The sequence below is a fragment of the Cinclus cinclus genome, chromosome 3 (assembly GCF_963662255.1).
Source record: "Cinclus cinclus chromosome 3, bCinCin1.1, whole genome shotgun sequence".
In the NCBI taxonomy this organism is placed as follows: Eukaryota; Metazoa; Chordata; class Aves; order Passeriformes; family Cinclidae; genus Cinclus; species Cinclus cinclus.
In genome coordinates, this window is record NC_085048.1 from 3,278,646 (window position 1) to 3,348,718 (window position 70,073).

The 70,073-nt window shown below is 49.0% G+C and overlaps 3 protein-coding genes across 4 annotated transcripts in view; all 3 read left to right on the plus strand.

Annotated features, from left to right (window-relative positions):
* The first annotated feature begins 23,169 nt into the window (after positions 1-23,169).
* Positions 23,170-47,001, plus strand: GATA4 (GATA binding protein 4). 2 transcript variants are annotated; one of them, XM_062488389.1, is made up of 6 exons: positions 23,170-23,695; positions 42,139-42,308; positions 45,083-45,208; positions 45,767-45,854; positions 46,086-46,231; positions 46,819-47,001. In XM_062488389.1, the coding sequence occupies exons 1-6, from the start codon at positions 23,170-23,172 to the stop codon at positions 46,999-47,001; spliced, it is 1,239 nt and encodes a 412-aa protein (XP_062344373.1). The 2 variants fall into 2 exon arrangements, with proteins under 2 accessions (XP_062344373.1, XP_062344374.1); XM_062488390.1 differs by having other exon boundaries at positions 42,142-42,308.
* Positions 47,002-54,032: 7,031 nt separating this feature from the next.
* On the plus strand, positions 54,033-57,854 carry NEIL2 (nei like DNA glycosylase 2). Its single transcript, XM_062488391.1, is given in 6 exon segments — positions 54,033-54,071; positions 54,073-54,269; positions 54,896-55,079; positions 55,835-56,160; positions 57,004-57,200; positions 57,538-57,854. Coding segments are annotated over 6 exon segments (1,260 nt in total).
* A 2,114-nt stretch (positions 57,855-59,968) lies between these two features.
* FDFT1 (farnesyl-diphosphate farnesyltransferase 1) overlaps positions 59,969-70,073 on the plus strand; it is an 11,882-nt gene continuing 1,777 nt past the window's right edge. The window contains exons 1-8 of the mRNA XM_062488392.1: positions 59,969-60,091; positions 61,111-61,208; positions 64,845-65,028; positions 66,994-67,122; positions 67,513-67,704; positions 68,296-68,472; positions 68,700-68,852; positions 69,999-70,073. The exon at positions 69,999-70,073 is cut by the window's right edge and continues 1,777 nt beyond it. Of these exons, the coding sequence (XP_062344376.1) occupies positions 59,990-60,091; positions 61,111-61,208; positions 64,845-65,028; positions 66,994-67,122; positions 67,513-67,704; positions 68,296-68,472; positions 68,700-68,852; positions 69,999-70,073 (1,110 nt within the window). The 5' untranslated portion in view covers positions 59,969-59,989. The remainder of the gene's footprint in view (positions 60,092-61,110; positions 61,209-64,844; positions 65,029-66,993; positions 67,123-67,512; positions 67,705-68,295; positions 68,473-68,699; positions 68,853-69,998) is intronic.

The following is a 70,073-nucleotide window of genomic DNA, read 5'->3' on the forward strand; positions in this document are numbered from 1 at the left end:
TGGCTTTGGTTGGAAACCCCAGGGTCAGAACAAAGCTCTGATTTCAAACAACTGTATTTTGAGTGATCCTGTTTATTCCAAGGCTTTGACAGAGGCTTTGACTCTGAGCTATTAATACAAAATAAATAATTTTCACACGAGCTATTTTTCCCTCCCTTGCCAGAAAAACGAAGCAGAAGCGACACATGTGAACAGCAGAGAGGGAGAGAGGTGGGGCCATAGGAATTTTTTCTGTGATTTCTTTTTGGCTGCTGGATGACACATGGAGCACTGCTGGCTGAGGATGCTGAGGAAGACCATCAGCCAACCCAGTTAAAGATGCTCCTGCAACACATATGGGATGGTGGGGGATTCCCAAGGTGTGTTGGACCATGGGTTTTATGTCATTTTAACTGCTGCTGTTTGAGAGGGGGTCTGAGCTGACCCTCTGTGTACAGTGGGTGAGCCCAGATGATGCAGATGTGCTGGTGCAAGATCCTGAGGTGTTGCAGATGCATCACATGATTGCTCTTCTGTGGGACTCGGTGGAAATGTGTTTTTTTGGGAAGCAGCGTCCCTCCATGGGGATCCCTCAAAGAGTCTCATTCCCTGTGGCTGGAATGCACTTGGACCCAAGAGCATTTGGATGCTGAGGGCAGGGAGCAAGAGGTCAGGAGATAAAGGTAGTGAATCCCTGCTCAGCTGTGCTCCCAGCAGATGCCAGGGATGAGCTGTATTTGCACACCTGGGGCAGAGCCCCCTCCCATGCCAGTGGTTGTGCAATCACAGCCCACTTCCCCTCTCCAGAAGCTGCTTCCCTGCTCCCCTTCTTGCAGGTCGATGTCTTGAGCTCACCAGCTCTCTGCAGCTGGGTGCAGGATTACAGGTCTAGTGATGGAGCAGAAATGGGAGGGAAGTTTAAATGGTGCCATGTTCTCCACAAATGAGAGCCTCAGGAACAGGAAATAATCCTGCAAAGCCTCTGCACAGACCACTTGTCTTCCTAGGGTGCACCTGAAGGACAGTCTCCTGCTATTGCTCTCCAAAAAGCACTTTAAAGTCTTTACCACTTGTCGTGCACCTCGTAATGAAGGGGCTTCATGAGGGTTTAGGGGTTCAGAAATGAGGGTGGGATTCGGGGCACCAGCAAGGCCAGGAGAAGGCAGCTGGTGAAGGTGTCAAATGACTGCCTCTCAAAATCTCAGCGCTCAGGAAGGAATTCTTCCCTGTCATGGTGCTGAGGCCCTGGCACAGAGAAGCTGTGGCTGCCCCTGGATCCCTGGAAGCGTCCAAGGCCAGGTTGGATGGGGCTTGGAGCAACCTGGGATAGTGGAAGGTGTCCCTGCCCATGGCAGGGGGTTGAAACTGGGTGAGCTTTAAGGTCCTTTCCAACCCAAACAATTCTGTGATTCTGTGATTAACCCGTGTCCATGTCAGGAATTTAAATCAGCCTGGGAAAAGAGGGAATCCCTGCTCCCACCCTGGCCCCTCCATCAAAATAAGCACCAGAGCTCTCCCATCTCTGCTGGATGTAGATCAGGGAGGGATGCACCTGACCCCAGGGTGTTTCCATGCTCAGACTCTCACAGGTACAAGAGAGGACCTTCAAAGCCTCTGGGCCAAGGACCAGGTGTCCAAGGGTCCGTCCAGAGCAGGAGAGGGAATTGGCTGCTGCAGAGATGGGGGAGGCACTCACTGGAGTCTGGGAGTCTGCAGGGAGAGCAAGCAGCTGGAAAACTGCCTGGCATTCATGTCTGAGTCCTGTCCCTTCGGTGCTGGGTTTGAAGGATCTATTGAACTAGGAATTGATCAACAGAGAAAACTACCTTAAATTAGCAGGTTACAGAAAAATATTAATTTTTTTTTAAGCTGTAAGTTCTCTAAGACAGGACTTTGTCCCACAGGGTTAAAATCTCTGTTAAACTGCTGGGATGCAGAAGCAGACAAGGCTTTAGATACCCAGGTGCTCCTTAAGGGAAAAAAAATTGAAGATAAAGATTTAAACACATTCATATTGATTCTGGTTGTGGATATCCATCACTAATAACTTTTTATAGGCAGGAAGATTTCAGCAGGGGAAAATCACTGCAAGATCAACTCCGTCTCTTCTTTTTCCACCAATATCTCTTTCCAGTCTGGAGGAAGGAAGTATGAGCACAGTTTTCATCACTGTCACAAGCTACGCATTTCTGTTTTCTGTGTTTGGCAAAGTCAGGGCTCAGCTTAACCCTAGTGCAAAGCACCAGCCTGATTTCATTGTCACCCTTGGAGATTCCAGCTGTCATGTCAATAAGGCCTGGATCTCAAACACAGCACCTGGACACACAATAATGTAACTAAACAGCAATAAAATCATGTGGATCCTACCCATCATTCCTGACAGGGCTCAGGATCACCGGTGCACCAAAGGAAACTTAGAAATAACCCAAACCTGGGGTCCCACCAGTGCCCAGGCAGGAGAGCAGAGCAGGCTTCCCACGAGCCACAGGCATCTATTAAAAACCAGCTTTTGGGCTCCTCTAAGTGTGCTCAGCCTGTCTTTGTTTTATTGGCATCACCCATCTCCCAGTAAATGTGATAAGAGAGGCTGATTAGCCATGGCCATCAGACTGGGCTCGGAACAAGTCTCCAGCAGGGCTGTCTGAAGGCTCCTGACCACATGTGCTTCCCATGCCATGCTTCCAGGCCCAGGAGGCTCTAATGAAAATTGTCTCTGGACCTCATTGTTTACTTTTAGGCCAGCATCAGAATTAAGACCAATATAGCTGCCCCTTCTTTTCCTTTTGTTTTTTCTCCGAGCTCAGTCTAAACATGCATCTCGAGAAAGAGACTTTTTTATTGGCAAGACAGCATGTGATAGGGAAAGATCATCTGTCTGCAAGAAAATTACTTTTGTGGGGTTCCACAAGTGGTCCCAAGGGGATGATTCCTGCACAGGAACAGCTCCTTGGGAACATTAAGGAATTATAACCCTCATGATAAGGCACTTTTCTTTTATAGTTTTTTATTTCATAGCAATAGTCACAGCTTGAAGATAAGGGCAACATACATTTTGTTTAACTAGGCTCTTGTTCCTTGGTGTGGGGCTCAGAGTGAACTGGCATCCATCAAACTCTTTTGTGATTTACATGAATACCTGATTCTCCTGATAAGGGAAAGTGTAAGTCAACACGGTTCTGTTGTAATTGGGTGTTACCTGTTTAGATACTGAGCTGCTATCTTGGCATCAGCTCACAGCAAGCTCCACTTCACCTTTCCTTGCTAGGTGCACAGAGAATGTCTCCTGCTTCTGCACTGGCCCCAGGTGTTGCAAGAAGCTGCCTGGGTGCTTTCAGTCTCCTGGAGGCGTTTGCAGGATGCTGGGGATGCTAAAAGTCCATGAGCATTCAAATAATGACCAGAAAAAAATGACAGAATTAAAATCCCCATTCAAATCCTCACTTCTGGTCCAACGCAACCCTTGGCAACTCTGTGTGCTCCACCAAAGATGTGCCACCATATTCTTATTTTTATGATATAATTATTTATCTTAGTGAGCAATATTTCATGTTTATATTATAAAATAAGTATTCCTAAAGTTTGTATGACTGCAGCAATCTGCCCCTCAACATTCCAGGACTCCTTTGCAGTAGAAGATAGGGATTCCAAGAAAACTCAAAGCCTGAGAAGTTTGCAGCCTAAAATCAAACCAGAAACAAATCCCACTGAAGGATTTGATGACTTCCACAACCCAGGACTTCTCAGAGGAGACACTGTACCTCCTGCCACCTTTAACTAGATGTCAGTGCCCCAGGAGAAAACTGCTTTACTTCTATGAGCAACTGGACTTGCATAACAAGCATAACTTGGAAAAAAAACAAGGAAAGGAAGACCACAAACAGCCTGAATCTCCCACCTAAAGCCTTTGAGGGCAAGAGGATTGAAGAAATTAAATGTAAATCACTAATCAAACCCACTCATTTTGGATAAAGAATGATCCAGATGCTGCCCAGGGTTTTCTTTCTGCCTGATATCTTTAGGAGAGCTCAGCTCAGGAACTTGAAAGGGAGAAACAGCATGGAATTTGGCCAGGTTTTAATCCTAGCCTGCCACAATTCTGATCTCCCTGGCCTAAGTGACACAAAGCTCAAAGCTGCAGGACTCTCTTAGCAGCTGTTGGTGGAGAGGTCAAGAGACCACATTCCAGTGAGATGTAGACTGGGAAGACCCCAAAGGCTGTGAATAGATACTTGGATGTATCTCCCTCCCCAAATCCAGAAATGAATCTGAGTTATTTAGCAGCTCCCAAATGAGATGACACAGGAACACCCAAAGATCTCTTGTTAAACTAAATTATCCTCTTGATGTGATGTGATCACCTCCTTGACATAAGTGGGCTGCTCATGGCAGGTCTCCCCAAACCCCAGTGATATTCCATGTACTGATCATTCATGGCAGGTCTCCCCAAACCCCAGTGATATTCCCTGTATTGATCCTTCATGGCAGGTCTCCCCAAACCCCAGTGATATTCCATGTACTGATCATTCATGGCAGGTCTCCCCAAACCCCAGTGATATTCCCTGTATTGATCCTTCATGGCAGGTCTCCCCAAACCCCAGTGATATTCCCTGTATTGATCCTTCATGGCAGGTCTCCCCAAACCCCAGTGATATTCCATGTATTGATCCTTCATGGCAGGTCTCCCCAAACCCCAGTGATATTCCCTGTATTGATCCTTCATGGCAGGTCTCCCCAAACCCCAGTGATATTCCATGTATTGATCCTTCATGGCAGGTCTCCCCAAACCCCAGTGATATTCCATGTATTGATCCTTCATGGCAGGTCTCCCCAAACCCCAGTGATATTCCATGTATTGATCCTTCATGGCAGGTCTCCCCAAACCCCAGTGATATTCCATGTATTGATCCTTCATGGCAGGTCTCCCCAAACCCCAGTCATATTCCATTCCATGTGCTGATCCTTCATGGCAGATATCTCCAAATCCCAGTGGTACCCCAGTGTTAATCCTACACCACTCCCCACATGGAAGGAATGTTGTTTTCTGCCAGCAAACACCGAGGGCTGGATGAATGAGAGGAGAGGCAAGGCAGATGCAGCCTGCTTCCCTGATGTGGGATCCAGGTCTCCAACAAGCGTCAGACTCAAAACCTGATCCCTCCTCAACCTCCCCAAAAGCTTCTGCTCTATCCAAAGCCTTGATGGTGCCTCCACATTTGGGGTATTCATCACTTAAAACACCATTGTGGCCACACCTGGCCAAGGCCCCTCTCTGTGGAGCTCAGTATGGGTTGGGTGGGCACCTCTTGGCAAGGGGAAATCATGTCTCTGTTGCCTTCAGGTGTCCTTGGAGGCTGGGAATATTTGACACTGAAAAAGACCTGGAAAAATAGTGCAGCCCATGCAGTTGAAAAGGTTGTATGGCTTGGGTTTATGAGTTAAAAAGAATTTCTCAGCCACTTTGCTAAGAGCAGGATTTTATGGTGGTACTGAGAAAGGCAGATGTGTAGATATGTATTTATATAAAATGCTGACTGTGCCAGCACAGGAGAGCTCAGGTTTAAAAGGCAATTTCCTGGCTTAGTCTAATTCTCCTATTAGATGTTTTCCTTCACACTAAGTGAAATTCTGACTGAATTAAAGACCCGCTATTCCTCTTATCTGCTGCTGCTCTTATCTAACTCTGAGGAAAGGCTGGGAGCAGACACAGCCAGGGCTTGCCATTTTACAGCTCTCCTTCCCACTTTTCCCCTGGGCTCACATCAGATGCCAGGAAGATTTGTTAAAAACCAGCCTGTTATGCTCAACACAACCATACAAAGGGAACAGCAATGGAAAAGGCACAGATTAGGTCCATTTCCTGAATATAATTTTTGGGAGTTGTTTTTTTGGGGGGGTTTTGGGGGCTTTTGTTGTTGTTGTTGTTTTGGGGTTTTATGGTTTATTTTCCTAGGGGGATCTCCCAAACTCTCCTACAAACTCCAGTGAAATTTTCTCCCTGGAGCAGGGACCATCCTTTCCATTTCCAGGTTTATTTACTCGTGTGAGTCTCCAAGACTGTCATGAAAATGGAAAGAGTAAAAAACACCAACCCTGCTCATTTTTTGTCACTGCTCCTGTTTGTGTCCTGAGCCAGGTCAGTATAACCAGCAGGAGCCAAGAAACCTCAGCCCCCTCCCTGACTCCACCACTGACTCACTGCTTAGCCCTGGGCAAGTCCCTTCACTTATTTTCATAAAATCATAAAATAATGTGAGTTGGAAGGGACTTTTTAAAGGTTTTGCCTCCTTCTCAGCAAAGTCTCTGTCTTTATTATAGAGTTTGTCAGTTTTAAGGGATCGGGATTTGTTGGCCCAGCACCAAACACAACTCATCACTCCCATTTCCAGCAGATCCTCTTCACGCCATGGTGAAGCAATGCTTGTGCCTAATTAGTGTAGCCCTTAACTAAGAACCATCTTTTATCCTAGGATTTTTCACTAGAGTCTTGTCCCACTGTTATTCAGTTTAATCCAGTTTTCCTCTAAGTCCTCCAAGCCTCTGCCACCCTCTGTGCTTGAGTGTCCCAGACTTTGCAATGGGGTTGGCTCTGCCAAGAGCTGCACTTCTCACCCAGGGCAGCTTTATCAGGGCTGCATTTCCACTGTGTGACGTGTCTGTTCCCTAAATTCCCAACACACTCCCAGGCACAGCGTCGTTCAGAGCCCTTGAAACCAAATTAGCCACCTTCCATTTTGCTCACATGCAAGTTTTTTATGTTTATCCCTAATTCAGGGCTCTGGCAGCCCAACTCCCTGCAGCACCCTGCTGTCTCTGGAGACATTGAACAAAATACACCCCCAAAATGGGTAACTCCTCACTGGATGTGGACATCATTCCAGGAAGGGCCTTGCTCTGTGGTCAGCTGGGAAATGCAGCAATCTTTAGAAGAGAAGAGTCTGGGGAGCCCTCAGAGCCCCTTCCAGAACCTAAAGAGGCTCCAGGAGAGCTGGAGAGGGACTGGGGACAAGGGATGGAGGGACAGGACACAGGGAATGGCTTCCCACTGCCAGAGGGCAGGGAGTGATTGGATATTCTGCTTGTCCTCCAGGTTCTTCCCTCAACTCCTGGCAAATTTTAGGAAAATTTCTTCTGGAAAATTTGCTTTGATTTCCCCCACCTCTATAAAACACAAGAGAAATCTGCTTCCCCTGAGACTGTAGTGAAGAGTTATGTACAGCATCATGAAAAAAAAAAAAAAGTCTGAATATCTTTAATACACTGGTCTGATTTAAAAAGAAACAGAAACCTGGAGTCAAAAAGCAGGTGGGTTTTATCACCTCTTTCATTATTTTATTTGGCTGGAATGTCCTTTTCTTTTAAGATGAATGAACCTTCTTGCTGACACCAACTCCCTTACTTTTTGCTTACAAACTAAAATGGATGGGATTTTAGGGGATTTTCTGCTAGGAAAAAATAAAACACCTTCCTCATTGGAAACTGTGTTCACCTGTGGTCATGAAAAAAACCAGAATACCCTTCTGGGGAAGTTACACCATGTAGAGTAGAATCATGGAATGAGTTGGGCTGGAAAAGAGCTTTAAGATCATCTTATTCCAATCTCCTGCCGTGAGCAGGGACAATTTCCACTAGACCAGGATGCTCAGAACTGCACCCAAAATGGCCTTGGATGCTTCCAGAGATGGGGTAGCCACAGCCCAGGACAATTCTGGTGTCTCCTGCTCCAGGTTTGGATAACCAGTCATCCATTTTTCATATAAATTGGGCCATGACAAGGACAAGTTTTAGGGGTCCTGGCATCAGGTGAGCATGCCTGCAGATACATCAAGACTTGGACCTCTTTAAAGTTCTGATGGATCAGATTTTGGGTGCTTTGGTCAGTACTACCCAAGTGTGAATGAGCCCCATGTTGGATCATCACATGCATCACCTCAGTGACAGCTGAGCAGGGATTAATCTCTGGATTCCTGCTATTTGCTTACTAAAATTCTTTTTTAACCGGGTAATTTGTGGCTTAACCTCTACACAAATATCCTTCCAAGAACAAGTGTAAGGACTCAAAGTCCTCCATCCAGCACAGCATACGCTGGGGATCTTCAGAACTTTCCTGAACAACCTTATATTTTTTTTATTAGGAAATAAAATTTGCATTCCTTCGAGTTTCATCACACAAGCCTGAATAACAAATACAGAAGCCAGCTATGTATTTTCTTTAGACAAGGCTTATCCCAAACAACCGAAGCCTGGACTTTGCTTCTTCCCATCCTGTGGATTCTGAACGTTTTTCCTTAGCCTGTGCTCCCTAGAAGGCACCTCTGCATTTCATGGGCTCTGCCAAGCCAACAGGAAACTAATGAAGTTTAAATGAGGAGCTACTCCCTCTTCCAGCCCTCTGATCCTTTCTTTTGATTCAGTAAAACCCTAGCAGAGGACTCCTGATCTAATCACAGGAGCTTGCACTTGGTGATCCAATTACTGCCAAGCTATCCAAGTTTCTGGATGTTGGTTCCTCCTCTGATGAGAACATTTAAAGGTGTGAACTTTTCAGGGCTGGCTGAAGCTCTCTCGGCTTTGGGATCTCATTTGGGAAAGGCAGGAATAAAATGCTGCGGTTTTCTACAGATTTGAACCGTCTTCATCCAGAGTCTGTGAATCCTGATAGCTGGTGCTTATTTCTGCTCTTACCAGCAGGTCTCCACCCCTCTGCCAAGCCTGGCTTGAACGAATTAGTCAATGCAAATGTCATCTGGAGGGACGTGCAGCCAGCACATTCCCCCAGCCTCATTTTTAAGAGGGAGGCTACAGGCAGATAACACCGAGACTTTTTCCAACAGCCTTCCCCGCTCCAGATGTGCACAAGTTTACAAGAAGCAATGGCCATAAGCTAGAACACAAGAAGTTCCACCTCAATATGAGGAAGAAATTATTCATGTTGAGGGTGGGAGAGTGTGGAAACAGGGAGGGAGAGGAGTCTCACTCTCTGGACACGTTCCTGTCTCACCTGCTCCAGGTGACCCTGCCCTGGCGGGGTGTTGGGTTGATGTTCTCCAGAGGTTCCTTCCAACCCTAAAAAATCCTGTGACTCTGTGGAAGTTGGGCTAAGAACCGATGATTTCACTTCATGAGAGAGCGCAGGATTTCTGCTCTGCCCACTGATTTTCCAGTATTGTTGCCCAAACACCGTCACATTTTACCCTCAGTCTTTCATATCCCAAGGTTGCTGCAGTCTACGATCCCACCATGTAGGGGGAAGAGGCTCCCAGGATCTTCCCTGTGAGATAACATCACCCCAGTGACTCCCAGAGCCTTTTTGAGGTGCCCCTACCCAGTGTTTGCTCAGGTCCTCACATTGTCCCCAGCCCTGATATCTCCTCTGGTCCAGGCTATCAACTCATCAGCACAGCGGCATCAGTCCCCCACCTTTGGCAGGGAGGACACCAAACCCTATCCGCTGATAGACTTATCCCTAATCCCATGCAGGCCCATTTTGATCAATGGATAAATCTCTGTTTGTGCGGCCAAATCCCTCCTGCCTTGTCTGTGGGCTGGGTGTGGGGATAAATGTCCTCAATGTCCTCCTGGGCTCGTGCCATCCCAGATCCTGACGATGTGGGGAGCACGTCGCAGTCAAGGATTAACCCCACGGGGATTTATTAACTTTATTTAAGCAGATGTACAGCTGAGGTCCCAAAAAGAGTGCTATGGCCTCTGCAGAATCCCAGGACAATTTAAAATTGAGCTGGGAATTCCCAAGTCTGAAGGACATCCTTCTGTTCCAACAGCACTGCACCAACTCAGGGTGTTTTTGTGCTGACAGCTGAACACAGAAGCCTTGGCCAGAGACACTTTTCCATCTAAATTCCCAGTATCTTTTTGAAGACGTGACCATTTGCTAAGCTTTATTTACCCAGCAGCCCTCTTCCAGTCAATGGGGAGGAGATAAGGAGACTTAGAGATCTTGATCACATCAGGACCCATCTGACAGGACAACAATGGGGCAGAGAAGAAGAAAGAACAAAAAGTAAAAATAAAAGCTCTTGATGATCCAGGCTCCAAGAGAGGCCACATCTAAACTGAAGAATTGTCTGCTAAATGATTCTCTTTTATTTCTTCCACAAATGTCAGAATAAGGCATTTGGGCTCCATCATCAAATCAGCAGCAGAGAGAAAAAAAATTAGAGAAGAGGGAAAGAGAAATCAGAAAAAAAAAATTTAAAAAAGGATAAAAATAGGAAAAAAGCTTTATATATTTTCCTTCCTTTTTTCTTTTTTCTCAACATGCAAAATATAAAATTGGCCCCAAATTGCAAAAAAAATTTGAAAAATCCCATCACCAATAGAGGATGCTTTCACCACATGGTCAGTATTGGTGGTCAGCTACAAAGGAAGGAAACAAAGAGTATTTCACAAAAGGTTCTGCCCTGGAGGCACAGCTGGATCCTCTTCATCTGCTTCCCAGTGGTGTCCAAGTTATTGTCAGTAACTGGTGGAGAGGGACAATCCTTGGAGGTTTCCAAGGAATGACTGTACGTGGCACTCAGTGCTCTGGGCTGGGTGACAAGGTGGGGGTCAGTCACAGGTTGGAGACTCGAAGATCTCACAGGTCTTTTCCAGCCTTAATAATTCTGTGATTCCATGATTCTCTGATCTGAGCTCATGGCATCTTAGCTCACTTCACCTCTGATCTGGTGATGAAATCCCAAGGACAGGCAAAAGGCAGGAAATGAGGCAGTGCAGATGAGGCCCAAAGATGTTCTTCACACAACTAACCACTGGGAAATGGGAGATTCTGGGGTGTCATCAAAAAAAATTCCTGTGATTTCATCCAAATGGGATATGAAATGTGGAAATCAAAGAACCATAGAACCATGAAATCATGGAATGGTTTGGGTTGGAAGGGACCTCAAAGATCATCCAGTCCCACCCCCTGCCATGGGCAGGACACCATATATTATCCCAGGTTTCTCCAAGCCCCATCCAGCCTGGCCTTGGACACCTCCAGGGAGAAAATCTTCTGTTCTTCTAAGAGTTTCTTGCCTACAGCCTCAAGGACAGGAACAATGTCACCCCTCTGTGATGCTGAGATCAAGACCTGAGTCTAAGAAACATCTGCAAGAGGTGGTGGTAGAAACAGGAATCCGATGCCAAAATAAAAAAACATTGGGGGCTTCTTCTACACCTGGGTATTTGTGGTAGAGATCTCTGGTTCTCATATTTTTAATTTTCCGTGTAAGAGGAAAAGCGAGGAAGAAAGAGTTAAACACAAGCAACCCTGTTGTTTCTTGGTTGTTTTGTTGGGTTTTTTTTTTTTCCCTTTGTGTGTTTTGGTTTTGCTTGCAGTTATATAAAATGTAACAACTTTTGTCCCTGCTGTCGTTTTCCCATGTGCACTGTGAGCAGTCAAGGCTTTTTTACTGCTGAATTCTGAAAATGTTCTTTATTCTTTATATGAACCACCCTCCTCCAAAACAAGAAGGAAAAGAATTCAGATTTTTACATCTATATTTAGTAAAATTATTAGAAACATTTTAACTTCTTGCTTAGAGCAGTTGAAGCCCAGCTTTTCTTTTCATTGAGTTTAAACTGCAATTCATTCAGAAAGGTCTTAGAATTTTCTTAAATCAAGCAGACCAACCAAAACCAAACCAAAAATCCTACAGTTAAAGTAAAATTCAATTAAATTAATAGGAAAGTTGAAAAATAAAACAGCTATTAAACTTTGGATCTTTGTCCAGCCAGAAACAACAGATATTGAACCTTCCAGTCTTCTGTTTTTGTATTTCCACTGCTTCCAGATGGAGCACAAATGACGTTTTCTTTGATTTTGGGAGGATTTTCCCGTGGAGGAAAATAAAAATTTTAAAAAAAAAAGTGGTCCTTAATGAGTTCTTCTTTCATGTGTGTTTTCCTGGAGTAAACATTACACATGAAGTTTTACCACAGACCAGAATAAAAGGTGCTAAAAACGATCCTTTTTACACTGTCAGAAAAAAGACAGTTAATCAAGAGCAAGTATTTTGGGAAGGAGCCCTCCGTTGCATGCCTGCAACCATTTCTCCATGCTGGTTTAGGTATCTTTGGGTGTTAACAACTGGAATATGCTCCCATGCCTGCTGGAATTACAGTGAGATTTCACAGCTGTTCTGCCAAAAATCCATAATCCTGTGAAAAGGCACGGGACTAAGTGCTCTGGGAGAGACAGGTCCTGTCCTGCATCTGCTGTCCCCCACAAGGCCTTTAATCCCCCTTCCCCTTGTCTTCCCAGATAATAAGATCCAACTACCCTGCAGTGTTGTTGGGAGGCTTAACGTGGTAATCTTTATAAAGTGCCATGGGATCTTTTGGAAAAGGGAAAAGGAAAAAAAAAAAAAAAAGAAACATGTAAGATCCAGCCTGATTCTGGTGACACATGGCCAAGGATTGACTCCCAGGGAGTTACAGACCTTGTATAAGTTTCCTTCCAACCCAAGCCATTCTGTGATTCCAGGATTTTGTGACAAATAAAAGCCCAAGATCAGCTGTCTCTGCTGAGATTTCACTGCACAGTTCAGCAGCCACTCTTCACTTATGCTGCTGGGTGCCAGTGAGGGTGACACTGCTGTGACATTTTTCCAGCCCAGGGAAAGTCCCTTTGAGATGTCTTTGCCTTTCCGTTCTGAATCCAATCTGCTTTTCCCATCTTGTCCCAGGTGGGTAGGACAAGATGGGGCTGAGCCCGAGCTGCTCTGTCATGCAAGTCAAAAGCTAATTTCTGGAGAAGGGAATTCTCTAGGGAGATCCTGGAACACTTTCCAGAGCCTAAAGGGTCTCCAGGAGAGCTGGAGAGGGACGGGGGACAAGGGATGGAGGGACAGGACACAGGGAATGGCTTCCCACTGCCAGAGGGCAGGGATGGATGGGATATTGGGAATTAGGAATTGTTCCCTGGCAGGGTGGGCATGCCCTGGTACAGGGTGCCCAGAGCAGCTGTGGCTGCCCCTGGATCCCCTGGAAGTGTCCAAGGCCAGTTTGGATGGAGCTTGGAGCAACCTGAGACAGTGGAAGGTGTCCCTGCCCATGGCGGGGGTGGAACTGGGTGATCTTTAAAGTCCCTCTCAACCCAAACCTCTCCATGATTCCCTGATTCTGTACAGCAGCCAGAACTACACATTCAAGTCCAGGATTCTCCTGTCTCTGACTGGTTTGGTGGGAGTTTTGTTCATTTTAAATAAAACCCTCCAAAACTCAAACCATTGTCCAGGATTCCACCTCTCTCCTGCTACACTGCGAGTCTTGGGAATCACATCATTCCTGACTTGTCCAGTGCATGAAAACTCAGAGGTGCATCGGTTGCCCAACAGATACCACAGTTTATTAATAATATCAACACTGCAATAATGATCTAAGAATGAGGGCTAATTACACATAATTTTGGCAACATTCCTGAGTATTCTTTCCCCATGTGCTGCATTGGAGTTTTGCCTGATGATAACAATATCATTTCCTGATAAAAGGAACTTTCATGTCATTGTGCCTTTTACAATTACAACCTCTAGATTATTTTCTTGCTTTTCCCTGTGGATGACAAAATGCCACCTTCACCCAGGGTTTCCCATCCTGGACAGCATTCCTAGGTGGGTGTGAAGCTGCAGGATGGGTTCAAAAGCCAAAGGCAGGCTGGATTTCAGCAGATTTAATGGAGCATCAACTCTGCTTCTCTCTGGTAACACTGGTGCATCAAAAGCATTAAACCAGTGATTATTTTTTTTTAATAAACTCAAAAGAGGAGAAGAAGGAGCAGAATATTCCTGATGGTAGAAGGAAACTGGGATCTTTATTTGTCCAGCCGTAAGAATCTCAGTGACATAGTCTGAATTCCTGCTGCCCTGAGTGGCATTGGGGAAGGCTGCAGTGTTCACTTGGCAGGAGAATAGCAGTGCAATGGGGATTTTGGTGGGATATTTCTGGAAAATTGGGTGGTTGTTAATTAGGAAATGAAAAAAGTCCCATTGTTGCTGCCTCAGATCCAGAAATTGTTGTGTAGATGACATGGAAATTAAAGATAATCTGAAGGAACTCTGGCAGCACTTAACAGAACCATGGAATTGCTTAGGTCAGAAAAGACCTCTAAGATAACTGAGTGCAGCCATTCCCCCCAGAGTGCCAAGGCCACCACTGAGCCCTGTCCCAAAGTTCCACACCCACACATCTTTTAAACTCCTCCAGGGATGGGGATGCCACCACTGTCCTGGGCAGCTGTGCCAGGGCTGGGCAATCCTTTGGGTCCTCCTTCCCTTTGCGAGGTTGAGGCCGGGGGATCTGGGAGAGGCTGAGTTCCAACCCAGGGTCTGAAGTTCAGGGAATTCATCTTTTCAGGGAATTCAACCATTTGCAAATCTAGGTGAAGAGAGGAAGATTCCCAGAAATTCCCATCTGGCCCCAGTGTCCCTTGCTGGAGGACATTGCCCACCTCAGATCACAAATTCACCCTGCACCACTGAGATTTTTCTTTTTGGAAAAGACCAGATATTTTTTCACTTTTTTTTTCTTTTCCAAGTTTTCCTTTTTAAAACTGACAATGTTTTGTGGATTTTTTGATTGGCGTCTTGTCCAAGGTCAAAACATCCTCCTGCATTACCACTCAGTCCCACCAGCGCTGCCTGTACATGAAACCCTGCGTGTCCTTTGATCATGTGAGTGCATTTCACATGAATTTGGGCTTGGAAGTTCAGTGCTTGAAATTTTTAGTGCTTGAAAAATTATTTTGGCTTCGTGGCTTTACTTTTATGTGAAAATTCACCTCTTTTCTTTTTTTGCTTTCCTCTCAGGAATAACGGGATTAATTCAACCACTGATACATCAGCGCCGAGAGAGAAACCATTTTTTTCGGCTCAGAATGAACTCAGCCACAAAATCTCTGTCCTAACCATGCATCTGCCATCCAGGGGCGGAGGATTTGGGTCAGGATTGGCTCTTTTTTTTGGTTGTTTTTTTTTTTTTTTTTCCATCACCACATCCAACCTCGGCGCTGCATCTCCCCGCACCCGGTGCGCGATGCTCGGAGGGAGCGCAGGGGCATCGCCTCGGGGTCCGGTCCTGCAGCCTTTCCTTTCCCTTCCCGGCTCCGGCGGGGCTGCCCGGGGCACTGACCCCAGCGCCGGGGAGTCTGGAGCGGAGCCGGCGGCCGCCGCTCGCCGTCATCAACCCACACCTCATCAATAGGGGCTGACAGCCCCGGCCCCGCCGCCCCGACGGCACCGCAGCCGGCACGGCACGGCACGGCTTGGCACGGGCTGCAAGCAGGGACACCCCCGATGGTGGGACTGCAGGCAGCGCCATCCGTCCGGGATGGATTTGGGGAGAGAAGCTGGGGTGCAGGGAACCCCGCAGGGATCCCGGCAATTCCCGCAGGAATAGCCCCATTGGGTCTGGGATAGGCGCAGCATCATCGTGAGGGGACAGGAACGTCCCAGTGGGGCAGATTGAGGGGGTCAAGGGGGGGGTATAGGGGTGTAGGGGACCCCACAGTGACAGGTAAGGGCACCCAGTGAGTGGCACAGGCGAGTAGGAAAGTAAAACACCTGGGTGAGAGAGATATAGACACGAGGGTAAATACATGGAAAAATAAATCGATATTCTGGCAAAGTATATTGGCACAAAAAAACCCCACAAACAAATAAGACACAGGAATGAGTAGGGAGTTACAAATATGTAGGGACAGAGGGACAGAGGGACAGAGGGATAGAGGGAGAGAGGGAGAGAGGGATAGAGGGACAGAGGGATATAGAGATGGGATATAGGGACAGAGGGATAGAGGGATAGAGGGACAGAGGGATAGAGGGACAGAGGGACAGAGGGATAGAGGGATAGAGGGACAGAGGGAGAGAGGGATAGAGGGACAGAGGGACAGAGGGATAGAGGGATAGAGGGACAGAGGGATAGAGGGAGAGAGGGATAGAGGGACAGAGGGATATAGAGATGGGATATAGGGACAGAGGGATAGAGGGATAGAGGGACAGAGGGATAGAGGGACAGAGGGACAGAGGGACAGAGGGACAGAGGGATAGAGGGACAGAGGGACATAGGGACAGAGGGACATAGGGACATAGGGATATAGGGATAGATAAGGATAAATGAATACATGGATAAATGATGGTTAAATGGATACATGGATAGATCATGGTTAAATGGATAGATAGATGATGGATAAATGGATACATGGAGAGATGCTGGATAAATAGATACTTGGATAGATATGGATAAATGATAGATAAATGGATACATTAATAGATCATGGGTGGTGATACTGACTGACGTTCCACACTCCCAAGGCTCCAACCCAGGCATTTCCAGGCGGAGCAGCTTTCCCCGCCTGATGCACGAGGCTTTTCCAGCCTCTCCGAGCATGGCAAGGGGTTTTCCATCACCGGTCAGCCCCCGACAGCCGGGATGTCACAGCAGGTGTGTTCCACACGGGTGGTTTCACTGTCACTGCGCCCAAGGGCGGTGACAATGATGACAGCAGAGCCACACGTGTGCAGGGCGCTGCGAGTGGGTGACAGGAGCCCGGTGCTGGTGACTCGTCCCCTCCCCATCGCCGGTGATGTTTGCCCACTCGTCCCCGTCCTGGTGGCCCCGGGGGATCCCCCATCCACGGGTGACGCGTGGCCACAGACGCCACGCAGACATCGGTCACACCGCCGTGGCACAGTCCCTGTCCCCCTCCGAGCTGGGCTTTCAGGTCTCCCCAGCAATCCAGAGAATCCCAGACCGGGAAATTCAGAGTCCTGATGTTTTAGGCTCGATTCACTCGATTTTGGCAGTGAAGCTGACAGGAATGCAGCGCTTTGATCCACGCTGTATTTTCAGTGTTCTCTGGGACAAATCTGTCCCCCCACGCACACACAGTGGCACAGACATGCAGGGCATCACATGTCCTGTGCTTTCCCGTTTTCTAGCGATCCCCGTTTCCTAAAAATCCCCGTTTCAGGTGGGTTTTGGGTTTTGCCTGTACCCAGATTCCCACAGCATTGACCCTCACGTTTCAGCCTCTCCCCTCCTGCTGCATCAGAGAACGGATCCCTGCTCCACGCACCTCTGCACCCCATGGATTTGTCCCTGATTTCTACTTGGAAAAAAAAAAAAAGGGGGAGGTAAAAGAAGGGAAAAAGCAGTAATATAATATTTGGAGGTAGAGGTGGTAGTCAGAAAGGATTTAGAAATTCCCCTGAAGCTCTGCTGAGCCGTGATGCTCTTTGGTCACCCTTCTGCCAAGGGCAGTACCTGGCCTTTGGGATGGGGGTGGAGGCGGGGGGTTGGTGGCATTTTAGGGCCACTGCCGTCCTGTAAACAGATGTGACGTTTGTTTGGGAAAGTGTCTCTGAAAGGCGTGACCAGGGCCTTTGGTTAAGCCGGGGCAGGGGTGGCAGCCACAGCAGGGTCCCCTGTGAGCGGCTCACGGTCACTCTGGGTGGCTCTGGTGGGGGGACTGTCCCCCTGTCCCTGCCAGCTGTGTTCTCCACAGCGTCCCGTGGGTTTTCCTTGCGCTGAGACGCGTCTGTGCGCAGGGGGGTGCAGCGGGGGTCCCAGAACGGGGAGAAGGGTCCAAGATCTGTCCCCCAGGAGGGCAGGGGGTCCATCCCTCCCCCCACATAACTCCAGCATGGAGCTGGATGTCCAGCTCGGGATTTCCCCCCTTTTGCTGGATCAGGAGAGGGCTGGGGAGGCAGGTCCGGGGGCAGCACCCCCTTGTCCATCCCCGGGACCCCCAGACGCTTGGGAAGGGGGGGGGGGGAGGAGGCGATGCGGTCTCCTGGCTCGCAGGGAGCCTCGTCTCTCACTCCCGGCCATCCCCCATTCCCAGACCACCCCGGTCCTGCCGTGCCGCCCCAAAAACTCGTGGGTGCAGCCGTGCCATGCCCGCTGCTTGAGACCCCCCTTCCCCTGCCCAGTTGAAGCGGCTGCTCTGGCACAAGCCAGGGACAGCCTAGAGGTACCCATGGATAGACACCTATAGATAGTTACCTATAGATAGATACCCATAGCCGATCCATACCGCCCGCAGATGCCACCCAGACTAAGGCACCGGATTTTTTGGAGCCGATTTCTCCCCTCTCCGCTGTCCCGGGGTGGCCGATCCCCTCCCACAGTCTGCAATTCTCAAATTCCCTCCAGCCCCTTCCTCCAGATCTTTGCCGGCTGCAGCCAAAGCAAGGGATAAATTTAAAAAATAACGCGATATTAATAAAAATCCCAAATATTCCCAAAGGGCCAATACGCAGCTGCCGCCGGCCGCACTTATCCCTTTTGCTCTGCTAAAACCACATTTCCCCCTCTGATTTCTCCCTCTATTTTAAATAATTTTTCTTCATGATTTTTTAAAAATTCAAATTTTAGCACAGATAAAAATTTAAATTAACTTTCACCTCTCTTCCTCTCTGCGAACCCCCCCCCCCCCCCCCCAAATCCTAAAGTGGTTTTGAGTGATGTTTGTTGTTGTTGTTGTCTTTTGGGGGGAAGGTTTGTTGTTTTTTGTTTTTTTTTCCCCCATGCATTTAGAGCTGTAACTCTAAAACCACCGCGGAACTAAATTCGATACGGGGGACGGGGGACGGGAAGCAAAACAAAGCACCCCTAAAAAACAGGCATCGTATCGATTATTTTTCCTGCCTGGAGAACGGAGAGGCTAAAAATGAGAGAAGCAAGGCCAAAATTTATTTTCCTGAGTGATTTTCACATAGATTTCGTTAATCTCAAGGAGGGAAAAAATAAATAAATAAATAAAACGCTCCACCGCGTGCAGAACACGGTTTTGGGTTTGGTTTGAGGGCTTTTTGTCGTTGCATTTTGCTGTGTCCCATCTGCTTTTTCCGGGAGAAATTGTGTCCTAAATCCATCCTCTCCCTGCCGCTGCTGGGTCACTTCAGGCTGGGCTCGGTGCGGTTCCTCACTCCTGGATTTTCGGGATGCTCTTCCCAGCGGTTCCCGGCTCCGCAGACCGATAATTCCCCGCAGAAAGAGGCTGGATCCTGGACGCGAAACACAGGAATTGCTTTTGGACCTTTTTTTCCTGGAAGTAGCAAAGCCAAAACAGGTCCTTGAAATCTTCTCTGCTCCTGGTATTGCTGCTTGGGCGGATTTAATCAGTTTAAATTGCATTTTTGCTTTCTGCGCGGGTTTTTGTTTGTTTGTTTGGGCTTTTTTTTGGTTTTGTTTTTTGGGTCTTTGTTTGTTTGTTTGTTTGTTTTTTTTTTAATGAAAGAGATGTTTTTCTGTAGGAATCAACGAATCTTTAGGAAATCGCTGATTTGGGAGAGAAAACCGTCAGGGATTTTGCAAAGGTAGGAAAGATGAGTGTCCCGAACTCGGCACATCTGGATAGGCAGCTGCTTCAGAGAAGGTATATTAAAAAGAGGTATCGATATATTTAATTCTCCTTTCTTTCCCTGCGTGCTGTTAGCCCCGTGTTCATAAGCATATTTTTATATATACATGTATTCGTACATATTTTAAATAGACGCATTTCCATGTTTAGATATTATATATTAATTATTAAACATTATAGTTTATATGCTATATATCTATTTTATATATTTCATCATTTACATATAAACAAAAGCAATACCACGGGGTGCTATAAATTATGAACAATAAATTACTTCCTATGACATTACATCTATGTTTGCACATAACACACATTTCTGTGAATTATAACATACATTAAGTCCTACCTATACTTATTTTTCCTATCCATCTGTATAAAATTACACATCTTTTATTAATTACATATTTTCCCCCGTGTGCTGAAAGTACAAATACTCACAGTGACACCGTTGCTGATGTTCATTTGTTGTGTATTTATGGGCCTATTATTTTATTTCGATACGGGGCTATAATTATTTTCTTCACGATATTTGGGGTTATCTCCAACTGAGTTTTCCCACTTTTTGGGGCTTGGGGAGTCCCTGTGCCCCCTGGGCATTCCAGAATAACATGAGGGCAGGGGATGAGGGTATCCCATATCCCCGGGCACTCATTCCCAACCCTGGAGCATTCCCCAAGTGCTCTCCTCACCTTCCATCGCCCTTCATTAAATCGCTTCCCCCACCTCCCGTTCCCCCTCACCCGTCTCTTTCATAGGCAGATTTGAAACTTTAATTCAGTATTTTTATTGCCAAGCACCAAAATCCGCTGATATTTCCCCGCTATCTCCCCCCGGCCCCCTAAGACTTAAGCTGGGAACCCCAAATTTCCACGGGAAACTCCAGAGCGTGGGAAAAAATTAATGTTAATTAGTTATTCCCGAGAAACACGGCAGTGGGAATCCCCCGATGTCTGGAGAGGCTCCAGGGTGAAATGAGCCCCTGGGAGAGGAGAGCTGTGAATGGGGGGGGGCCAACCCCAGGTGGGATTGGGACCCCAAATTGCAGAGGCGTGCAGCACCCCCGCTGCACTTCATCCTCAACCTTTAAACCCATCCGAGCATGGCGGGACAGGAGATGGGTCTCCAGTCTGGGGGGACCACCCCAGAACTGGCTGGGATGGAGAGGAGACCAGCTGCCACCTTCTCACTCTGTAATTTGGGATCGCGATCTGCGGCACGGAAAAATCTCCCCTGTGCAATATCGCCAACGAAAGGGGTTCAATCCAATGTGGTTGGGGGACTGGGGGGGGTGCCTGTACCTCTCAGAAAATCCCCGATTTTTTCTGGGAGCCGGGCACAGGCATCCCTGGGGTGCGCAGGGACGTGAGGCTGCCCAGCTGGTGGGGCCATGTCCATGGGGCTGGTTGGATTTTATTATTTTATTTTATTGTATTGTATTTTATCCCTTTTTTTATATTTTTTCTCCATTTTTTTTTTCCTCTTCTCCACAGCCACCAAACCTGGCGCCCGGCTGATAGTGCAACAGATACCGGCCACCCCCTTTTCACCCCCCCTTCCCTCCCATCGCCGCCCACTTCCACGTGACGTGGGAAAACCAGTCAGCGAGTGGGACTGGGCAGCCTGGCCATACTGGAGAGCCAGGAGGGGGGCAGCGCTGCCCCAAATCCCCCCCAAGGAAGCAGGAGCCGGGCATCCCTGAGCCCCCTGCCTTCCCCACAGCGAGGGGGGAGGTTCCAGCCCCACGGCCTCGCCCCCCTCCACCCCTGTGCTCCCCCCGGCACTGAAGGTGGGTAGCGCTTCTCTGTCCCCTCGCTCCTCTTCCTCGCTGTCACGCCGGGACCCCAGCGAGCCCCTTCCTAGAGGCCTCCCCGAAAGCTTCCTCCTATTGTCTCCTCGGACTTGAAAACCGACACGATTTTGCTACTATTTTTAATTTTTTTTTAATTATTATTATTATTATCACCATTACTATTTGTAGGGCGAGAGGGGAACTCGCTCCTTGTTACCCTCCCGCTCCTCTTTAGGGAATCCTGGGGAAACGCTCCGTCCTGGGCCGGTTACACACCAACACCATTCCCTGGGGGTCGGGGGGACACAGACCTCCCTTAAAGCCCCTTCTTCCCGGCTCGCTTCCATCCTTACCCCTTCCCAGCTCTGTCTCCGGCTTCTCTCCCTTTCCTCTGCCGCCTACCCGTCTCCCGCTGTCCTCCCAGGGTATCAGTCCTTATCTGCTGGTTATCTCTTCTGCTTCTAAATTCAGCCCAGCGGAGGGGTTCAGCCGGGGGAATCTGTTGGTTAAACCTAAAGCAGTCCCAAGAGTTATCTCTCCGGCCATAATTCCCGCCCCCCGCCACATCCAGCCCTTCTCCCTGTGTGAGGTGGTTTTCACGGAATCCTACAATTCCAGAATGGTTTGGGTTGGGAAAGGCCTAAAAGCTTATCCAGTTCTGACCCCCCCTGCCGTGGGCACGGACACCTTTCCACCAGACCAGGTTGTTCCAAGCCCCGTCCAAGAGGCTCCCTCCATGATTTGCAGAGAAAACAGCACCTCAACTCCTCTCATCCCCTTCCCGGACCCTCTTTGGGAAAAGGGTTTCACCCTGACCCCTTTCCACAAGTGGGTTTTGGAGTTTGCAAAGCCACCCGCAAGGCCCTGATGGCATCCCAAGGCCCAATCCCACCCCAAATTCCCCCAGATTTCCCCAAATTCGAAACCAACCCAACATGGGGTAAAGCACCCCTTTCCCCCACCTTGTCCCAAGACTCTGGGACATTCCTCCCCATTCAGACCTACGGTATTCCCAGTCCCCACTGGGTCACCCCACCGTACTGCCAGCTTCTCCCAATTCCCCACACGGGAAAAACAGGGGGGAGAAGGATAAAAAACACCTGGGAGCAGGAGTTTTGTGGACGCTGCTTGGGGTCTGCTCCTCACTTCGGGCAGCAGTAATGGGGCTGCAGTGGGTAATGCCCCCCACTCTCCTTTAAGCCCTCCGGGTCACCGTGGCCGGGCTTTAGGGGGTGCAGGCACGCGTGGGGCAGGCGTGCGGTGGGACGGTCGAGCCATCCTCTTTCCTTTCCCTCTCTCACCCCTACTTTTCCCTAATTTAACTCCCCCCCACCCCAGTCCTCCTCAGCCTCCTCCCGCGCCCACATCAAAAGTCGGCCCCGGGGGCCATTAACAACTTAAAGCACCGATCGTACCTGCGGGACAAAGGTTTTTGCTCCGGGCCAGAGGAGAGAGCATCGCTGTCTCTCACCTTCCCGGCTGTGTCCCCCCTCCTTTCACCTCCCCCCCTTCTCTAACCTCCTTATCTCCCCGCCCGGGGGGGTCCCGGCCCGGCCGCCGCCGCATCCCGCATCCCGCATCCCGGGCAGCATCGCTCCCTGCTCCCTCGGGGGTGTTGGAAGGGGCGGGCGAGGGGGGGGGGGAGGGAGGAGGAGACTGACCGAGGGTTTTAAACAGCCCAGCCTCATGGTGGAGGGCGGGGGGGGGGGGCGGGAGGTGATGGATGGAACCCGGTGGGAACAGCTAAATCCAGGCGGGAGCTAAATTTCCCCTCCGGAGGGACCTGGACTTCTTGCTTGGGGTCTGGAAGAGGCGGCGGGACCTGCTGAAGGTGGGGAAGGTGGGCGGTGGGGAAGCGGGCGGGGGGAGGGGGGGCCGGAGGAAAATCGCATCGCTGCTGGTGTTTTGGTTTTTGGCTGGAAGGCTGCGCCCACTCGAGACCTCTCCGGGGAAAAGTGGAGCCGAGGGTTTTCCACACGCTCCCCATCGCTCTGGATCGCGGCCGGGGAGCCGGCTGGGCTTTGGGGAGGCCCCGCACGAGATGTACCAGAGCTTAGCCATGGCAGCCAACCCCGGCCCTCCGGCGTACGAGGGGGCAGGTGGCTTCATGCACAGCGCGGCCGCAGCGTCCCCGGTCTATGTGCCCACCACGAGGGTCACCTCCATGCTCCCCAGCCTGCCCTACCTGCAGAGCAGCGGTTCCTCCCAGCAAGGCAGCCCCGTCTCCAGCCACTCCATCTGGACTCAGCCCGGAGCCGAAAGCGCCGCTTACAACCCTGGATCTTCTCACCCTCCCGTGTCACCTCGGTTCTCCTTCTCCACCAGCACCCCCATCCCGGCCACCTCTTCCCGGGAAGCGGCGGCGGCTTACAGCAGCTCCTTGAACCTTTCTGCTAACGGGAGGGAGCAGTACAGCAGGGGCTTCGGCAGCTCCTATTCCAGCCCCTACCCGGCCTACGTGAGCCCCGAAATGGCCACGACCTGGACTTCCTCGCCCTTCGACAGCCCCATGCTGCACAACCTGCAGAGCCGAGGGACGCCCGCGGCCGCCCGCCACGCCAACATCGGTGAGCACGGGGCTGGGAGACGGGAGGGAAGGTTTCGCTCCGTTACCCCCCAGATTTTGGGGCACGCAACCCTCTGCGCGTAGGCGCAAAGGGCAGGAGGGAGGAATTTGGAGTATTTGGGTCGGCGCTGTCTGAGCGGCCTCTCTGGCTGGAAAACGTTTAGGGTTCTTATTCTTACTTATTCTGCAAAATCCACAACATCCTCAAAGGTCACAGTCTCCAAAAAGTAAATGGAATTTAGGGCCGGCACGGAGCGGCAAGGAATGGTGAGCCGAGCTCTGGAGCGAGGGCCTGCTGGCTCCTCCAGTAGCTCCGAGGGGATTTACGGGGATGACTCTGATGGGGATGACTGTGGGATGTAGGACCACGACGTTCCATGGACATGCAGGCAGCCCCTTCCTCAGCTGGCTTTAGGTGTAAAACTGGCAGAATTAAGAAATCAAAGTTGGGTCCATGAATTCCAAATCTTCTGCTCGGGTTGTTTTACGTTCTGACCTTTTAAAAAGATTTTTGGAGAGGTCAGTTGGGCTACAAAAAGGGAGAGCAGAGAGAAATTTAGAGCAGAGGTGGAGAGGTGATGAAGAAGGATTAAAAGAAATTTATCCACATTCATAATGGCGCTTTTTGGGGAACTCAGACACATCTGAACAACAAATGCCTGGTATTTCAGAGTCTCCCTACCCCAGAAAACCTCACCCTGATCTCCTGTGCCGAGTCCGGCCTTGGAGCCTTTAATTTCATTAAATTCCTTCTGGTTCCTACAATGAATGATTGGTTCAAATGGCTTAAAATGCTTAAAATGCTGTTTTTATATTTCATGGGGTGGAAGAGAGATAAAAGGGGAGAGAAATGCAGGCACATCTTTGCATCGTGTTTTCATAAACCCTTTTTTTTCCTTCCCTCCTCCTCTCCATGAAGGTATTTCAAAGAAAACACCTCAAATTTGTCTGCAGATCTATTTTACGATTGTGTTCTCTGACGCGAATTTTGGAGGGTGATCTTTTTCCATCGTGTCCAGCAGGATTTGGGTTGTCTTTAGCATTATTTTAAGATGTTAAAAAGAAGGAAAGTTTGGCATCAGCGAAGGCTTGGCCTTGCCAACATCTTGTGCTTTTCTTTAGGTGCTATGAAATTTCTCAAAACGAGAAACAGAATAAGGATAAAATTTTAGCCAATCAGACAATGCTTTTTTGGGAAGCCATGAGAAGGTAGATCACAGAGGAAAAAGTCAGGGTAAATTAAACAATCAAATATTAATTGAATATTAGTAAGCACATATGAATATTTGTATTTTATCATGGTGCCATCTCCTCCTTGGAAAAAAAATAATCACCCTTTTGCGGTGGTTTCAGAAGGGCTCTTAATAATAAAAATAACCTAAACCCAAATTAATGCGAATGAAGAATTGCAGTTGCAGAAACACCCATCAGCTTTTAAAGTGTCAGGGGCTGAGCGTGGGGATTTGGGGGTTTTGAACCTGGTGGTTCGTGCTGCTGCTCCGCATTTTGACGGCAAAAATGGGGTTTTAAATAGCACCACTGGGGAGAAGGGATGAGCTGAGACAGTCCAGAAAATGGTTTTTAATGAGGGAGGAAGGAGCCGGGACTCTTCTTCACGGCCAGGTCCTGACTCGGGTGCCGGATTCTCGGCAGCGCGGCCGAATCCGCGGGGTTCATTAGCGCGGGGCTAATTGCGCCTCTGCCTTGGAGATGGAAACGGATTTTAAAACAAAAGTGCTTGGGTTTGGGTTAAAAAAAAAAAAAAAAAAAAAAAGCTGGTGAGTTTAAAATGGATTTTCGGAAGGCATCTCCTCCGTGAAGCAGTTTAAGGTGCAGACCTGCCCCGTTCTCACTTCTCCCGCAGTCGGGACGCGGCCGCTGCCGGGTCCCTCCCTTGAAGCCAAGCGATGCTTTGGGCATAGAGGGGATTGATTCATAGAGTGAAGCATATAGAGAGGCTGGCTGTGGGGTTCTGAGCAGGGAAAAGGTTTTATTTTAATGATTTTAAGGGTAAAAAAACCCTGAAAAACTGAAGGCGCTGAAAGATCTTGTGGGGGGGACACCGTCGTGGATTGCTGCCATCACAGACTCACTTTAATCCCGCATCCGAGCCTGGCCAGCACCTGAGAAATCCCTGCCACGGTGAAGTTGACTTCTTCTTTACCTTTTCTTAGGGCTGAGAGTAATTTTATTCTCTGCACAGCGAGGATTCTCAAGGTGGAAACGCAATCCTTTTAAATCGAGTGGTATTTGCCGAGCTCTCGTTTTCATTTTTCCAGAGAAATAACCACGACCTTCGTGTAGTCCTAAACGCAGAGCAGCCCTGGGGTCATTAAATTTTTAATATCATTTTTTAAGAAACAAAGATCAAGTATAGGCAGGTGTAGCTGAGTATGTTGACACGAATTCAGACTCTATGCAATTGGGCACGACTTTTTTCCCCCGTTTTATGTAAATATATCCCCGTAACAATAAAGCAACACACAGAGAAAAAAAGCTTAGTGAAAATGCATTCGAAAAAAATATCACTAAAAGAAAAACAAATCTTGTTTTTCCCTAAACTGAGGAATTTTGGCTTGGGTTAAACCGTGGTATAAAGCACTGGGAAGAGCGGGTAAAACATAGGGACCAGTTTGAAAATCTTTCCCTTGTGTGAGTTCAAAATGCCAAATTTGGGCTTTTCAGGGTAAGTTTGGTGACTGATTTCATTACCCTGAAGAGCAGGATCAGACCCCGTGGTCGAGGCAGTGAACTTGCCCCAGGCATTGCCTGGGATGGAGTTACTGTGAATTCCCGACTTAATGAGGCATGAAAAGGACCAGCTGCAGAATCCGCTCTCAAAAGACTTCCCCTCCAGCACCAAAAATCTCTTGAAATCGCTCCCAAAATTAGCCTGGATGGGCAGTTTGGCTCCTGCCCTTTCCCCAGGCAGCGGGGATCGGGGATGGAGGGCGGCGCGGGGGTCCGAGCGCATCCATCCCGCAGCCTCTCGCTGCCTCCCGGATCTTTCCAGGCTAGGGAAGGACGCTCAGATCCCAGATTGCCATCCCCCTTCCCTTTTATTTTGCTCGCAGAGAGGATTTTATTTTCGCTGTGGCATCGCGGAGGTTGCTGTGGTTGGGGATAAATCGAGGCTGTGGGCATTCCTGATGGGTGCTTTTTGGGATTTTTTTTTTTTTTTCTAAATCGAAGTCAGGGCTCCTCAAACAGGCGCTGCTGGAACACAGCAACAGCATCTGGGAAGATCAAAGCCCGGAGCAGACACTGGGTTGGAAAATGTCCTTTCTGCTGCTGGTGAGGGAGAGATTGGGAACCAGATCTTAAGCTTTCCCACAGGGATGCTAAGAGATCTGCCCTGTCGCATCCCGGGGCTGACATTTCCAGTGATTCATTGGCATTTGTTACAACCCTCTGCCCTACAAGCAGCCTCTGACCTTCCCCGCGCACCAAAGGACAAGGTGGCTGGTCCCTGCGGGGTGGCAAGAGATGAGGGGGGCCCAGCGTCGTCCTGTCCCTGATCCTGGAGGGATGGGACCCTAGGACGCAGGGATGGGGCCATAGGACAGAGGGATGTGAGTGCAGGAAGGCAGAAAAGGCTGTGGGACACCGGGAAGGGGCTGTGGGACACCGGGATGGGGCTGTGGAACACTGGGAATGGGGCTGTGGGACATCGGGAATGGGCTGTAGGACACCGGGATGGGGCTGTGGGACACCGGGATAGGGCTGTAGGACATCAGGAATGGGCTGTAGGACACCGGGAATGGGCTGTGGAACACTGGGAATGGGCTGTAGGACACCGGGAATGGGCTGTGGGACACCGAGAAGGGGCTGTAGGACACCGGGATGGGCTGTGGGACACCGAGAAGGGGCTGTGGAACACCGAGAAGGGGCTGTGGGACATCAGGAATGGGCTGTGGGACGTTGGGAATGGGCTGTGGGACACCGGGATGGGGCTGTGGGACATTGGGAAGGGGCTGTAGGACGTGTCTGCATTTTCCTCCATCCCCGTTTCGCAAGCGCCGCATTTCTCACCTCAGCCCCGCGGGCAGGGAAGGTTCGCCCAGAGCTTTGTTCCCCCCCTCCGGGTTTGAATCCACCTTCTGTTCTCCCTCCTAATTTAATAGTCACCCTTCAGTCTGGGATTTGGGATGAAACCCACAGAACCAGGGTTTCTAATCTCCGAGCAAGATCAAGCTTGAACACACAAGTGTTTATTCCCCTCTCCAAGCCCCCAAGCAGTAGAATTTAAACTGCAAGTAAATCAAAGATAATAATAAAAATAACACCATCACGGGCACTCTGTCACCCCTATTAATAATTCAACTCCTTACTTAAAAATTGCACAGTATTGCTAAGTGTAACTTAGGTTGCACAAAATAGCCATGGGGTAGTATATAATAGAAATGTTTACAAATTTTTGTAGAGCAGTAAAACTTAAGGCAGTGGATGGTTGTGCTTAATCTAAGATTTTATTAAACCAGGATTAATTATTTTTCACCCATCCATGTGCATTTCTTCATCTCTGTAACAATAACAGCAATACTTTTTTTTTAAAGAGGCAACTTATATTTTGATCTCTACATGGTTTTTTTGCCAGAAATTTAAAAGGAAAGAGGTGAAATTCTTGGATACAGATGCGGGTTTATCAGGCAGAGTATTCCAAACGAAATCAGGCCCAATCCTGACAACTCTGTGCTCTTCTGATGCTGGGAAAACCTTGGCTTGGCTGGCAGAAAGGGGCTCCCCAAAACTGGTTCTCCCAAATGCAGAAGGATATTTTGAAAGGGCAAACCACTTCACTCTGAAAATTTAAGGATGTATGGAAAAAAACACCAACAAAGCACCAAACAGCAAATAAAATTCCAAACTGTGTGAAAAAAAGTTGCATTTTATGAGCCTGAAGGTTGGCAGCCTGCTGTTTCTGGGGGAGTATATTTGCAGGCTATTAAAATAAAGGTGCAATTTTAATGAAAATTCAATTTAAAAAGATTGTGTTGTCCCAAAACCTTCAGAAGTATTTTTTCTCATTGCCTCAAGGCTCCGGGCTGAAACTTTCGCTCTTTGAGCCCTGCAGAGCTTTGGAAGCATATGGAAAAAAATAGGAATGCAAATATATCAACTGTGAGAGGTTTTATTCACAAATCTGCACATCAGTGCGGTGTGTCCTTCCCTCCCTGCAATTTTCTTATTGAAAAGGAGGTGAAAAAATGGGATTTTTGGGGCTCTCCCCCTGCTTGGTTACGCTCCTGGGGATTCACGGGGCAGAGAAGTCGAAATCTTGGGTCCTTCAAGGTTTTTGCAACCCAAGTATAAAATACTTAACAAATGGTTTGCTTCCCCTTTGGGGCTCATTGCTGGCTGCAGGACCAGGTGTGAATATACCTGAAGAAGTGAGTCCATAGGCTTAGGAAAGAAACTTTTGCTGATGTTGGGAGGGAAAGGCAGAAACGCAGATTTTTGCTGCACCAGCCACATATTTCGGAGATGTGAGATCCCTAAAAACACAACTACAGTGCCGAAACTGTCCGGCTGTAATGGCCAGGCTGGGTTGTTACAGGTCCGAGGTGCTTTGGAGTGGGGAATGTGTGCAATTATGCCTGCAGGATTGCAAAAAGGGAAATGGGAATATCTGGAAATGCCAAATATTCACCTTGTCGGGGGGGTCGGAATCCGCAGCTGCAGTCTGGCAGGAAGGTGTAAATTCGCCTTTGGTGTGCGAGTGTGAAACTCTGCTTAAATAACCAAGGAAATAGGTGAGAATTTGCTCTGACCTCACATATTAACCCAAATTATAGAAGCAAATTTCATTATAAGGTCGCATTGAGGGTTGTTGTATCTTTTTTTTCATTTTAAGAAAAAACTGGTCTTTCTCCTTCATGGGACGGAACTCTTGCAGCTGTCTACGATCACATCCCACATTATGGCAAAATATGAAAACCTCTCCCGCCTTTCCAAGTTTTCCTCACATCATCGGTCACGGTGACCGGGCCCGAGCTGTAAATACATCTGTAATGACAAATTAAACCAAATTATCTACCAGGCCTGAGCACCGAGGGCTTTCCACACACGGGTGCTTGCACTTGTGTGACAGCCCTTGAAAATAATTCCAGCACCGTTGGCACGAGTGGCATTAAAGGCTCTTTTGAAAACTCCCGTGTTTTCAAACCTACTCCAAGAATGTTGGTTTTTTTTCTCTTTTTTTTTTTTTTTCCTTTTTTGTTCCTTTTTTCTCCCTTTTTTCTCTTTTTTTCCGGTAGCTCCTTGCTGCGGGGTACGTTGAGTTCACAGCATTCCCCACGCTCTTGCACCTTTTAAAACGCTTGTGGCGCTCGGCAGCGATTTCTATTTCAATACGATAAGCTCGGGCTGGATATTCTCACCCCCCAACAAAAGAACTGGCGGGTGCTGGGTCTGCTCCAAAAGAAGAGCCAGGCAGAGATTTTCCAAGTTGGATGCAGATCTGACCCTGCCATCAGCGCTGAAATGTTTCAGCTTTGGGATTTTGGCAAGACCTGGATTTTAAAGCCAAATTTGGGGCAGCGTCAACTGGAAGCAAAAATAACATTTTATTTTCCAAGAAGTGCCCAGTGATTAATTTTTTTTTTTCTCAATTACTTGCTAGCACAGAGGGTTTTTTTGCTTAATGAGGTGGATAGCTAACTGTAGAATGAGTCTTTGCTCGGGTGGAACAATTTGGGTATTTCCAATGTCTTTTTGCTTTCTCTGCTTTTCTAAGGCCAAACCTGCTTAGGTTGTTTAGGATAAGCCATCCCTTAAAAAACAGATTCTGTATGGACTGAGCCAAAGAAAAAAACAACCTCAAAAATACCCACATTCCATGCTCAGAGCTGAAGCCATCCCTGATTTAAGTTACAGAGAGGTTCACTGGGAGCTGGTGCAGGATCAGGCCCATGCAAATAGATTCCATAGGGGAAGAAGCTCAGCCCACTGCAAATTACATGGGAATTTACATGTGTTCTCAGGGAGGTGAAAGCCCAAAATCCAGTGAGACTTTCCTTTTTCTCCTGAGAAGTGGCCACTTCGTTTATACGCTGCAGCATGAAGGAATTAATTATGTTTTTTAAATTATTTTTAGTCACCCCTAAAGCTTGTGAGTCCCTTATTGGAGCCAGCTGGGCTCGAGTCGCTCACACCAGCCTTGGGAGAGACTTGAGAATTAATTTTGTTTGTGAAAGAGGAAAAGAAATAACTCCTGGAAAGCTAAAAATTAATAATTTTTCCAGCAGAGGTGGGGTGAGGGCAGCCGGATGAGGGATCCCGCAGGGCTGTTCTCTTGTCTCCACCAGGGACTGGTACTGGATTGCTTCTGAATCTGGGATAACAAAATTGCTGCCTGGAAATGCTTCCTCCTAATCCCTGGGAATTAAGTTGGTGTCTGCCAGGAGAGCATTTCAGGAGAGGTCCGGTGGTGGGACACCCTTCCCTGCTCCTGCTCTCCTTCCCAAAGCTCAGCCCTTTTCCACTTCCACCACGGTGGATTTTCAGGGAGCTGGGATGGGGCTGGGTTCCCATTGCCATCAGACTCTCCTGAAAGGTTTAATACCCAAATTTGGAGACCGGGAGGGAGAAGGAGGCCGTGCCAGTCCCTCCGAGCAAGATTTTGCCAATTATTCCTGGTTTTTCCACATGGAGCTCCCTATGCCCATAACATCTAAGCAAATTCCAGGCTGTCCTCTTACCTCGAGGGCCTCCTTTGGCTCTGCAAACACCTCCAGAGACATATCCCTCTTGCTGGATTCCCAGCTACCCACCCCTGGCTGTTGCCAGCCCTCATGCTTTGGTGCATCTCAATTTTCCTTCAAGCTCCAGCTTCCGGAGTCCTGTTATCTTATGTCAGGCTCTGCTCTTTCAGAAATGGAAAGAAAAGCTTTCCTGGATAAGGGAGAGGCTGGAAAACCCTGATTCCTTCATGCTGAAATCCTAGACGAGGCAAAAAGAAAAAATCTAATATTTATTATTTAAACTCCTATGAGCTTCCAAGCCAGATTCTTGGATTTGCAAGCCAGGGAGCCACCATTATTCAACATCCAGGGCTCACAGTGCTGGAGCTGTAAAAAAAAAAAAAAAAAAGAAAATCAGCGAGGCCCTGAGCCCCAGACATCAGGACTCCTCTGAATGACGTGTGGTCCCAGATGTCTGAGATTATTTTGGGAAGGGAGTGCTGGCCCCAGGGGATGCCTGCCCAGGGGTCTGGCTGCTGGGAAGGACTCTGGGTTGGGACATGCCTGGCTGGTGTGGAGCATGAGAGGGGCAGCTGGTTTGGGGAGGGGGGGATGTCTTGTCCTCACACTCCCCTGGGCTGGGATGATGCTCTGCATCCTGGGCAAGACTTTTCCCATGTTTCATTACTTCCCTGGGACAGATGAGTGATGCTGCAATTTATCCTGCCCCTCTGGACAGAAAGATTTGGGATTGAGGGTCTTTTCGCTTCCCAAAATAAGTAGGACCACAAGCAGGAGGGTGAAGTCTCCCTCGCATCCCCTTCCCTTTGCCTCGAGCCAGGGAAGGGTCTCTTGCCTGCTCTCCCCAAGAACTTCTCTTCCCAAACCCACATCCCAGTCAGGCTCTGCCACCTCCCTCCACACAAATCAATAACAACGGGTGAGCAGGTTAATTATAATCACAGAATAAACGCCGCGGTCTCAAAGTTCACCCAACTTCAGCAGCGTTTCAAAACGAGCGGACGGCGCCAAGAAACTTTCATTGATTCCTCTGGGGCAGGTGTGGGAGTTTGAACCTGTCCCCAGGCTGATCTTGATTCCAGACCTGCTCAATTTTCCTCCTTATCTCGACTTTCGCCTATCTTATAATGCCTGTTATTTTAGATAAAAAGTCCAATCAATTGAGTTAGAAAAACTGCAAGTTATATGTGGCCCTGATAAGTTTGGTACCTGCCGTTTTATTGGCCTGGGCTTCGAAGTGACCTTTGCAGATGCTTTATCATCCCCTCCTCCCGCCCCACTCGGTGGCTGAGTTGACTTAACATTCAGAATAACTAATAAAAGAGGAAAAGAGAAGGGCCAGGGGTTAGACAAACTCACTGTCCCCTGTAACGTGATGAGCCGTAGTAAACACCTTTTTGTTTGTCCCTGGCTGGAGTCCCGCTGGGAGGCCAGGATCTGGCCTGGCTTGTGCTGGTGTAGCTCCTCTGAGTGGGATTTATCAGTGGAGCAGCTCCAGATTGGAGGCAGAACTTGTGTCTAAAACAGTGAAATTATAACAAAACTGGGACATGGGTGTGGAGATGTCAGTATTGGTCAGTGCTGTCATGCTCAGAGAGGGATTGGAGACATGTGGAGCAGTCCTACATATTCCGTATATTCCTACCCATGCTATAGACATGTTTTATATTTATAAAGTGAGAGGTTTCAATATATCACATATGTTTTACACATGTAAAATGAGCTTTTAAAAACATGTATGTGTGTGCATTTGTGCACATGTATATCAATATATATGCACACGCCATTCTATATAGCTAAGTTCTATATGATCACAGAATACTAATTTTAACAGCAAAACCAGAAAGAATTGATTGGAGACAATTCCTAACTTGCTACGATGGCATTCTCAAGGACAACCCAGGCATCCCTGCCTATGGAAGAGGGTCTGGAACTAAATGATGTGTAAGATCCTTTCCAACCCAAACCATTCTGTGATTCTAGGACATGCTATGTGTATAGATATGAACATATATGTTTATATATATGTATACCACATGCAGACAAATATAATAACAATAATACAATTGACTGTGCTCCTACAGGAAAGATTTTGCCTGTTGGCTTTGGATAAATGTCTGTCTTTCTGATCTGGGGAAAATGAACACCCCAAACTTTGAGTTTCTGGAGTTGCAGGACTGCAGAAATGCACATTTTCAGAACCCTAGCAGGACAACCACCTCAGCAGTGACTGAGAGCATGTGGATGAGGCTTTGGAATGCCCAAGGATGGACATTCCCCCATCTCCTAATGAGAACCCAACAGACCATAATCTTTAATCACTGGTGAAGAATCATCTTGGTGCTGTGCAGAGGCAGGAGCTGGACTCAATTATACTTGTGGATCCCTTCTAGCTCAGGATATTGTGTGATTCTGTGACAGTTGTTTGCCCCTGGCATGGTCCAAGCACAGACCATCTCAGCCTGTGCCCAGCATCTCCTGGTGCAGCTCCTGGGAAGAAGTTTGGATGTGTCTGGGGTGTCAGAACATTTGAACATGGCCAGACTCTGCTGGCTGGGCTTAGGGTCAGGCTTCACCATGTACCCAGTAATTGGCCCAGGTTCACCAGTTACCCCATAGCCATAAGTCCAGTTCCCATGGCTCAGCCAGAGAGCAGCAGCTTGGCAGGACTCCACAGCACACCTGCTTGTGGTCCCCTGTGGGGACACCAGGAACAGCTGCACATGATCCACTACCTGTTCCCAACTCAGAAACAGCTGCTCAGGAGAAATCATGGCACTGTAAATCCCAAGCTTTTCTGATCCTCTTCATTTTTTCCCCACTGTTCCTTCCCTGAGGCCATCGAAGAAGAGTCTCTTTACAGGCATTTCTACTTGGAGATAGGCCAGATTTCAAGGAGGGCAAGGCTGTAGCTCTTTTTTCTTTGACTAAAGAGAGAAAGACCATTTCCAGGTGCCTCCAGCCAAGCAGACCCCAGGCTGTGGCTAACCCCATCTTGCCCATTCCCTGGGCTCTCCATGCTAATCTGAGATTTGTTAAAAAATATTTGGACAGTCGATAAGCGGAGGAATCTCCTGTTTATCAGAGGAGCCTGTGATATTTACAAGTGTAAGAACTACAAGGGGGAGTAAGGAAGGGGAGGTCACCTTGGTGGGTGGGAGTTCACTCAGGCACAACTTGACAGTCAGCAGAAGCTGCTGTAGGACACCAGGTTGCTCTCAAAGAGGTGGCCAAGAGGCTCCCACCAAAAGACCCTCAGGGATGTCTGCATTCTTGTCTCATTCAGAGCAGGCTGTGCACCTTTGGGATGTGGGACATGGTCCTTCAGCGTGTGTGTGTGGACTGTCTCTTCACTCAGCCCTGGGACAACCACAGGGATGGATGGCTTGGGCCCTGGTGTACTGGAGAGCTGTCTGTGCTTTTCCAAGCAGCCAGGCTTGTCATTCCCCCAGCTCCTGCCCCTTCCTAAAATACTGTTTAGATCTGATTTAGAGGACACCAGCTTGTTTCCACCCACCCTTCTTCCATCCCTTCCTTGTCTCCAGCTGTGGCTTTTGAAAGTTGTCCTCTTGCCCCCCTCCAGTGGCACTCCTTGCCATGGGGAAAGGACAGTATCACCACGAGATGAAAAGCCTTGCTCAAGGGCATCCTATTGCACAGCCAAGACCGAACTCCAAGCCAGTCCCAGAATTTGCCCAACCTTCCCATCGTGGCCCTCCTGCACATGATCTCAGCTGGTCCTTTGGCTGCTTCCACCTCCACCGTCCTTCAAAGAGTGGAAAACATATCCATGAAAGAAAGGAGTATTCCCGGCTGCTGGCAATGGTGTGTGCCACAGACCTTGGCTTGCTGCAGGCAGAGCAGGGAGTGCTGCAGGGGAGGGACACAATGTTCCCTTTGCCTTGACGTGAAACATTTGGCCTGGGAAGGGTTGCACGGGAAATGTCTCACCGTGGTGTTTCGCGAAGCAGGGGGAAAAGCAGATTTCTTTGCCTTCTGGAAAGCCAGACTGTAGGGTGAATATTATAAGTAGGTCTTTATGTTTTCAGAGGGAAAACTTTTTGGCCCAGGCAGCTAACTGGGTACACTGCCATTTTCTCCACCACAGACGTGTCAGATAAACCCTAAAACTTTCTGGGATGGCATCAAGCCATTTCTGTGAGGCTGCACAACGATTCTTTTTTCTTGAAACCGTGTTTCTGGCTAAGTGTGGGGAATTTACCTGGTTCCCCACTTCCTGCAGGTCCTCAATCACACAGGTGACACCTTCTGTTAATCCAGACCAGGGGAGAGCAGGGAGCCACATTCCCAGAGCACCCAGCCCAGTGATAGGCACTGCTCAGAGAGGCATTGTCCTGCTCTCCCTGTGTTTAGATCCCGCTCATCTCTAAAACCCTGGGTGAATCTTCCCCAGATTCTGTCTGAGAGGAAACAGGAAGAGAAGAGGGAGCAGAGGGGGAGAAGCCAATGAGCAAAACCTGTTTTTACAGAAACATCCTTGGCTCCATTAGCTCCGTCCTCCCTTTCTGATCCCACCCTGCGTGCCAAGCTGGTGATGTCCCCATGGACAAAGGAAACACTCACTGAGAGTTTTCCTTTGGCTACAGAGCTACCCCATGCATAAATTTGGGCATCTAAAATCTGAAGACACCCCCTGCCCATTCCTCTTTTGTCTCTCCTCTTTTTTTTCCCCCTTCTCTGCCACAATCCTGGACCAACCAGCACTTTTAACTGGGCTGTGATCTGACCAGAAACCTTTTGGTGTTTTCCCCCTTGAAACTTCAGCCTCTGGAATCATGCAATTCATGGAAGCACCTCAACCCATTCCAAAGAAATAGAAGATGTGGCTTTCAGCTTCTCTAGCTGCACCAAAATTCTGGTTTAAAGGACCCTAAATAGCTTGGGAGAGTAGGAAGGATTTCCAAACTGCCACATTTTAATGGGAACAGTTTTGGGATTTGGGACAAAGTGGCTGGGAATGGTAGATCTTGTTTCCCCTGCCATGCTGTTGTGCCTGTCCCTTGAAGAAGAAGGTGAGGGTGTCCTGGGTGGGATTCCAGGGTGTCCATGTCCTTTGCCTCAGCTGCGAGTGCCCCTGAGAGTCCATTTGGGGTTTGTGTATACACAGGATCGTGGCTCTCACCTCTTATCATAACAAATTGTTTTAGGAAACTGCTTCTCTGCTGGGAAAACTGCTCTCAGGCTCTGTTTAGAGCCTGTAAGTGGCCTGGCTGTGTTTGAAGGACAGTTCCTCCTTTGCTGAGTTGCTTCATTGGGTTGAGAAGATACTTCTGCAGGGGGAACTGTTGATATCAAATATCTCTCCAGCTGTAAACAAAACTCCAGTGCTATATTAATGGAAGTCTCTTTCCATCCAGAGAGGCAGGAGGGGGCTGGAGGGAAGTAGAAGACAACCTCATTGTTCCTCATGCAGGAAGGTCTGACCCAAACCAGGGTAGGGAGGGCTCTTTGTCCCCTTCCACAGGATGGTTTGGGAAGAGAAATTCATAAATTGGATACTGGCTCTGAACTGAAGGATTCAAAATCCCTCCTTTTTCTGTTATCATTCCTTAGGGTCCTGATCCATCAGGTTTATGCATTCAAGACAAACTCTCCTGTGCAAACAGATTTAATCACAGGCACAGAATGGTTTGGGTTAGAAGGGACATTAAAGCTCATCCAGTTCCACCCCCTGCCATGGGCAGGGACACCTTGCACTGTCCCAGGTTGCTCCAAGCCACCATCCAACCTGGCCTAGACCACTTCCAAGGATGGATTTCTAAAGAAAAGCCCAATGGTCTGGATTTAGGAATGGATGTATTGCCAGGCTGGCAGAGTTGGGGTTTGCAGAGATGGTGGAAAGAAGTCACTTCAAGCCAATCTCCAGGCTCAAGCCTTGGGGTGAGCTGCAAGTGAGTATCTGGTTCTCCTGTTTGGGAAAGCAAAATTCCTCAGACTTTCGGTGAGCCAGAGGTGCTGGAGGTGTGGGCTGGCAGGGCAAGCTCCAATCTGCTTTTCTGATGACCCCAGCATTGTCCGTACAGGTCAGTCTCAGTGGATGTGAAGGACCCCTCCCAATGACCAAGTGTCATGAAGGGCCACATCCAAGAATCCTTTCTTCCCCACCAGACCCCAGTGCCCCACTCAGGAGTCACTCCTGGCTCCCTGGGGACTGGATGTCCCATTGTGGAAAGTATTTCTGACATGAGCGTACTCAAGGCCTCACCCAAGATTAGGAGGCTGTTGTGCAACACACAAGTGACATTTCCTGCCCTGGGGACCTTGCAGCACCCATAAACAGTAGATACGAGAGAAAAAGAAATCTTATTTTTACACAGCAAGTTGATGACTAGGACAGGGATGGGACACAATCCATCCTCTCCACTGGTCATTCAGTGAGATTTCATGATCTGCCTTCATGTGAGAAGCTGCTTCATTGACTAAAGACAGGCTTTAATGAAGAATTAAGTAGAAGGCCATCAGGATTAGCCAACACCAGCGACCCAGCCCATAAAAAGGACTGAATGATCCCAAGATACAAGATAAGGGCTTGGCAAAGGCACGTGGGGAAGCTGCACATTCAAAGAGGAAGATGAGGCCACTCAGAACACATGAGGCTCCCCCAGCCATGGCCCAATGTCCTTCTCAGCCTGATCAGCAAATCCTTTCCTCAACCCTGTCCCAGTGCTGGCTGTACCTGGCTTTGGGAGAGGGAGTAAATCTTTCCAGCAGAAAGGCCATTACAGAGGTCACCGGATGGACCCATAAATCTCCACTATCAGGCAGCGGCTCCTGTGCCACAGAACGGAAATTATTGCCCTGAGTGTGACTGGGGGAGCCTTTCCTTCCCCCCTCATTGTTCAGGGCTCTCCGGGAGCTGCTCGGGCCATTTGCTGCCTGAATAAACGTTTCCTTTCCCAGCTGCAAAGTACAAGGAATAAGTGTCAGGGGATCTCATAATGCCAGGATTTAGAGCTCCAGCCCTGAGCCAGAAGCCAAGGAAACACTTTCCTGCTTTTTCCTGGGGAGTCTCCTTAATCCCCATTATTAATAACAGTGACAAATTAAACAATTAGTGCATTTGAAGACCTGTAACCTCCATACCCAATTTAGCTCAGCCTGATCCCGGTTCCTGTGGGCTCTGAGCCATGGGAACATTTTGGTTTCCTGGGTCCTGGACACCCACCCATATCAAACTGCATGGGCTGCAGGTCTTCAGGTGATACTTTCTCATTATTTTGTAGATCTTCAGGGTTTTTCAGAGCAGAGGGGATGTGTGGCCAGAAGGACAGCTCAGAAAGCTCCCCTCAGCAACTTCACCCTGGAGTTCAGTGATGTTGTAAAATTATATATAGATATATACATAATTGCATATATAGAAAAAATAATAATTAGGAAAATATAATTTCTTCTAGAAAAAGATCCAGTCCCTTGTTTACCACTTCCTTAGGGCCCAAACACCCTTTGTTCAATAAGTGACACGCACCAAGCCCATATCATCATCTCAACATCCATCAGTGTCCAAGACAACTCCTGTGTCATCCCAAAGCATTCTTTGAAGCAGGTGAGGATATCTCTCCTCCAGGTGATATCTCCCGAGGTCATGGAGCTCTCCCTGCTCTGTCAGGGCTGCAGGAATGTTTCTAATGAGGTTGCACTCTGCAGGTGTCATTTGACTCAGCACTGGGTGGTGGCCCGAGGGGACACACCCGTCTGATATGGGGTGTGATTAGGGAAAGCTACCCATTTCGTGGAGCCTCAGTGTCCCCTGGGAACAAAGTCTGTCCCTTCCCACCTCAAACACCAATGATTCCTGTTTATGAACGTTCACAGGGATCACCTTTGGCTCAGCTGAGAGGGGAAAGTCTCACAAATGTTATTGCCACGGAAGTGGGAGAGGACTGTTGGAAACTTCAACCAGGGAAAGTTTGGATGGGGCTTGGAGCAACCTGGGTTAGTTTAAGGCGTCCCTGCCCATGGCAGGGGGTTGGAATGACACGAGCTTTAAGGTCTCTTTCTACCCAAACTATTCTCTGATTCTATGGAAGTCCCTTGAGATAGACGTTCCAGTCCAAATCCCATGGAAACTGGGGAAAAAAAAGCCCAAATCCCAACCCAAAGACACTGAAGAAATAGGGAAGAATATCAGTCAAATGCAGATGGAAAAGGAGAGATGGTCCAAAGGCAGGTTTACACAGGTCTTTTGGATGTTGATGAGAAACCAGAACTGAAAATAACATGGCACTGGAGCTGGCTGTCCCACTCCTGGGAAAAAAACACTCAACATTTGGCAACAAATTATTCATTGCCAGAAGATAGGAGATTTGCATTTTTTGAAAGGCAGAAATACATCCATACTTGACATGAGGGGCCTTCTTATTTAAGAACTAGTCAAATTCTTAACATTTCTGAGGGACTATTAGGAATTTTCTCCTTTGTCTTTGATAAAAACTTTCATATTTTGTTTTCCTGGTGGAAAAATATCCAAGAAAGACCATATTTTGTAATTAGTCACAGGCACAACTCCAATCATTCAAGTTTTAACTGTTAACTTTTGATTACCTATTTTCTGCTAAATTCTCCCAGCATTATGTCCACAACTCTGTATTGAATTATTTTCAAAGAAGAAAGGATTTTTTAATATGAAAAAAATTACTGCGAAAATACTTTGGCTTTTTCTTTGGAAAATTATAATAAAAAACCTCAACAACTTCTAAGAAGAAGAAGAAGAAATTAAAAAAATTAAATGTTTTCCTTTCTTGAGATTTTTCAAGGAAACTACTTCTTTCCTGACCAGCTGTTCCAATTCCTTCTCTTTTCAAAGGAAGTTTATTTGATCTAGATTTTGGCTGCGACTCAATTATCATTTTAAGGGGGAAAGTAAGGGTTATGGTATCACTGAATCCACGTGGACAAAAATCGCCTGGTGGGATTCCCATCTTTTTGAAACCACCAGAATTGCTCCAGGGTAATGAGATTTTCCTAAGTTGCTGGGAAGATAGTGGATGCCTGCTTTTCTGGTTCCAGAGGTGCTTGGGTACAATAAATTACTGCTCTCTACCATTTCCCCATGGGCACAAGGTGTAATCTCCTGCCATTTTTAGCCAAATCTTCTAGGGAGAATTAGGCTCACGTGAATATTTGTCTCTGTTAACTGGCGCCACTTCATTATTTTTTTTTTTGTCCTTTGGCAGCTTCATGGTTATGCAGTTTCCTGCAGATTTCCCAAAAATAGTCTGGGGAAAAGAGAAAATAAGGCCATGTCTGAACATAACCCTTGCTAGACATCAGAGAATCCACATGAGATTGAGGAACAACTCAGCAAGAAGCCAAATTTTGTTGTTTTGCTCCTCGGGGAGCAATTGTCATCCAGCAGGAAGCTGAGATTTTTGTGTAAAAAGCAGGTGGACAAGCAAAAAAACACAGTGAGGTTCTTGGTTTCTGGAAGGGTTTGTACGGAACGGGGAGTGAGCTGTGTCTTTCCAGAGGATGATGCAGGCGAGCTGTGTTGTGCTGATCTTTGAACCTCCTGGTCCTTGCCACAGCCAGAGGGATGGACTGGCCCAGCCCAGGGCAATTCAGAGAATGACAGGATGGTTCAGCTTGGAAGGGACACTAGAGTTCATCTCATCCCACCCCCCTGCCATGGGCAGGGACACTTTCCACCTTCCCAGGTTACTCCAAGCCCTGTCCAACTTGGCCTTGGACACTTCCAGGGATCCGGGGCAGCCACAGCTTCTCTGGGCACCCTGTGCCAGGGTCTCACCATCCTCACAGGGAAGAATTTTTTTTTTTCTTCTGATCGAACCCTGCCCTCTGTTAGTTTAAATGCATCCCCCATTTTTCCTATCACTCTGTGTCCAATCATCCCTCACATCCCAGCTGCAGCCAAGCCCCAGTGCAGGATGCACCAGGAAGGCAGTGGGTGAATGCAGCAAGCCCTGGAGTATGGCATCAAGCACAACACAGATTTCCACCAAAAGCTGAGCCTGTAACACACATAAATTCCCAACAATTCCTGTTAGCTGTCAGCCTGAGCTGGGGTTTGAATCCCAGAACCACGGAAAGCTTTGGGTTGGAAGAGACCTTGAAGACCATCCATTTTCAACTCCCTTCCACAGGCAGGGAACCTTCATGTTTTACAATGTGGATTCCTGTAACTCAGGAGATGTTTTCTGTGCAGAGGAAGGGGTAAGGCACACAGACCTCCCCTTGGCTCTCTGCAGCCATTCCCCCCAGCAGAGGAATGGGCGAGGAGCATTCCCATGGGGAGCGGGGCACATGGAATGGTTTACCCTGCCTGGCTGAGATGCAGCTGCATGACTTGTGGGCAGTTCTCTGTGGGGTTTGTGTTTATCCATCGTCCCAGAAATCTGCCTTGATTGTAACTAGGGTTGTTCTGCTGCCCTGATCTGCTTGCCCTGGCTATGACCAATCTCAAAAATTGGATAATGTCAGAGCAGAAGGGAAAGGTTTCTATTTCTGTCTCCTGGTATCTGTGTCTCAGCACATCCCTGCTGCCACAGAAGTCCTGCAGCCATGGCAGGGAAAGGAGTCCCTCTTCCCAGTAATCCCACAGGTCTTCCTTGGAGAAGGAAGAGCTGTTTCTTGCAACCTATAAAATCTGTATATTTGTGATTTCTTGAAATGTCCCTTCTAGGCTAAAGTAAGAAGCAGAGCAGTAATTAAAGGTGCAGCCACCTAATTAACTGAGTCTTTTCCTTCTCTCCCATCCTGGCAGCAGAATTTTTTGATGATTATTCCGAGGGGCGAGAATGTGTCAACTGTGGGGCCATGTCCACCCCGCTGTGGAGGAGAGACGGCACAGGGCACTACCTCTGCAACGCCTGTGGGCTCTACCACAAGATGAACGGCATCAACCGGCCCCTGTTCAAACCCCAGAGGAGGCTGGTAAGTCAGAATCACACACATGGGGTGAGGAGGAGGCAAAGAAATCTTGGCCAGATGGAGATTCCAGGGGTGTTTCAACTCCATCTGCCCAGCCGAGGTCCAGACTTTCAAAACAAGCCAGATCTTCTCATGTTTGGGACACTCCAAGAACTTGTACTGCCCAGAGCAGTTCTGCAGACACTCAGCGAGGCAGTGGAAGGGGCTGTAGGACACAGGGTGATTTTGGCATTTGTGGTGTTGGTTCAGCAAAAGCCAGTCTTTGCTTTAGTACCACTGCAGTAGATTTGGAGGAATGGCAACTCATTCCAGTTCCAGCACAGTACCAGCTCATCTTCTCTTATCCACAGGGGTCCCTGGTCAATGCTGGGTGAACCCCTCACTTCATGGTCACTTTTCTGGATACTTTTTTTAGATACTCTGCTCCCAGATCTGTTGGGTGAGGTGAACTCCCCATTGTAGGGCAGGTCAGGGCATCCCAAAGCCTGTGGAGTCAGGGTGGGGTATGCACAAGGAACCTGGGGGACAGGAACAGGATTGTTCAGCCTGGAAAAGAGAAGGCTTTGGGTTGACCTAACTGCAGCTTTCCTGAAGGGAGCCTGTAGGAAAGATGGAGAGAGACTCTTCACAAGGATGACAGGACAAGGGGGAATGGTTTCAAACTGACAGAGCAGGTTTAGATGGGATATTAGGAAGAAATTCTTCCCTGTGAGGGTACTGAGACCCTGGCACAGGGTGCCCAGAAAAGCTGTAGCTGCTCCTGGATCCCTGGAAGTGTCCAAGGCCAGGTTGGACAGGAGCACCCTGGGATAGTGGAAGGTGTCCCAGCCTGTGGCAGGAGGTGGAACTGGATGATCTTTAAGGTCCCTTCCAACCCAAACCATTCCATGATTCTGTGAGCTCAGTGTTGATAATCTGCTGCTCTCTACATGTTTTGGTGAGGGGTTTTGGGAAAGTCTCTGTGTCCCAAATGACATGAGTCCATTACGACAGGCTGAGAAAGTTGGGACTGTTCAGCCTGGAGAAGAAAAAGTCATGTGGAGGCCTCACAGCCCCCTCCAATATCTACAGGGTCCTACAGGGAATCTGTGACTCTTCCTCAGAAACTGGAGTGACAGGAAAGGAGCAATGGGTAGTTTTAAAGAGGGGAAATTTTGGTTAGATATTAGGAAGAAATTTTTACTGTGAGGGTGGTGAGACTCTGGAATAGGTTACCCAGGGAGGCTGTGGATGCTCCAACCCTGAGAGTGTTCAAAGCCAGGTTCAATAAAGCCTTGAACAACCTGGTCTAGTGCAGGTATCCTTTCCAATGACAGGGAAGTGGGACTGGATGAGATTTAACATCCCTTCTAACCCCTTAAAATTCTACAATCCTACAACATTCTATGATTCCATAACATTCTACGATCATGAACCCAAGCTAAAAGCAGCCACCTGAAAGCCAGGTTTCCCCACTCCTTGTTTTCCACGAGGCTCCATCCCCACCCTGCCCTGCCCTTTGCATCGCTCAGCCCTGTCTGTGCCCAAGCACAGCCGTCCTCTGCGAGTGACAAAAGTGACACGGGCAGCCTGAGCGCTGCCAGCAGCCACAGGCACCGAGCGCCCTCTTGTGAATCGCCTTTTCAAACGGGATCCAAGCTGGATCTCATCCCGGCACCCAGGACCTTCCCCTCTCTCAGTTACTGCTTCTAAGGACTGAGCTTTGATGGATAACGGGAAGAGTCAGGCGGGTGTGGGGGACGTGACTTCTCCTTCCTCTACTGCTTCCCAGCTCAAAACTTATGTTTTATATGGCTTCAAGCCTGTTGCTTTCTCCTTTTGCCTTCTGAGCCTCACTAAACCAGTTCATCCAGAAAAGGAACTTTGGGTCTTCTCCCTGCACTAATTCATTAGTGAGAGTCCCTATTAATTATCCCACTTTATCAAGAGGAGGAAAATGCTGCTGGAAGAGTTGGTTTTTTTTTAATCTTCCCCTTGAGCTCTATGAGCAACATAGCACAAAGCCAGTAAGGAAAATGTAACATTTATGGTATTGATAACATTTTCTTGGGATAACCACAATGCCTGGGATGGCCTGGGAGCTGGAAAAGGCAGGATGGTCTGAGATCCAGACACCTTAGTGTAGGTGTGTCTCCAAGTTGCCACTAGAGCTGCTGGAGATCTGGAGCTCTGTTCAGGTGGTGTGGGATTCTGCAGAAAAGGAGGCTCAGGGGGGACCTTGTGGCTCTGCACAACTCCCTGACAGGAGGGGACAGCCAGGGGGGTCAGGGCTCTGCTCCCAGAAAACAGGGACAGGATGAAAGGACAGAACCTCAAGTTGAGCCAGGAGAGGTTCACGCTGGACGTCAAGAAGAATTTCTTCACTGAAACAGTGGTCAGGCATCAGAAGGTTTGGAGTCCCTGGAGGAGTCCAAGGAATGACTGGACATGGCACACAATGCTCTGGTCTGGTTAACAAGGTGGTGATTGGTCACAGGTCAGCCTCGATGTTCTTGGAGGTCTTTTCCAACCTTAATGATTCTATTTCATGTCTCTGGTGCCAACTCAGATGGCCCAGGAAAGCTGAGACCTCCTGGAACCAGTGGAAAGGCAAGAGGGGCAGAAAGAGGCAGACGGACAACTACAAAGGGGTGAAAAGAGAAAAAGCCAGAGAAATAAGACAAGCAAGAGGAGAGGGAGCCCTGAGGTGTGGTGGAGCGAGCTGGTTGGCATGTGGGGTGCTGCTGGTGAGGGCACTGCAGGGCTGAACATGTTTCCTTGCTCTGTTGTCCCCACAGTCAGCATCCCGCCGTGTTGGACTCTCCTGTGCCAATTGCCACACGACGACCACCACGCTCTGGCGCAGGAATGCCGAGGGGGAGCCCGTCTGCAACGCCTGCGGGCTCTACATGAAGCTCCACGGGGTAAATCCTTGCAGTGGGAGGGTGTTCATGGCACCAGGCTGGGGGCTGGGTTCTTTACATAGCTCTGTGCTCTCCTGGAGCTGCTTTTCCTGCTGTCTTTTTGGGTTAAATCCCTGTCAAGGTTATGTCAGGTTTATACCTGCAAGGGGGTGTGCATGCTGGATATTTCTCACTTACTAATTAGGTCCCCTTTGCAAGTAAGTCTTAAAACCTAATAAAACCAGGCCCAGATTCTTCCCACATAAATTCAGACACTTTAGTAAAAAAAAAAAAAACCAAAACAAACAAACAAACAAACAAAAAAAACTAAGTCAGAAGCACAAACAGATGAGTTATAGTTCCGTTCTGGCCCTAAAACACTCAATATCACAGTGTGGTGTGAACTTTTATTCCCATTTGGATGCACATCTTGAATCTCTCTTTGACCAGGGAATTTGGGCTCCATCTTGTTGCTTTCAGTTAAACCAGCTTGACCACAAGTTAGAACTGGAATCATGTTTTCTTAGATGACCTTAAGGACATTCAGAAACCAATGTGCTTTTCTGTTTGGATCCGCAGGTCCCAAGGCCTTTAGCCATGAGAAAAGAGGGAATTCAGACGAGGAAACGCAAACCTAAGAACCTTAACAAAACAAAGGCACCAGCAGGTAAGCACTGAATGAAGGAACTGATTTTATTGTGTCTATTTCTGACCATAGTGCCCTTGAATTAGAGATCCAAGGCCATCTTTAAAAAAATGGGGAACTTCTAAATACTTGAATACCCTTCCAACTATTTTAAGATTTATTTTTTACCACACTAACTTCTGAGTGAGTGGGCACAGCTCTGTGCTGAAAGGTTTTTGGGAAGCGCATGTTTTACCCTCTGGTTTCTCCCAGGCCCATCCAGCAGTGAGAGTCTTACCCCGACCACCAGCTCCACCAGCAACAGCAGCAGCAGCACCACGACCACCGAGGAAATGCGCCCCATCAAAACAGAACCCGGGCTCTCATCTCACTATGGGCACCCCAGCCCTGTTTCTCAGGTACAGAGGGGAGGTATTGGCAGTGGGGAAAAAATGGGAAATAGGATTGTAGACATGAGGAGAGCATCCTCAAAACTTTACATAGGTACTTATAGACAAGAATCTGAAGGGAGGCTGCAGGACAAGGTGGAGAGAGACTACTTGCAAGGGTCTGGAGTGATAGGACAAAGGGGAATGGCTTCAAACTGAAAGAGAGCAGGTTTAGATTGGATATTGTAAAGAAATTCTGCCCTGTGAGGATGGTGAGGCCCTGGCACAGGTTGCCCAGAGAAGCTGTGGCTGCCTCTGGATCCCTGAGGTCAGGCTGGATGGGGCTTGGAGCAACCTGGATAGTGGAAGGTGTCCCTGTCCATGGCAGGAGTGGAGCTGGATGAGCTTTAAGGTCTCTTCAAAACATTCTGTGTTTTAAGAATTAGAAGAAAAGGGAAAGAGGAGGAAAGAGGCTGCCCAGAGTGTCCCACATAGGCTGCAATCTCCAGCCCTGCAGCAAATCCACATTTTTACAACAGCACCAGCCTACACTAAAGGGATTCACATGGTCCTCTAAGGTTTGAAGCATTTTTCACAGCATTCTCCTTTTTTCATAGGCATTCTCAGTCTCTGCCATGTCTGGACATGGATCATCCATTCACCCTGCGATCTCAGCTCTGAAGCTTTCCCCCCAGGCTTACCAGTCAGCCATGAGCCAGTCTCCCCAAACCAGCTCCAAACAGGACTCCTGGAACAGCCTGGTGCTGGCTGAGAACCACGGGGACATCATAACTGCATAACCTGGCCCTTTCCCTATGAACTCCAGGCTGATCCGCTTGAGAGATGAAGATGCTACATAATCAAGTCAATGTTGTCTCCACCTCCCCTGCTTTCCTGACTTCTCTTCCATTGTGAGATGTTCCAACAAAGAAGTAAAGACAACTTATCCAAAGTGTAGGGGAGTTCTTAAGAAATGAACAGAGAAGACTCAAATCTCAGAGTAACTCAAAGATTTGAAGCCTTTCAACATTTTGAGCCTCTCTATTTGACTGTCACCACTTACTACGAAACAGCCAGAAACACAGAGATGAACACAATTCTTCAGCTTTATTTAACATTTGACATTTTAAGATTCAGACAATGGTGGAGCAGAGACACTTCTTCTGTCACCACCTATTCTTTTCCCAAACAGAAGAAAATGCTGTTGTCTTCTCATGACCCAAATTCAGTGATCTTCCACCAAATGGAGCCAGTTCCAGGGCAGTTTGCTGAACAGACTTCACTAGATTCTTTAGTGGCTTTAGTGGATTTGATATGATGTAGGGCAAAGAAAAAAAAAAAAGAGACATACCCCTTCCTCCTCAGCTCACACATGTAGAGCATTGTCTTTATTCTCCTAGATGGTCTGGAAAGTTCATTAATGTCCATATTTAATAGTAACTCCTTTCCTATTTATCACTACAAAATTGTAGGACTGTGTTTCTAAAAGGTTGTTGGCTGAGCCTGGAGCAGATCTGTCCAAAGTCAAAGGGGGATTTTGGATGAAGGAACCTTCTGGAAGAAGGTGGATGAGACCCATGCTGGTCATCAAATCCTGGAGGAAATGGCTGGGCTCTTCCCTGATGGATAGCAACAAGCCAGGCTTAAGAGATGATTCAAGAGCACAGCAAGTGAAAGATGCTCTTCTAATGCTGCTGTGCCATTGCTTTTCAGACAGATAATTTAATTATTGTGCCTATTTCTATGTTGGTTTGGATGCCACTGATGAAATCTGACTGTCAATTATTTTTGGCTGTACTGTTAGTGCCCACTTTCCCTCTAACAGCTGGCTCATGACCATTTCCCACATCTAATCCTTTAGGATTTCACTTTTTTGCAACAAGCAGTGGCTTCAGCCCCTGCTGGAGGTGGCAGCGGCTGTTTTCTTTATCAAGCATGTGAACAGACTTGCTTGCCTGCAAGAGAAGCACAACTCCATTAAACAAGACTCGACTGTTTGCTTGCCCATAAGGCTTTCAGCTACCAGGGAATCCTGGCAAATGGAGTTGGTAGAGATACTAAGAGCCCATTGACTCATTCCCTTTTCCCAAAGGGATCAGTCCTGCCTAATCCAGCCCTGACTGCTCTGCCTCTGGTTTAACAAACTCAAACTCCAGCACAGCAGATGCCACAGCTCCCCTGGGCAGTCCAAGTGCTTCACCAGGTGGTTCCCATGATGTTTGCATCAACATTTCCAAGGAAGCCAGTCCACGCAGAGAGTTCCTGGGAGACCTCATCCTGCAAGATTCTTCACTCTTGTTTTTGTCTGCTCCCAAGCTCTGTTACCCTTCTTGCCTTCCCAGCTCCTCTCTTTTCCTCCCTGCATCCAGAACTCAAGTACAGAACTACAAGTGAAAAATCTCTAAGGGGGATTTTGCAATGGTCCCAAATGTGCCACCCTCTGTTTCCCACTGTTTAGCATTCCCATAAGGAGTGGTCTTCCACAGAAACTAAGGAAGATGGCTTGGTGAAGAGGAGAGCCATGACAGGTTTGAAGCAAAACAATGGCATTTTGTTGTCCTTGTTTGAAGTCACCCTTTTCCTCCCGGTGGTGTGAAAGCTTCTCTAAGGAGAAGGATTCGACTGGACTGGTTGTGACTGGAGAGTCCCGGGCTCTCCTACATTTCCCGTTCTCTCCATAGCTCAGATTTGCAGGGTTTTGGGGGGGTGACAGAGCCTCCACACTCCCTAGAGTAAAACACCATGGCAATGATGCCATGGGAACAGGTGGGTGGTGTTTGCACCAGTTCCCACTCTGTCTTGCAGAGCTAAGGTAGTTTAGCATTATTAGTGCTAATTACAGATGAGGGAAAGACATTCATGAAACATGAATAAAGAGAAATTAAATGTTCTGATTTCATTCAGACTTGCTGGGCTTTCGAGAAGAGGCCAGAAATAGCACTGAAAAATATTAATTTGAGGTGAAAACACAAAGGTGTTTCTCCATTGGCAGGAAAATCTTTAGCCAAACTCCTCCTGGAAGTAAATCCCTTTGTAAATGGCAGTCGAGCTCTCCTGGGATCTGGCTGTGAATTCCTGGCCATAACACAGCAGCCTGCACCAGAAAATGCCACGTGGCTCATGCCAAATTTTGAGATACCCAGAACTACTCTGGGAAGTCTAAGAGGGGGTGGAGCCTCCTTGGGAGGATTAAAAGTCCAGACCAACGACACCTCCATTTCTCTTTCCATCTGGAGGCTCAAAGTGGCTCTATCTTCCCCTCCCTATTGCTGTGCTTCTCTTCCTTGCCTCAAAGCCAAATTCCCCAGTGGATTTTTTTTTTTCACTCAGAGATGCCTGAAAGAACTCTGCTTATAATTCCAGAAGGAAAAATCCCTGCAGAGCATATCTGCCTTATGTCCCCTTGGTAGAGATTTATGAACTGGATTTTAGCCTTCCTCAAAGCCTGAAAAACAATTCTTGAAACAGAGTGAGAAGCATTTACAAGTCCTTGTAACAGAACAAGCAGAACAGAACAATCTGCTTTCAAAAGGTGAAGCTCTGGGGGCTGTGAGGACAGCTTTAGGGGTAGAGGACAACTCTTTAAGGGTAGAAGTTAGTTCTTTGGTCCCCCTTTCTGCACCAGAAGCAGAAGTTCGGATACACCAGATTCTGTGGTTCTTTTCAATTACCCAAAACTGTTGCAGAGCTGCTGTTGGCCCGAGAGATTTTGTCTTTTTCAGGCTAATGCTGATATCAGGATGGTGAGAGACTGACCTCAGAAGCAGCGTCACCACTTCAGGTGGGGTACAAACACACCATCATTGATGGGTTCCCTTCTTCAGAGCTTCTAATGACCAAATTACAGAGTAATTTAACTCAGAAGGAATGAGACCAGGTCTCTCAAGGCCCTATTCAGGCAACTTTTGAATATTCCCAAGGATAGAAATCCCACCACCATTCTGGGTTCCTGTTCCAGTGTTTGACCAACCTCATGCTGGAAACGTTTTTCCAAGAATCACTGGCAAATTAATTGCTCACATTTGGGGATTCCCATGTAAGGAGTCACTGTGGGAGGATGAACGTGGTCTCCAAGCCCAGGAATCACTCAGAGCCACATCTTGCAGGTAGGAGCTGGGATGGCCAATGCAGGATGGCAAACTCCAGAAGTGACAGACCAAGGGATACACACAGGACAAGAGGATTAAAGTGCCTCCACTTTCAGCTCCTTCCAGCAAGAGCTGACAATTACAAAACTCCAGGTTCCACCTGAGCTCTGCTTTCCTGCCTGTGATGGGGGAGGCAGTTAGAGCCTACTTTGGGATTGAATTAGATACAGTTATTAGAGACTCATTAAGGCAAAGTAATTATTGATTTTATAATGGTTTTTATTGCTGGAGAACCTAGTGAGATCCATACCAGGTCCTACACAAAGACAGGACTGAGAACTATCCCTTCCTTGAGGAGCAAGAGGGAAGGACCCACTCCTGCAAAACACCTCAGTACATTTAAAACTCATTTTTGGGATTTGTTCCCCTTGAGATCATCCCTAATCAGAAAAATTTTGATTCTGAAGGGTTTACAACACAAGGTTTAGTTGTATCAAACCAGACCTTGGCACTGGCCCAATGGCCACCAAGGTGAGATGGGCAGATGAGAACCAGGACAGGGAGCCAAGAAAGGTCATTTAACCACTTCTAAATGTCTTTGCTCTTTGTGGAAGTGCAGTATCTTGATTGACTTCAGTTATTCTTTGTAAATTGATCAGACAAAATCCACAGATCACTTGCAATCTTATGGGCTTGGATGGAGAGGGTGCAATTAGAAGGAGCTCAGGAATATTGCAAGAGAGCTTTAAAACCAATCAACAACTCTCAATGTAACATTGAAGCTGTGACTATGTCCAGGTGGTGTTTTGTTTTGTCCTTTTTTTTTTTCTCCCCATGTATAAATTTTGAAACTTCCCAGGTCATCTGGGAAGGTCTCATGGAAACAGACACTTATTTGTAAGGGGGAGAGGGAAACCAACCAACTGAACAAGCTGTAATTATTTAAAGATGTAAAATACATCTATTATGAAGTAGTATGGCTACCAATCCACGTAACTTCTACACCTTTAGAACTAATGGAAATAAAACAATGATAATAAAACCAAAAGGTTTCTGCTCGACTCTGTCTACCCTTGAAGGCGTCTTGGAGAGGGCAGGGGGTAAATGATAAAATACTGAAAACACGAAATGCACCTGGAGAAGAAATGGTGAAGTGGGTCCTGTCCCAGAGACCTCACAATGAAAGAATTAAAAGGAATTTTAAGTCAGAAAAGATGAGATCATGTTTCTCAGAGCCCTCTTACAGTCAAATTTTGAACATACCCCAAGATGGAAACCCCACCACCTCTCTGGGTTCCTGTTCAGCGTCTGACCACCCTCATGGTGGAAAAGTTTTTTCAAATCACAGAATATTAAGGGGTTGAAAGGGAGCTTAAAGCTCATCTAGTCCCACCCCTGCAATGTGCAGGGACACCTTCCACTAGACCAGGCTGCTCAAGGCCTTACTGAACCTGGACTTTGACACTTCCAGGGATGGGGGAGCCACAACAACATTGGGCAACCTGTTCCAGTGTCTCACCACCCTTAGAGTTAATAATTTCTTCCTAATATCTAATCTAAATTCCCCCTCCTTCAACTTGCACCCATTACTCTTTGTCTTATGTAAAATTCCTATATAATAAATATTAGATTATTAATGAGAACCAAAATATTTGGTAAATTAATTGCCTAGACCTGGGAATTCCTAAGCAATGAGTCGTTGCAGGAGAATCAATATTGTCTCCAAGCCCCAGAGCCACACAGAGCACCCTCCTAGATGTAGGATTTGGGATGGCCAACACAGGATGAAAAACTCAGAGGTGACAGACCCAGCTTGGAGCAACTCAAAGCCAGGCTTGATGGGACTTGGAGCAACCTGGCCTAGCAGAAGGTGTGCCTGCCCATGGCAGAGAGGTGAAACCGGATGATCTCTAATGTCCTTTCCAACCCAAATCAGTCTGTGATAATGATTTTGATAAAAAGGAGGAAAAGCCCCAGTACTGGTAGCACCCCGAGCACAGCAGAGAGGGGAAAGCCTTTGGGGGCACTTAAAAACCATAATGACTTCGCTTTTTTGGTCTTCCCACTAACTTTTACTCAGTAAGCCTTTTTCAGCCTGAATGCTTCCAGCTGAAACCAGAGAAAACACCCTCGAGCCGAAATCAGGCCGTCAGCAAGGGCTGTGCTTAGCCACGTCCCACTCCGTAGGGACACAGCCCTCCTCTAGGCACCCAATCACCCTGCCAGGTACTGCCCAGCTTCCTTCCCAGTCCAACCAGTTTACAGACCGGTACAACTGGTGGGACGAGGGAGACCAGTATTTAGAACCTGCCCATCTCTGCTCTGGCAGCCAACCGGGGAGCTCCCCTTCTATTTGGTGGGGGGGCGGATCTTCCACCCTTATAAAAGGAAGTGGGTGGAAGAGGTTTGGTGTAGGAGGTGTTCGGGGTCGGTAGAGGTGCTTTGGGGGTGGCTGGGGGCAGAGGGAAGGCAGTGAAGGATGGGGGTGAAGGCTGCCCAGCCTGCTCCCCAAATGGGTGTACAAGATGGGCCTGGGGAGAGCAGTGGATGAGAGCTGGATGCAGGAATGGGGAGCTTCGGTGGGGGGGGAAAGCAGTGGGTGCCTTCAGTGCCCTGGGGCGATGTGGGTGAGAATGGGGTGGGAGCTCTGTGCTTGTTTCCTTAGGATGGCTGCGAATTGATGCTTGGCTGAGTGTGAGAAGATGGAGAGCTCTGCACCCCCTGACTGCATGGAGAGGGTCAGAGCTGTGCCTTGAAGTCCCTGCAGGAGCCTTGCCCAGGGGTGTAAGGTCACAGGGAGCCTTCCTGCAGTCCCTGGGTGCAGGCAAAGCTGCATGAGCCTTGTCCTTGCTCTGTTCTGCTGTGGGTGCTGGGCTTTTGTCTGGGCACAAGGACTGGGAATGAGCCCATACAGGGAGAGGCTTTTTCCTGGAGGCCTGGCTCCCTGCCCCAGACCTGCAGAGGTACTAGCCTAGGTGGCCATGCTCATGGTGAGATGGGTGTCTTGCCCTCAGAGGGCTGGGGATGGTTTTCCTCCTCTTCCTCCTTGGAGAGGGGAGCACTCTGGATGAGACTGAGGTGGGTCTGGAATAAAAACATGAAGGAAAGATGTACATGGAGATAAGGGAATCAGGTACATGAGATAAGGATGGCAGATGCTGGTGGTTTTGGTGTGCTGGGGAGCAGGGCAGTCTTCCCTCTTGAGGAGGAGTGTTCCTTTGCTGTTAGACAGGCTACAGCTGTGGCAGTGTGAGCATTAATGCCTTACAGAGGTCCCAGCACTTCAGTCCCTCCCAAAGAGCCTGTGGAGAGCTGACTTAGCAGCAGTCAGAGCTCTGCTGGTGATGAACTTCTCTGGGCTGTATGAGCTGTCCTGGGGATCAATCTGTGCTGCTTGACATGAAGCTGGTGCCTGATAATCAGACTCCTTGGATCTGGGGATCCAAACTGCTGCCGGTGCCTTTGGCAGCAAAAGCATCTCTCTAGCTGTCTCTTGATCAACATAACATGCAGATTTCTTGGATAAAACTGGAGCAGGCCTGTGAATAATCATCACATGCCCTTGAAGGCAGAGGACTAAAGTTCAGTCTTTTATCTTTGCTAAATCTAGTTTTGATGACCAGTCAATATCTGTACCTGGATCTAACATTAAATTAATGTTCCCTAACACGTTTTCCTCCCGAGCCCTTCCAAAAGGGATTTGGTTTGTGCTGCAGCACAGGAATGTCTGGCATGAGGTGGGAATGGCTCCTCTGGTTGGGGACCCTGGGATTGCTGTTGATTTTTCTCATCAAACTTTCTCAGAGCTGTGCCAGGTGCCTCAGAGCCCCGTACTGTGTGCTGCGGAGCTTGAAGCTGAGCTTCTGATCAGTGCTGGTCTCTGGGATTAGTCTTCAGGGAGAACTGGAGCTGTGGGATGAAAGCCAAACTGAGCTTTTCTTGTACACCCACAGCCAGCAGAAGTCCTAGAAGAGCTACAAGTGACTGGGGCTCCATGCCAGAAATAACTCCTTATGTATTGGTGTGACTTCTTGGAAAGAACTGCAAGATGGTGCTGCTTTATCTCTCCCTCATCCAGAGCCTTCTGTTCCCAGTTGCTGTTAGCAGAGTGTAGGAATGCTCCCCAACTGGTTCCATGCACTGCAGTCAGTGGGGCAAGCAGTGGGGTGGAGATGGTCTAATTCCAGGCCTGATCTTTCCATGGGAGCAGCACTTCCCATGGTGTATTGGGAAAAAGATGGGTCACTGGCCTATGCTGATTCTGGGTCACTAATCATAAAATCACAGAATGAAATGAGTTGAAGGGACCTTAAAGATCATCTACTTCCAACCCTTCCTGATGTGGGCAGGGAAATCTTCCACTGCCCCAGGAAAAACAGACTTTGGGAGATTCCCCAGGCCAAATTCCTGCTCGTAGTATGAAAACTGCCATTGGAGTATGTTGTTCAGGGCTGAGTTGGGTTAAATTATATGTATTCACTAGGATGGAAACTCTTCCACCTCTCTGATCCTATTTATCTTCATGGATGTTTCCACAGGTATTTAAGGAGGAAAATTGGGAGAGTGTTTTGTGTATTTGTGAGTTACAGCTTCCCTTCAAGTCTAGGGCAGAATGTGACAAAGACCTGCTAATCCCTCTGCAGCTGCTGAAGATGCCAGAGGGCCCCTCAGTGAGGAAGTTCCAGCTGCTGACCTCCCCTTTTGTGGGACAAGTGGTGGTCAAGGTGGGGGGAAGCAGCCAGAAGCTCAATGTCAATGACCTGAATGCCCTGAGGCTCCAGGACTCCCAGGTGAGCTGTGCTGCAGTTGAATTTACAAATCCTTGATAAGTCTGAGGGAAGTCACCACTGTCCCACACCTGGGTGACAGAAGGTGCAGAATCTGTGAATGTTTCACCTGGCTAAGTAGAGGTGTCTGTGCTGTGGGCACTTGTCAGAAGTCACACGAGGTCAGTTCTGCTGGGGCTTCACTGGCCTGACACCCCCAGATGATGATTTGGACCTGACTGGCCAAACCCTGGTGCAGCCCCACCTTGGATTAAAGGTGGGGAGCAAAATGAAAAGCATGAAATGCACCCAGCACAGAGTGGGAAGATGAATCAAAATGATAATGACAAATTTCAAACCCCTGAGCATGTGTCATGGTGGGCCTGATGGGAGCTCCTGGCAGGGATTCAGAATTGAGTGCATCTGAACACCTTGTTCTTCAGGCAGACAAAGAAAAGAATCTGCAAGATTCCAAGACTCCAGCTCTGATGGGAATGGCTTGGATACTCGTGATTCCCATGTTCAGGGTGGACTGATGTGCCCTCCCATGGAGGTTGCAGAAAATAAGTCACTTGCATGGAAACAGCCAGAGATTTTATCTCTGGAAGTGTTCAAAGTCAGGTTGGATGAGGGCTGGGCAACCTGGACTAGTGGAGATGGTCCTTGCCCACAGCTGGGGGCTTGGAATGAGATGAGCTTTAAGGTCTATTCTAACCCAAGTGTTTCTAGAAAGCTATGATCCTTTATAGATCATCAGCACATCCCACTTCTTTTCTCAGGTTCATGGGAAGAACTTATACCTGGCATTTGTGGCAGCTGAAGAGACAGAGACAGAAGAGACAGCGCTGCAAAGACAGGCTGCTTGTGGGGCACACTGTCCTGCCCAGGGACATCAAGGACAGGTTGGTGCTTCACAGCCCCATTCCCAGGATGAGGAGATGCAGGAACCCCAGCACTCAAGACCTGAAGAAGCCCCAGAGGCAGCAGAGGGTCGGGGCAATTGGCTGCGCATCCACTTTGGCATGTTCGGCAGCGTCCGGGCAAACGAGTTCTCGAGGGCAAACAGAGCCAATAAAAGGGGGGACTGGAAGGATCCTGTGCCCAGGTATTTACTCTTTTCTCCCAAACGAAATCTGTGTGGGAATGCTCTGAGCCTTGATTTTCAGTGATTATTTTTAAGGCATGAGGTGAATGTTGGGTATGTTCAACCAGAGAACCCACAGTGGAATTGTAGGATGCAATTGCCTGGGGATTATAGTGCCAGCTCTGCTAAAATTTTTGTCTTGAAGAGAGAAGTTTTAGGATGCCAGGCTGAATCATGCCCTAAAAATGCCAGTTTCTCCCAATTATGTGGGTTTTTTTTAAGCTGTGGATAAATAGCAAACATCTCATACACCTGGAATCACAGACAGGAGTGATGCTGTTGAAGGCAGCACTGAATTGAGAACATGGCTCTGGCTTATGTCCTATATCCCACTGGAATTGTACAGAGCAAGGGGAACCAGCTTCCCAGAGAAGCTGTGGCTGACTCTGGATCCCTGGAAGTGTCCAAGGTCAGGCTGGACAGGGCTTGGATTAACCTGGGATAGTGGGAAGTGTCCCTGCCCATGGCAGAGGGTGGCCCAAGATGATCTTTGGGATCGCTTCCAACCCAAACCATTCTATGATTTTTTTGAAGGATGACTTTATTTCTAGGCACATTTTTTTGGTGCTACTTTTAACATTAATTTCTCTGATTTGTGGACTGTCCTGCTGGGGCCTTGGTAATCCAGGGTCCCAGGGCAGCAGAAAGAAACTTTCCCCCAGTTGTGTGGGTTCAACACCAAGCTTCATGGCTGCAGTCATCAAAGATGCCACCTTGCCTTGAGACAGTGGCCAGCTGCAGAGTATAACAAGTAGCTCAGAGTTGTTTCTGATGAGAGACTCCCAACTTCCCTTCTTCTCCCAGGCTGGTTCTGCACTTTGAGAGTGGAGGCTTCCTTGTTTTCTACAACTGCCGGATGCTCTGGTGCTCCTCTCCGAGGGCTGACCCTGCTTCTGACATCCTGTCTGTGGAATTCCACCGTGGCCGGGCGCTGCATGCCCTCCGTGCACCCGATCCAGTCTGCTACACCCTCCTAGACCAAAGATACTTTTCAGGGCTGGGTGAGTTTCAGGGAATAAGGGCAGAAGGAGAAATGGAGGAAGGTGGGTCGGATGTCTACAGATGCAGAAGTGCATGTCTGAGCAGTTTTCTCTTTAGTCTAAGAGCTTCTGGTTGAGGGCATGTGGTCATCTTCAAGGTCTGTAATAACAGTAGAGGGAAGAGAACCTCTTCCAGTCCAATCCCAGTTCTAAATCTACTCTTTGGATGCCACCTCTGGTACAGGGAATGATGTTGCTGGCTGTGATCCTTGAGGCAGAAATCCCAGTTTGGAGCCAGCAACCTCATTACCTTAATGAGAAATATCCTTACTGTCTCCTTGTTTCTGGCCCCTTCCAGGGAACATCATTAAGAATGAGATCTTGTACCTGGCCAGTATCCACCCGTTAACACCAGGCTCCCTCTTGGCTCTCTCAGATCTGGAGCGTCTGCTGGACTGTGCCGTTCAGTTCAGCTCTGAGTGGCTGCACAACAAACTGAGTGGCCAAGGGCTGCACCCCCAGGTGTACCAGAAGGAGCAGTGTCCCCTGGGGCATCCCCTGATGAAGGGCATTTTTGGACCCTCGGGTGGCTTCAAGAGACTGACGTGGTGGTGCCCTCAGTGCCAGCCTGCAGTGCTCCCAGGGGATGGGCATCCTTCCCCAGTCACTGAGTGAATTGTCCTGCAGTGTGCTGGGTGGTCTCTGATCCATGTTCTTCGTTGTCCTAGAAGGCCTCTGTATTTTTTTTTTTTTTTTGGGGGGGGGGGGTGGCTGTTGAGTTTGGCCCTTAGGGAGTTGGCAGAGTTAAGCACTCAGTGGAGGACCCCTGAGGAGTGGCTGCAGAAAGGAAAAAGTGGATGTTCATTTTTTTGTTGTTGTCAGGGTGGCACAGCAGTGTAAAGAGTTTGATCAGTTCTGAGGTGTTTGGTTGATCTGTTCAGGTGGTAGTGGATGGGAAGTGTAAAGGGTTAAGCAAGGGATTGCTGTGGTCTGAAGTGACCCTATCCCTTGACCCTGGAGGAGTCAGCAAAACAGAGGATATCCCTCTGCCTAAACAGTTTGATTAATTAGGAATTAAATAATCCTGCCTCTGTCTGGAGCTGAATGCCTGTGTGTGCTGGGCTGTGATTGGGTGTGGTTAAACATGAGGAGCTGTTCCCTGTGTCAGATCTGACAGGAGCATCTCCCTCCTTTCGTGTCAACATAGACAAAATATACGTCAGCAATGCTTGGTGGAGCTCATCTCTGCACTCACAGGCTTTAGCTTTGTGGCAAACTGCCAATCCAGGTATCATGGTCTAAATAAAATAAAAAAAATACAGTGTGTGACAGTGTTGCAAAAATCTCAGGATCTCCTAGGAAACCTGAAAGCAGAAAGGCTTGCACATAGAGCTGTGTGTCGATACACTAGGTGGGAAATGCTGCTGTCCTTTCTCCCTGGATTTGAGTTTAATAATAAATTGCTGACTTGTTGAGCAAAAAATAAAAGCTGGTATTGGAATTGGTGATGTTCATCTCCAGTGTATCTGTTCTGGCACTTTCTTGGTTAAAAACTGGGGTGTACATGGAAATTCCAGCTGTCTGGAATTGGTGCTGCCTGAAGGGTGGTACCAGTGAATTTCCTTAGCTGTGTAAGTTGTTCTCATTAATGGGAACTGGATTTAAACATGGATTGCAAATCAGCTGGGAATGCTGGAGGTAAACACCTCCGTTGTAGGCAGCTGCTTCCAAGTAAGACTTGCACAGCCTCTCCCCTGTGAGCTGCACTGGCTTTGAGTAGTTGCTCGTTATGGGATTGCTGAATAAACCAATTAATGGGATTATGGGGTGGTTAATGTCCCTTCTACAGGGCCCTCCCAAAACAAAGAGTCTTAGAATATCCTGAGTTGGAAGTGACCCACAATGATGCTCAAAGCTCAACTTCTGGAAGAAAATGCCTCACAAAAAAAAGAATCCCAAAAGCTGAATCTTGCACTTTGAAGGATGAGGATGGAGCTGGGTATGTGTTGGGTTCTCAGCACAGGAGCAAGGCAGAACGATGTTGAAACAAGTCCAGAGGTGGCCAGGGGATGGTCTAAGGACTGGAGCACCTCTGCGATGGAGACAGGCTCAGAGCTGGGGGTGTTCAGCGGGAGAAGGATCCAGGGAGGGCTCGGAGCCCCTTCCACTGCCCTGTGGGGCTACAGGAGAGCTGGAGAGGGACTAGGGACAGGGGATGGAGGGACAGGACACAGGGAATGGCTTCCCACTGCCAGAGGGCATGCTTAGATGGGATATTGAGAAGGAATTCTTCCCTGCAGGGGGAGTGGGGATAGAATTCCCAGAGACTCTGTTGACTTCTCCATCCGTGGAACTGTCCAAGGCCTGCTTGGACGGGGCTAGGAGCAACCTGCGATAGTGGAAGGTGTCCCTGTCGATGGTAGGGGGTGGGACTGTAAGGTCTTCACGCTCCCGTCCCACCCCAACCCTTCCGTGCCTCCATGGCGGCGCCGCTCCCCTCACGCTCACACGAGGGGCTTCGGGGCCGCCGACTCCTTCCCGCTCCGCCTGTGCCGACGCGCGCCTCCGCCAATCAGCGCCCGCCTACGGCCGTCACACCAGCCGCGCCGGCTTCCTATTGGGTGTCGCTGCCCTGGTGCGAGCGCGCCTTAGCCAATCGGCGCCGCGCCCGCCCCACCGAGCGATGTGCCGAGCGCTGTGATTGGCTGCAGGGCGGGGCTGGCGCGGCCCCGCCCGTACCCGGTTAAGCGGCGGGCGGGGGGGGCGGCGGGAGCGCGCGGCGGCGGTGGCGGGGTCTGAGCGCGGCCCCCATGGAGCTGCTGCGGAAATGGCTGGGCCACCCCGAGGACATCTACAACCTGCTGCGCTTCAAGATGGGCGGCTACCGCGCCGTCATGCCGCGGATGGACACGGTGAGAGGCGACGGATGCGCGGGCGGCGGGATGCGCTTCGCTGTCGCTGGTGCGCGGTGTTCCCGGTGGGGAGCGGGGCACCGGAGGAGGAGGTGGGGGGCACTGTCATGTCCAGGCGCGGATACAGTGTTGCCATGGGTGACCATCTCCTCTCCAGCGTGTATAGGACGTGCCCGGCTTTGTGCACCTTGTGTGCGTCTCGGTGCTTCCCGGTTGCACCGGCTCCGGGCATCTATCGCATTGCTCGTACCCTGCGTGCATCCCACCGGCTCCGGGCTTCCCACGGGTTCCGGGCATTCCACCGGCTCCGAGCATCCTGTGCACTGGTGCATCCCGTGCATTGGTGCATCCCACCGGCTCCGAGCATCCCTACATTGCTCGGTGCCGGTACCCCGCGAGCATCCAGCCGGCTCCAAGGACACTTGCACTGCTCGGTGCCGGTTCCCGTGCCGGACATCTCAGAGCCCCGGTGCTACCCGAGCATCCTTTGCATTGCTCGGTGCCGGTATCCTGCGAGCATCCCACTAACTCCGAGCACCCCGCCGGCTTTACCCTTCCCGTGCATTGCTCGGTGCCCATACCCGCACGCATCCCATCACTTCCGAGCATCCCTTGGCACTGCTCGGTGCCGGTACCCTGCGCGCATCCCCGGGTCTCCGGACATCGCTGTCCGTACATGGCAGCGTCTCCGGTCACGGCGCGGTGGCGGAGCCGGGATGGGGCGGGTTAAGGGGCGGGTTTCGAGCCGGGGGAGGAGCGGAGCCGAGCGGCCGCAGCCCCCCGGTGCCCCCATGGCGGCCGGCTGCCGTGCCGTGTCCGTGCTGCGGCGGACACTGACCCTGTCCCCGCCGCGGGACACCCCTCGGGCAGCGGGCCGGCGCCGGGGACGCCATCATCATCATCGCCATCATCATCCTCAGCAGCAGCAGCGCTGCGGAGCCCCCGCCGCACCCCCGGCCCCTCCGCCCGCCGCCCCCCGCCTCCAACCCGCGTCCCGCTCTACCCCGCTCTTCCCGCAGGACTCGCTGGGATGTGGCCTCCGCACCTGCTACCGCTACCTCAACCAGACCAGCCGCAGCTTCGCCGCCGTCATCCAGGCTCTGGACGGAGAGCTGCGGTGAGCAGGGGGGATAGCGGGGGCCCGGGGAGGGGGTGCGGTGATTCCCTGGCACTGGGGGGTGATGGGGTGCCACCCCAGCACTGGGGATCCTCGGGAGGGAGTGGGCGCAGCTTTGCCCCCGACACAGGGAATCCCCTGGTGATGGTGGGGGTAATTCTCCTCCCGGGGAGGTGGTAGGTACAATGCCACCCCAACACCGGGGTTCCCTGGGAACTTAGGGGGTGCAGTGGCCCCCCTGTTTCAGGTCTCCCCAGGAGTTGTGATGCCCCCCAGTACCAGAGCTGGTCCATGCAGTGCCCCCCAAACACCGTTTTTCTCTAGTGGAGCTGCTGGGAACACGCTCTCTCTCCCATCAGGAGCTGTCTGGACTCGCTCAGTTCAGCCCCACCCCTTGCAGCAGAACGTGGGGCTTTTCACGTCCCAGCTGGCTATACCACATCCCCCCTCCGTACCACATCACCCCCCCAAACTGGGTCTCTGGGCTGAGCCTCCTGGCCAGCAGACTGTTAAACACAGGGCCTGGCAGTGTGCCGTGTGTGACACCCTGGGAATGTGTCCTGGTGGTGCCAAGGCTGGCGCTGGACAAAGGCTGGAGGGAGGAGATGAGAAAAAACCTGGGACTGACCAGGGGTCTGGGCCTTTCCTGGGAGGTGCTTTTGGAAGCAGCTGCCTCGAAACCTGCACAGTTGTCACAGGGGGGTTGTTGCACACTCAGTTTTTACTGCGCAGATTTTGCTGCCCTGTGCAGAAAAGCTTTAGATGGGAATAGTAACAGAGGATGTAAAGCTCAGCTGGCCAGAGGGCCTCATGCCATGTAGTTATTCCCCATATAATTCCTTATATTCATTTGGCAATTACTGATTTCAGTTTTTAAATCCCTAGTTAATCCCAAGATGGGTTGATGATCAAATTTAGGGGTTCTGGAAGTTGCTCAAGACACGTCAGATGGCTCTGCTGAGCAGTTGCAGGCACCATCCCGAACACTGGGTGGTCTGTGGGGTTTCTGAGCTCTGGTTTGGCATTTTGGATGGTGCCCCATAGCTGTGTCCAGTGTTTATGAAATGGTGTTTGCAGCCCAGTTGACAGGAAAGGCAGAGAAGTTCAGTGGTTTGGCTGGAATTGCGTGGAAAAGTACAAGTGGGGCCAAGAATTAAGATTTTTATTTTCCATGCTTTTTCTGTGTAGGAATTAAGAAATTAAAAAACAACAAATGAAAACACTCTGAAACCTGTAAGCAATGTGTCTGCCCTGTGCTTGCCTCAAACTTCATGCAGTTCATTTTGTCTGTCTTTGTTGTCCTTTAATCCTTGCCCTGCAGCCTGCTGGAATTAGGATCACCCTTCAGGCTACAGAAACTTCTGCCTGGCATCCCAAAAATGCTCTTGCCTGATCTTTGCAACCCGCGTTGGGCAGGGATGGTGGCTGGATTAGAGCTGGCTCAGTAGTGGATCAGGAGAGACTAATTTTCAAATTTCCCAGGAGTTCCACTGGAGAATATGGGGACAAACAAGGGAAGTACAAAATAGGGAGGATAGAGAAATAGGCAGAGCCGCAGCTTTGCAGAAGGAATTAATTATGCTGGATCAAAAAAGTGCTTGCATTGGTGTTGGAGTTCAGCTGAGCCCCTTTGGTTACAGATAGGCCCTCTCAGAAGGGCTGCTGGAAAATGGGGAACTTTTGCAGGAGCACTTGGAGCAGTGCTTCCCTGACCAGACAGGGTATTGGTAGTTGAGCTGAAATGTCTGGTTCCTCCTTTCTTGTTTTTTTTTTTTTTTTTTTTTTGCCCCATAAACCACCTGTTTTGCTGGCCAGAGCCCTGTCCAGCTCGTGGCACCATGGTTAGGGCGTTTTCTGGGAAGGTGGGAGGCTCAAAACTGCAGTTTCATCCATGGCTGAGCCAACAGCATCATAACTGCTGCTGGTGGAAAAGAGTTATGATCCGAGCTCAGAGCTCCTCTCCTGGTGATGGAGAGGAGAAGAGGAATGCTCCTGCCTCTCTGCTGCCAGTTTCATGGTCCTGCCTGCCTCTGGAACTCTTTAGGATCTGTTCCTGAATGTTCAGCAGAGGCTGCATGTCTTGGCAAGGAGAAGGGAGACCTGCTTACCTGGGCAGGAGGGAGCTGCACTCAGGACAGGTCTAGAGCTTGAGCTCTGGAAGATCCAGACTTGTTCTTTGGAACTGGGTGCTTCCATTTGCGCCCTGTCCAGCCTGACCTTGAATGTTTCCAGGGATGGGGCATCCACCACCTCTCTGGACAACCTGTGCCACAGCAAAGAATTCCTTTGATTTGCCAAAATTGCCAAGGATCTAAATTCAGTACGTGATAGAAGTCAGGGAGGCGGGTGAGGTCTGGATGCAGAATTGGAGTTAATGAGTGTGCTGGTCTCTGGAACTACTGCTGGCTCTTCCCTGGGCATGATGCCCCTGTGAGTGGTGCCTCTGGGATGGCATTCCAGGGTCTGCTCTGCCTCTCTGGGTGGCTCCTGGAAGCGGGTTGGAGCCTTGGGCACTTGCATCCTGTTGGATGAACGTTTGCAGCCCGGCTGGAATGGAAAAACTCAGTCATGAAAAGGAAAAAGAGCACGAGAGAGCTGGTCATGTGGTTTGACAGGGGTGTTAAATACCCTTCTAATCAAGGAAAAAAAGCCAAATTTAACAGTATTGGCTCTGAGAGCAAGTCAGTTTTCCCTGGATGCTTAATCACTGCTTGTACGTTGTCATTCCAGGAGTACAGCACTGCCACCTGGTAATTAGCATTTAAACAGACCAAGCCTCTTTCCATTTGTTAAACAATTAATAAATGCCTTGTCTCCTTGGCGTATATCCCTGTGCTCATGGAGATCTGGGATTATTTTATATAAATCCTAGAATTGCAAACAGCATTTCTTGCCATCATGACTTGGTTTTGGGGGGTTTTTTTAGGTGATTTTTTTTTTTTCCCTTCACCTGCAGAATTGTGGAGGCAGCGATGGAGAAGGAAGCAGGGATGGTAGAGGCAGGGATAGGGAAGGCAGGGGTGGTGAGAGCAGGAGGGAAGGTGGCTCTTCAGCAGCTTCCTGCTGGGGTGCTGGGACACATGGACTGTTCCCAGTGTCTTGTTCCTGGAGATCAAAAATACAGGGTGATTTTGGCTCTTTCTGCCAGATCTAATATTCCTGTTGCACAGTGTGACCCCTGTATTCACCCCCCAACAGGATAAAAGGTGTCCAGAGAAGGGGAAGGGATTTTTTTCCCCCATTCCCTATTTTATATTCGCTTTTCCAAATAAGCTGACCTCAGGCTCTGTCCTCTGGGTGCAGGTGAGCACTGGCCTTGCTTGCAGGGCTGGATCTTCCCTGCTCGGGGAGCTCACAGCCTGACCCTTCCCTGATACACATCTTAGAAAACCCAAAATCTGTCGCAGTCAGACCCAGTACCAGCCGGCATTACAAAAATCATTTTGTAGCTCTCCTCATGAGGGAAAATTGTGGATTTCCTAACCTGGCTGATAACTTCCAAAGGCACCTAGGACCTGGCAGTGCCAGTGTGTGACATGTTGAGCTCAAAGTGCCTCTGCTGGAGGCTCTGTGGTTAATCCCAACTGTTTGTCCTGCCTCCCAAGTAAGAGATTACTGTTTTTTCTCCCCTCCCAGACATGCAGTCTGTATATTCTACCTAGTTCTCCGTGCCCTGGACACTGTAGAGGATGACATGAGCATCCCCTTGGATGTCAAGGTCCCGATGCTACACGAGTTCCACTCCCATCTCTACCAGCCAGACTGGAAGTACACAGAGAGCAAGGAGAAGGACAGGCAGGTGCTGGAAGACTTCCCAACGGTAAGGCAGCCTCCTCCTTGCTCCTTGTGGCACCTCTGGGTGCCTGGTTGTCTCCACATAGGGCCTGCAGAGCTTGTTCAGTCCCACAGCTTTTCCCAAGGGCTCCATCACCTGCCTGTGGGGCTGGGTGCCAAGCTGGGGTGAGGATCCCAAACATTGTGCAACGCTGTGAGCCAGAGGGGATCTGGCTGTGGAAAAGTGCCAGCCCTGGAAAGTGGCTTTTTGTCTCCTCTGCTGGAAGAGCTAAGGACCATTGTCTTGTGGAGAGAGATTTGGGGTTGTTACCAACCCAGTGCATTGCCTGTGTGCATAGTGGAAGGTGTCCCTGCCCATGAAAGAGGGTGGAATGAGATGAGCTTTAAGGTCCCTTCCCACCCAAACCATTCCATAATTCCATGATATAAGACAAAAAGCACCCTCACTGTTATTAGTAACAATATTGTGTTGATTTTTGTATTGCTGAGTTTTTAGAGTTTTTTCTTCACTCTGTTTAAGAAAAAATATAATCGTTCTGGTGAGGTGCATCTCATTCTCCAAGGATGTTCTGTTCTGTTAAAGTTTTTGCTTGACCAAAATTTTTTTACTTAAAATTTTAATTTATTCTACCTTTTCCAGGCTTTTCCTAGCAGTAGGAATGGGGTAGTTGTTTGAAGAACTGAGGTGTGTTGTGAGTTTGGATGCTCAGGTTTGGGGTGTCTGTGGCTGTGGCCTGTCAGAGGGTGGAATGTTACAGGGGATGTCTGTGTTGGGATTCTGGGTGTGTAGGGATACAATAGGTAATATCAGTGGCATGGCTTTAGAGGAGCTCTTGAGAAGGTGTTTGCAGCACTTTGCTGTTCTCTCTTGGTGTGTATGTTATTTATGTGACACAGTCCATGCTCAGGTGTGATTTTAATAATTATGGAATTGTAGAACCATGGAATTGTTGGGGTGGGACAGACCATAAAAGCTCATCCCATTCCACCCCCTGCCATGACAGGGACATCTTCCACTAGATCAGGTTGCTCCAAGCCCTGTCCACCCTGACCCTGAATTTTTTGGGGAAATTCACAGCTTCTCTGGGCATCCTCTGCCAGTGCATCATCACCCTTATAGTAAATAAAAAACCTTCTAATAATATTTCCTAGAGGTGCATTTGCAGGCTGTGCTCCTCTGTGTAGGGACTGAAGCCACAGAGACAGAAGCAAAGTGGATACATTTATTTTACAGACAAACCCTTGTTGCACACAAACCCTGGGCTGGCTTCAGTCACTCACTGTTGGAGAATAAAACTTAGCACAGTAAAACATGATGCTCCACAGTTCTGGGAAAAGGAAGATGCACTTTTAAATTTATTTTTTTTCCAGTGTGAAAGTGATGGAGACACTGCAGGTGTCCCTGCCTATGGCAGGGGGGGTTGGAACTAGAAGATCTTCAAGGTCCCTTCCAACCCAACCCACTCTGTGATTCCATGATCACGTTAGTGGACATGCAGTAGAAGGATTTCACACTTCCCTCGCTGCTTGATGCCTTTCCAGTTGTGCCACATGTGCCCTGTGAAGGCAGAGCTGGAGAGGGCTGGAGGGAACAGAGCTCCAGAAACCTCCCATGGGTCTTTTCCTGTGGCTGGTGTGATGGAATGCTCTCAAATTACAGAGGAAAACAGCTCTGTGTACCAAGTGCAGTCAGTTTTGTCCTGCAGCTCCCAGATGATACCAGTCCAAGGCCACAGAGCCTTCCCAAAGATTTTGCTGTGTCTGATCTCCTGCCAGAGACCATCCCATTTAGACTGGGAACAGGCTGAGCCTGAGCTCCAAGGACCTTGAAACAGCTCAGGTTGGGGGAGTTGTCCCAGATCTCCAGCCAGGACAGGATTAGAGCCTGGTAAACAGTATTTTTCTGATTTCTTAATAAATGTTGAGCTCTGCTGCTTTTTTTTTTATTATTATTTCCTGAGCACTCTTTCTGTTTTTACCCATGCTACAGATCTCCATGGAGTTCAGAAACCTGTCCAAGGTCTACCAAGATGTGATTTCAGATATTTGCCACAAGATGGGTGTTGGGATGGCAGAGTTTTTGGAAAAAAAGGTGGATTCTCAGCGTGAGTGGGATAAGGTGAGTCAGCCCAGACAGGAATGGACTGAGCATGAGTAGGGTCATGGAGTTAAGGTTGGGAAAGCCCTCTAAGACCATCAATTCCAACCATTCCACCAGCAATGCCAAGGCCACCACAGAACCTTGTCCCCAAGTGCCACATCCACAGGTTTTCTGAGCACTTCCAGATAGGGTCCAGCTTGTCTCCATGGAAGGAGGAGACAGAGCATCCCTGGTGGGAAAAGGTGTTTGAGACATCCCAGGGAGCCCCATGAGAACTTGGCATCAAATGAACTGTCAATTGCCTTTTGTAAAACTCTCTGTGGCAAACAGGCAGCTCGTTATAACTGCTCCTTTTATCTCTTTTTTTTTTTTTCCTCCCCCTTTCCCAACTTGGCACCTCCTTGGCAGTATTGTCACTACGTTGCTGGGCTGGTGGGGATTGGCCTTTCCCGTCTCTTCTCTGCATCAGAGCTGGAAGATTCCATCGTGGGGCAGGACACAGATCTGGCAAACTCCATGGGCCTCTTCCTACAGAAAACCAACATCATCCGTGACTATCTGGAGGACCAGCTGGAGGGAAGGGAGTTCTGGCCCAGAGAGGTGAGGAAAAACCTCATAAAATTGCTACTGTTGGCTGTAGATCTTCTTGGTAATCACAGTTCTGATGACAGCTGGCTGACATCTGTCTGCAGCTCTCTGGGTACAGGCTGGGGACAAGGTGATGTCACCACACACTGCCAAGAGCTACTTAGGCAGCTTTTTCTCTCTGCTAGGTTTTCTCTGGGAATGAGGGAGGATAAGACTGGCTGAGATTCCAGCAGTGTACCTGGTCTGCTCCCAAAAGCAGGATTAGCTCTGCCTGTGCCTGATGTCCAAAAATTTTTCACCCCCTTTTCCATGTGGCTCAGCTGTCTCACAGGGCATTTCTCCATGCGTGACTCACCTTTTCCTTGCCCTCCCTAGGAAAGATATGGAGATGAGTTGCACCCTCCTCTTTTAGCATCTCTTTGTGTACAGCAAGGCCACTGTCGTGTCTCCAGAGCCTTCCCTTCCTGCTTTTCTTTATCCCAGTGATGCTCCAAGGCTGTTGTGTGGGGATTTTTAGTGGTTCTTGTTGCTCTCCCAGACCTGGTGTCTCTCTGATGACATTAGTGCACCCTCCAGCTCATGAACACATCTCTTGGTGTTTAGGTTTGGAGCAGATATGCCAAGAAGCTCTCGGACCTTGCCAAGCCAGAGAACATCGATGTGGCCGTGCAGTGCCTCAATGAGCTCATCACCAACGCCCTCCACCACGTCCCTGACGTCCTCACCTACCTGTCCCGCCTCAAAAACCAAAGTGTCTTCAACTTCTGCGCTATCCCCCAGGTGAGCTGAGCTCCCAAGTGGTTCCTCATCCTCTGCAGCCCAGCTGGTGACGAGTTGGAGGTGGAGCAGATTGTGTGTCATTGTTTTTTTTTTTGCTTATTTCTTGGTTCCTGCCATTTCTGCTGTTGTTGAGATTGAGGCTCCACTCCATGAATGTCACTGTGGACAAGGTGGTCCCTTGGCAAGTTCCTTGCAGTGCAGTGAAGGCTCTTCCTGTCTCTCCTCAGGTGATGGCCATAGCCACGCTGGCTGCCTGCTACAACAACCAGCAGGTGTTCAGGGGGGTGGTGAAGATCCGCAAGGGCCAGGCTGTCACCCTCATGATGGATGCCACGAACATACAAGCTGTCAAAGGCATCATGTACCAGTATGTGGAAGAGGTAGGCTCAGCAGTTTGCTTCGAGTCATTTCTGGCTGTTCCTGTCCCTGTTCTCGGGGTGGAATTGGGAATACATAGGGATCTGTTCATTTTAATCTTGGCTCAGTGTGGTGGGGAGTGGTGACCCTGATGTGGTTTTGGCCTGGACCAAGCTGCGCTTGATGTGTTCCCCTGAACGTGCCTTTGGTCTGTGCCTGTGTTGAGAAGCAGGGGCTGGAGCCAGTGGCATCCTGGCCTGGAGCAGCAGTAGTGTGTCCAGCAGGACCAGGGCAGTGCCCGTCCCCTGGACCCAATTCTGGGGTCAGTTCTGGGCCACTCTCAACACAAAAGACATGGAAGGGCTGGAGTGTGTCCAGAGAAGGGAACAGAGCTGGGGAAGGGCCTGGAGCACCAGGCGTGGCTGAGGGAGGTGGGGAGGGGTGAAAAGGAGCCTCAGAGGGGACCTTATGACTTCCTCCTGACTTCAGGGTCCTGTGGAGATTAAAAGTTCACATGGAGGGTCAACTGGTGGGTGGTTTTATGGGGAAGAAAAACCACTCCCCTCTCTAAAAGCCAATTCCAGTGAGGGCTATTAAATAAAAAGTCTTAATTTCTGCAGCAGGGAGACCCCATGGGTTATTAGAGCTGCCCTTGTGAACTGGTTGATCCCATGGCAAGGGACAGTGACACTGCAGGGCTTTAACCCAGGAGAGGGTCTCTGCTTGTGCCTGCCTTGCTCAGGCTCCTGCAGACAAGTATCTCAGTGGCCATGAGAAGAAAACCCCGAATGCCACAGAATCAGGTGACGATGTGGCTGTTTCCAGGCAGGAATGTTCCCACTGGTTTGAGGTTGGCAATACAGCAGCGAGTGAGGATTGCAGGGTGAGCACCCTGATCCCAGTAACACCACTGGTCCCAGTAACACCACTGGGGTTTGAGGGACCGTGTCCAAGGCCACGTGGTCCATGTCCCATCACGGGCTGCCCTCAAGAGGCAGCTTGGCTTAGTGCACTTCCCAAGGGAGATGGCCCCTGAACCCATCCAGCTGTCTCTCGCTTCATGGCAGTCCACCACCGAGGTCGCTCTTGGCCCTTAAAACTTCGACCTCGTCCCATTTTCCTCCTAAACTTCCTGTGGGAGCCTTAACCCCTCCTCCCTCCTCCTTCAGATCTACCAGAAGATCCCGAGCACGGACCCCTCGTCCAACAAGACGCAGCAGGTGATCGCCTCCATCCGTGCCATG

What these genes read in the sequence shown, in the direction of transcription:
- GATA4 (XM_062488389.1), top strand. Translation starts at nt 23,170, where the DNA reads ATGTACCAGAGCTTAGCCATGGCAGCCAACCCCGGCCCTCCGGCGTAC. An exon ending in TCTACATGAAGCTCCACGGG is followed by an intron (nt 45,209 to 45,766) that starts GTAAATCCTTGC and finishes TTGGATCCGCAG; the next exon opens with GTCCCAAGGCCTTTAGCCAT. An exon ending in CAAAACAAAGGCACCAGCAG is followed by an intron (nt 45,855 to 46,085) that starts GTAAGCACTGAA and finishes GGTTTCTCCCAG; the next exon opens with GCCCATCCAGCAGTGAGAGT.